The following is a 72089-nucleotide window of genomic DNA, read 5'->3' as shown; positions in this document are numbered from 1 at the left end:
TAAAATATGGTTTTATATTCAATTTACCAATGAGTAAACTAATGTTTGGTAATTAAGGAAAGTGACCTATGGTTATACAGTTAATAAACATCTGGGTGTCTTGGACCTGTTTAAATGCCAGTTTTTTTTTTTTTTCCTAGAGTTAGGTTATAAGTAAAATCAAGGGGGTTGGGTAATTTGCAGAAGACCGATCAACTGACAGGCGTAGCTTATGTTGCTGAACTCCTTCATGTGACATTGAACAAGTTTTTAGATGTGCTGGAATTTAAGCCTCTGCAACATTTTGAGATGAGGTACACTGACTGAAAAACTGACACCTCAGTGCCTTATCAAACTCCAACTCAGAGCACCTTAGGAGTGTTCTAGCTCTGGTGGTCTGGCGTTTTCCCACTGGGCATTCCATACTTTAGGTCTTTTCTGGGGTAGACCAAAGGATTCTAAATATCCACACAGGATTGGACCTCAGAGATCAACCAGAGCAATATATTTTGTCATAGATGAAGAAACAGAGACTAGGAAGTAAAAGTGACTCACCTAAAGCCACATAGGAAGTTGCACAAAGAAGTAAGACTTGAAGCCACATCTATTCAGTGCCATCCCACTATTATTTCTGCTGTGTCATGCTGACTAATTTGAATAAATGAGACATATTCTGTGATGTAGCATCATTCTTTCATCCATTCAAAGAAAAAATTTTTAAGCATCTACCATGTGTCTGCCAAGCATTGTGATGAGTGAGCAAATTCAGACATCGGCCCTGCCCTCCTAGAATGTTAGTAGAAGACACAGGCCATAATCAAATGAGCAACATATTTCAAGTGTCATGAAAAAGAGGGACAGAGCTCCCTGAATGCCTCTAACTGTGAACTTCACTCAGGTGGCATCTCTGAGGTAGTCACTTTTGAGCTGAGTTATGAAGGGGAAATGGGAGTCAACCAGGTGAAGAGGAAAAAGGAAGAGTACTTGAACATTTTTGGCAGAAAAAAGAACATGAGAAAGGACTGGGTATCTTCTAGAAGCACTGGGTTCCCCATCAGCTGAGTAGAGGGGCTTTGAGGAGGCAGAGTTGTTAAGAAGCTCTAACTTAAGAAAGAATAGAGATTCTTTCTTTTTAACTTCTACTTAAACCAGTGGTTCCCAACCTTGGCTGGAACTAGTAGAAGCTCCATTCTTAACAGCAATAAGATTTCTTACAGATTTGGTCTCTATGTGGGTTTTTTTTCACACCCCCCCACCCCCAGGCCTGACTGCTTCTCTGTTGTGAACAAAACGTGAGAAGCTTTCACAAGCAGCAAAGACAGGAAGCCTGGTATCTCCACTTTCTAGCCTGTCTCTGAGGGAAGAACCTGAGATGAAGAAAAAGTGCAGAGTGACCTAGGAGAGGAAGGAAGGTAGAAGTACAGGGTTGAGCCATGAAGAAGAAGATGGGGGCCACAGGAAGACCCTCTGGGCTTGGGAAGCAGTTTTCTGGGGGACACAGAGAAGAAAAATGGCAGCAGAGCTGGGACCAGACTCCCAGTCCAATGTATGTTCCCCTGCTCCACCTCACCTCCCCACCAGCACTAATCTTGTACTTGTGGTATTAGCTGAGAATTTAGTGACTGACAGAATGAGGGCAAACCAAGCTTCTTGCCACACAAAAGGATCTAACTCTCAGTTAGATTAGGGAGCAAATAAGCCCTTTCACTCAAATTCACTTAATGCAATTTAACATGTATAACTTGGTGAGACATTTCGCATCAATAACCTCACAGATCACTCTCATATCCTGAGTCTTGACCCAGTAAACATAGTTGTCATAAATCTAGGCACTGTTTTCCCTGTGAACAGATACATCTCTGGGACTAACCTGAAAAATCTCACTTAAGTGCTTCGGGCCCTCTCCTGGGCTCTCTCTTCCTGCCCAGGCAACCTGCGCTTTTCATAGTGGTTTCCCCACAGGCCTAGCTTTTGGCTTTTCATGCTCATTGTCTTCTCCTGCCCTAATGCCTCCTCTTTTCCTCACAGCTGAGTTTCATGCTTTTTTCTTCTCAACGGTGTCATGAAGTCCTGCTCTGGGGGAGATGACCTGGATTCTCCCTGGCACATTGTAAGGAGCCAAGGAGCAGCACTGTGCTTCCCACCCTCCTCTCAGTCTATCTCTGCCTCTACAGTATACAAAACAGGCCTCCAGGCATATTGAGGGCCAGGCACGAGACTGGCCAAAGGGAAACACTCTTCTTGTGAGCAGCTCCTGTAGCTCTGCCAACTCTATCAACCTTACAGCAATGCTACTATATGCAAGCTGTTGCCTCATTTCAGTTGCAATCAGGCTGCTAGGAGGTCTGGGGCTTGGGGACACACCATCTAACGCTTAAAGGCATGCATGTCTGGCCTAATGTTCTCTAGAATGGAACTGAAGCCTTAGCCAAATGCCCAGCCCTGAGCAAGCATCCCTCAAGGGTAAGATGACTAGTTCTTAATGTGCACACCCATTAGCGACCTACACCTTTCAAGAGTTTTAATAACTTGTTCTCTTTAATTTCACAGCAGGTCAGTGATCTGGCGTTATCTCCTGGGCTGTAGAGCAATGGTTCTCAACCGTAGCTGTACATTAGAATCACCTAAGGAGCTTTTAAATGTTGCCTGTAACCACGCTACACCAAACACATATTAAACTGGAACCACTGAGGGTGGCACCTGGCCATCAGTTTTTGTTAAAATTCTCCAGGGGGTTCCAGTTCCAGCAAAGGTTGGGAACCACTGGTTTAAAGAGAACAAAGGCTCATGGAGAACAAATTATCTGTCCACAGATTCTCTTTCTCTTTCCTCACATTCCCTCTGCCCAGGAATCAGTCTCTATCTTTCTCCCTCTCTCTTTCCCTTCTTCCTTCTGTTTTTTCTTTTCTTCCTTTTGTGAGACTCATTGATTTGTACAAAATTCCATTTTTAGTCATTCATCTCATAAATGCATTAAAAAGATTTGATTGTCTACTATGTTCCAGGCACTGTATTAAGCATTAGGTATTCAGTGATTTGAAAACAAAACAAAACAACACAATAGCAAAACTAACTAAATAAATAAATAAAATCAAACCCAACCACAAACCAAAAGAAGGCATCATCCTTGACTTCGCAGAGTATACAGACTAGTGGGAAGGACTTTCATCAAGTAAACACAAAATAAATATATAACTTTAAAGTGTAACCTAGTCTATGAAAGAAAAGAGTAAATACTAAGAGAATAGAAGAGACCCGTTTTAACTACATGGCCATGAAAATCCTCTTGAAGAAGGCAGCATTTAAATTATGAACTGAGGGATGAGAAAGGAACCAGTCAAATGAAGAATGAGAATAAAAATATTCCAGAGATAAGAACACGTGTGAAGCCTCTAAGCTGAGAAAGTTGTTAGTACATTTGAAGAACTGATGGACAATTGCTGTAGTTGAGGTGAAGACTGGAGTGAGATGAGGCTGGAGAAGTAGACAAAGGTGGAACCATGCAGGGTTTTAAGCAAGAGACAGACATCATTAACTTATATTTTTAAAAAAGATCATCACAGATGCTATATGGAGAATGAATGGGAGAAGAGAATTGAATTAAATAAAATTAAGAAGACAGAATAGAAGGTTACTGCATGGTTCAAGTGAGAGATCATGCTGGCTTGGCTAGGGTATCAGTGGAGTTAGAGCCAAGTGAATGAGTTGAGAAAAGTTTTGGAGAGAGATTTAATGGTAGTTGGCGATGGCTTAGATCTGTGGCATGTGAAGAAGACAGAGTTAAGAATGATTTGAATTTTGGCTAGAGTAACCGGATGAAAGTTGGTGTCATTTAGTGAACTGAGGAAGAGTGGGGGGAGGCACAGAGATAGGAGAAGAAAAGACCAAATTTCAACTTCACATATAAGTTTGAAAGCTGCTAAATGAGACATGAAATCTGGGTCTTCTAGAGTTGGGGGAGACATCAGGGCTGGGGATAACACGGTTGAGAATCATCATATAAATGGTATTGTAGACATGATCACTACTCAGGGGCATAGAGAGGAAAGAACAGTTGGTCCAGGACCAAGCTCTGAGGAAATAAAAAAATGAAAGATGAAAGTAGGAAAGGAGTACACTACAAAGGAGACTGAGAGGGAACAGAGTTACAGGAGGAAAACCATGTAAGTATGATGTGGTTTAAGAAAAGAAAGAACTCAAATAATAAATTTTCACCTTTAGAAATTTGAAATAGAAAAGCACAGAGGAAAAGATGAATAGCTCTTGAAAGTTCCTCATCCAAAGATGACCGCTATTGATATTTAGGTGTGATTTCATAATTTCTTTTGGTTATAGGGGTGTGTGTGTATGTTTCTTAAAAATATATGGGCACACACACACAGAGTTTAATACATATTTGTTACTGGACTTTTTTAAACCCATTATATATTATATAAAAAAATTATATAAATGTTTTTTTAACCAGCTGTATATTATATAAATGTTTTTTTTAACCAGTTATATATTATATAAATATATACAAATGAGAAGAAACAGCTTCAAACATCCACTAATAATCAGAACCTGGAATGTACAAAGTATGAATCTAGGAAAATTGGAAATGGTCAAAAATGAAACGGAACCCATAAACATCGATATCCTAGACATTAGTGAGCTGAAATGGACTGGTATTAGCCATTTTGAATCAGATTATCGTATGGTCTACTATCCAGGAAATGACAACTTGAAGAGGAATGGCATTGCAGTCATCATCAAAAAGAACATTTCAGGTTCTATCCTGAAGTACGCTGTCAGTGATAGGATAATATCCATATGCCTACATGGAAAACCAGTTAATATGACTATTATTCAGATTTATGTACCAACTACCAAGGCCAAAGATGAAAAAATTGAAGATTTTTACCAACTTCTGCAGTTTGAAATTGGTTGAACATGTAATCAGGATGCATTGATAATTACTGGAGATGGGAATACAAAAGTTGGAAACGAAGGTTTGATAGTTGGAAAACATGGCCTTGGGGATAGATATGATGCAGGATATAGCATGATTGAATTTTGCAAGATGAATGACTTCATTGCAAGTACCTTTTTTCACCAACATAAACACATGGACCTCGCCAGATGGAATACACAAGAATCATATGGACTACACCTGTGGAAAGAGATGATGGATAAGCTCAGTATCAGTCAGAACAAGGCCAGGGGCTGACTGAAATACACCATCAATTGCTCACATGCAAGTTCAAGCTGAAACTGAAGAAAATTAGAACAAGTAGACAAGAGCCAAAGTATGATCTTGAGTATATCCCACCTGAATTTGAAGACCATCTCAAGAATACATTTGACACATTAAACACTGATGACTGAAGACCGGATGAGTTGTGGAATGACATCAAGGATGTCGTACATGAAGAAAGCAAGAAGTCACTAAAAAGACAAAGAAAGAAAAGACCAAAATGGATGTCAGAAGAGACTCTGAAACCTGCTCTTGAACATACAGCAGCTGAAGCAAAAGGAAGAAATGATGAAATAAAGGAACTGAACAGAAGATTTCAAAGGAAGTCTTGAGAAGACAAAATATTATAATGACATGTGCAAAGAGCTGGAGATAGAAAACCAAAAGGGAAGAACACGCTCAGCATTTCTCAAGCTGAAAGAGTTGAAGCAAAAATTCAAGCCTTGAGTTGCAATAATGAAGGACTCTATGGGGAAAATATTAAATGACTCAGGAAGCATCAAAAGAAGATGGAAGGGATACACAGAGTCATTATACCAAAAAGAATTGATTGACCTTCAACCATTTCAAGAGGTAGCATATGATCAGGAACTAATGGTACTGAAGGAAGAACTCCAAGCTGCACTGAAGGCATTGGCCAAAAACAAGTCTCCAGGAATTGACAGAATATAAAATTAATGCGTTTCAACAAATGGATGCAACACTGGAAGCACTCACTTGTCTATGCCAGGAATTTTGGAAGACAGCTGCCTGCCCAACTGACTGGAAGAGATCCATATTTATGCCTATTCCCAAGAATGCTGATGCAACTGAATGTGGAAATTATGGAAAGATATCATTAATATCACATGCAAGCAAAATTTTGCTGAAGATTATTCAAAAGCGGCTGCAGCAGTATATCAACAGGGAACTGCCAGAAATTCAGGCTCAATTCAGAAGAGGACTTGGAACCAGGGATATCATTGCTGATGTCAGATGGATCCTGAATGAAAGCAGAGAATACGAGAAGGATGTTTACCTGCGTTTTATTGACTGTGCAAATGTATTCAACTGTGTGGATCATAACAAATTACGGATAACGTTGTGAAGAATGGAAATTCCAGAATACTTAATTGTGCTCATAAGGAACTTGTACATAGATCAAGAGGCAGTCACTCAAACAGAACAAGTGGATACTGCATGGTTTAAAGTCAAGAAAGGTGTGTGTCAGGGTTGTATCCTTTCACCATACCTATTCAATTTATATGCTGAGCAAATAATCCAAAAATCTGGACTATATGAAGAAGAATGGGGCATCAGGCTTGGAGGAAGGCTCATTAACAACTGGCGTTATGCAGATGACACAACCTTGCTTGCTGAAAGTGAAGAGGACTTGAAACACTCCCTGATGAAGAGCAAAGACCACAGACTTACGTGTAGATTACACCTCAACATAAAGAAAACAAAAATCCTCACAACTGGACCAATAAGCAACATTGTGATAAATGGAGAAAAATATATTGAAGTTGTCAAGGATTTCATTTTACTGGATCCACAATCAACACCCATGGAAGCAGCAGTCAAGAAATCAAAATACATACCGCATTGGGCAAATCTGCTGCAAAGGACCTCTTTAAAGTGCTGAAAAGCAAAGAAGTCACCTTGAAGACTAAGGTACGCCTGACCAAAGCCATGGTATTTTCAATCGCCTCATAGGTATGTGAAAGCTGGACAATGAATAAGGAAGACCGAAGAAGAACTGATGCCTTTGAATTGTGGTATTGGTGAAGAATATTGAATATACCATGGACTGCCAGAAGAACGAACAAATCTGTCTTGGAGGAAGTACAACCAGAATGCTCCTTAGAAGCAAGGATGGCAAGATTGCATCTTACATATTTTGGACGTGTTGTCAAGAGGGATCAGTCCCTGGAGAAGGACATCACACTTGGTAAATACACGGTCAGTGGAAAAGAGGAAGACTTTCACTGAGATGGATTGACATAGTGGCTGCAACAACAGGTTCAATCATAATGATTGTGAGCATGGTGCAGGACTGGGCAATGTTTTCTTGTGTGGTGCTTAGGGTTGCTATGAGTCTGAACTGACTCAATGGCACCTAGCAACAGCAGTATATATGCCATTAAAATCATCCCTATACCATTAAAAACTTTTCCTATACTATGAAAAAATTCATTGCAACCCATGATCTTTTCATTGAATGATGTTGCTTCCAACTTATTTATATTTTACAGGTAGACATACAAGTGTTACTCATTGTTAATAATGCTCTTTTAAGGAAGTTTCAGATTTTTTATTAGATCAGAATCCTTTCTGAATGACTTCATTTAAATTTTTACAAAGAATAATATTAAAATAACTTCTCAGTCATCTGGAATCTTTAGCAACTGGCATTTTTTCCTCCATTCACTGATTTTAGGAGAAATGACTATTACCAAAAAAGTACCTATGCCAAGGATTATGGAGGTTAGAAACAAACAAAACAAAACAAACCCACAAACACAAAATACAGGTTGGGGTAGTTAATTAATTAGTTCTAAAAATTTAAGATTTGCTTACAATACAAACCTAAAAGTAATGGTAGAGGACCTGATGTATCAATTATGTAGGCTAATTTTTGAACACCTAATATTTGGCAATGCAATTAATACACTTTACAAGTATTTTCTCATTTAATCTTCACAGCAACTCTTTGAGGAAGGTGCCGTTAATATATTTATTTTATAAATAAGAAAATGGAGGCGGTAGTAGTAAGGAATGCAGCCAGAAGTGAAACCCCGTTTAACTGGCTCTAGAATCCACATTCTTTATTGATGCACTGTATTCCCTAACACACAAGGACAGTGATTGAAAATAAAGATAAGTCTTAGGCATGTTTTGTTTTGTTTTTGTAATTATTCTTAGTGTTTCCTAAGCTTCTTGAATCTATGATTAGGTGTTTGCCATTGGTTTGGAAAAATTCTTAGGAATTATATCTTCTAATATTTACTTTTGATGTCACATTTTCTCGCTCTTCTCCATCTAGGATTTTGCATTTCTACTGATTGCTTTTTATCTTGACTGCATGACTTTTTTTCTTGTTTATTTTTATGTTTCATAATTTTTGGTTGAAAGGCAGAATCTTAGGTAAGACAGTTGAGACTAAGGTAAATATAATTTATGCCTAGAAATGGACACACATTTTCTTTTATCAGATCTCTAGCAAAGAAATTTGAGTCAATCTACTCCTGAATTTAGCTGAATATGATTTTCATTGTTGCTATTGTTAAACTTAGTGAATGACAGGATTCAAATACCTCTATCATTTCCTTGTGTTTAGTATTGTGGCTGGTTTGTCTGGCAATTTTTTTCTCCACGCTTGTTTCACCATTAGTTTTAGTACTACCCTTTGTGCCTGTGCCTCAGGGAGGTTCTTTCTTCATGCACTTAACCCTGCCCCAGTGATTGTCTTTAGTGCTTCCTAACCTGGTTGTGGGAACAAAGCAGAACGTTCTCTGTTTTTCTGGTTTAGCCTCAACCTTAAATCTTGTGTTCCCAGTGCTCAGAGGTAGGTCCATGGAATGATTGCCCCTCCTCAGCAATGTTGTTGTTAGGTGCCATTGAGTCGGTTCCAACTCTTAGTGACACTAGGTACAACAGACTGAAACACTGCCCGGTCCTGTGCCATCTTCACAATCGTTATGCTTGAATCTATTGCTGCAGGTGTTGTGTCAATCCATCTTGTTGAAGATCTTCCTCTTTTTTGCTGATACTCTACTTTTCCAAGCATGACGTTCTTCTCCAGGGACTTGTGCCTCCTAATAACATGTCCAAAGTGTGTGAGATGAAGTCTCACCACCCCTGCTTTTAATTCAAATTCTGGCTGTACTTCTTCCAAGACAGATTTGTTCATTTTTCTGGCAGTCCATGGGATAGTTAATATTTTTCACCAGCACCATAATTCAAAGGCATCAATTCTTCTTCCATCTTCCTTATTGAACTGATATACATATCTATTTAAGTATTCTCACCCCCACAACAGTGAACCAATTTTTTTTTTTTTTTTAGTTAATCTATCCAGCATGACTTGCAGCTGAGGTTTATTGACAATTCACCGATGTTATTGCTAACATCAAACTGAGACTATGTTCTCAGCTCACAAGCAAAATATTTGGAAGGATACATTGGAGGTCAATTAAATGCCTTTGAAACTGAAACATCAACCATGTTGACTACAACTGTCTTAATTCCATTTCCTTTGCTCTCTACCTCAAGATCTGGCATCTTGCTGGGATAGAACTAACCTGGTACACTGCAGTTGGCACTGGCAGGCATTTTTGACTAGTTAGTGGCTTTATCAGCATGATGAAACCATCTCTGTTTGCAACATTTGTTATTTTTTTGCTGGAGAAAAAGGGGAAATATTTATATATGACTGCAAAAATTCTTGGTCTGGGACATGAAAATATTTTCACCTCTGAGGCTTTAAGCTTCTCACTTGTATGCTATATTTCCCCAGTACAGGTACTGATGGCTGCACAGCAGCTCAGTTTTAGTCAAATAAAGCATTAACCCAATGCTGCCTGCATGGGACTGGGATAAAGTGAGACACATTATAAAAAAGAGTCTGAGAAAGTGAAAGGAAGAGAAGGAGGGATAGTGGAGTGAAGGAACAGCCCAGGCCAGGTGTTGCCACTGAGCAGCAAGGAGGGGACTATGCCAGGGTATCCTAAGTCTGTGCGCTTCAGCACCTAAAGCCTGTGACCTGGGACACTGTGGGAGAGAAGGCCTCCAGGAGCCCCAAGGAGCACAGCTCTAGCCTCTTAGATGGAGGCATCTTCCCCACTAAACAGCAGCCTGCAAGGATGCTGGGAATACGGAGGATGGGAAAGAAGCCCTGGGTTGCAGGGAATTACATTAAAGGTTTTAAAAATTAATACAACAGATATTATTAAAAACTCTATATTCCAAAGAAATATATTATTTTATGATCAACGGGGAAATTATGGTCAAATGGTTTTCCGAAAGCTTAAGAGTGTAGTTTGGTCCTGCCATATAACTACACTGATGGTGATACAAGTATTTCGTTTAAAGCATTTAGCCTTCCTTATATAATCTTCTTATTGTCTTTGTCCCATCCCTTGTACTGATTTGCTGATGTTTCCCTTGTCAGACTAGGTTCTTATTAAGAGCAAGGAATACAGTTTATTTATCTATATTTCTGTGTCTTGCAGAGCCCTTGGCACACAATATATGTTCCATATGGGTTTGTAGAGTTGAACTGCATTTTAAAAATTCAGCACTGAAACTCTCGGCACCCTCCTGAAAACAGAGTATGCCCTAACTAAAAGCATAGCTAAGCACTTACGTATTTAACCAATATCTTGAGGATCTTACTTCAGAGCCTTGATAGTGGTTGCCGTCAACATTGTCCAAACATCCTGGAACCAAAGACAGCATTGGCTAGTCAACTGGCATCATAGGAGGTGAGAATTCTTTCCAAAGCACATGTGAAATTTGGCTTTCAGGTCACCATCACAAAGCTAAATGTATTGCCAAGTTTCACGACTTCATATGACTGATCTCTAAACTGTAATAATTGTTGCATTTGTCTGTGACGACTTCTCAACATTCCTGTGACATTACCACCGTATTCCCACGTATGTAAAATGGAGAGAGAATTCAGTGAGGTTTTGGAAACCTGTAGTGGAGCTTTTCATTTATTTATTTTTGTATCCACATTGAGTAAATCACTTCTTTCCTTTCTGCTGAGGCAGAACTGAAAGGTTCCTTTCTGAAACTTCTGTGGGTTTCTGTGGTTTCATGGAGCCTGCCCACGTATGGGTCAGCTGTAACTTTGTGTGTATATGTGTGGTAAAAATATATATAACAAAACATTTGTCGATTCAACATTTTTTTACATGTACAATTCAATGACATTGATTGTATTCATCGTGTTGTACAACCACAGCTACTATCCATTTCCAAATTTTTCCAACACCATTAACAGGAGTTCAGTGCTCCCTAAGCAATGGTTTTCTTTTTCCCCCTCCCTCCTGCCCCCGGTGGCCATTAATAAACTTTGGCCTCTATAAATTTGCTTATTCTAGATATTTTATGTGAGTGGGATCATGAAATATTTGTCCCTTTGTGACTGACTTATTTTACTCAGCATAATGTTTTCAAGGATCATCCATGTTGTAGCAGGTATCAGGACTTCATTTCTCTTTATGGCTAGTGATATTTGATTGTATGTATATATCAAGTATTGTTTACTCATTATCTGTTGATGGTCATTTAGATTGGTTTCACCATACTTTGCTATTATGAATAGTGCTGCAAAACACGTGTGTACAAGTTTTCATTTGCATTCTTGCCTTTAGTTCTTTTGCTAGTTCTACATTTAATGCCTTGAGTTCTATACTCTTACATTTAGGTCCTTGATCCATTTTGCTTTAATTTTTGTATTTTGTGAGGTATGGGTCCAGCTTCATTCTTTTGCATATGGAAATCCAGTAGTCCACATTTATTAAAGAGACGATTCTTTCCCATCCCATGGACTTAGCACCTTTGTTGAAAATCAGTTGACCATAGTTGCATGACTTTATTTCTAAACTCTCAATTCTATTCCATTGGTCTATGTATCCATCATTATACCAGTGCCAGATTGTTTTTTTTAAAAATAATTTTTAAACTTTAAGTGAAAGTTTACAAATCAAGTCAGTCTTTTGCACAAAAACCCATATACACCTTGCTACACACTCCCAATTACTCTCCCCCTAATGAGACAGCCTGCTCTCTCCCTCCACTCTCTCTTTTCGTGTCCTTTTTGCCAGCTTCTAACCCCCTCCACCCTCTCATCTCCCCTCCAGGCAGGACATGCCAACATAGTCTCAAGCGTCCACCTGATCCAAGAAGCTCACTCCTCACCACCATCCCTCTCCAACCCATTGTCCAGTCCAATCCATGTCTGAAGAGTTGGCTTTGGGAATGGTTCCTGTCCTGGGCCAACAGAAGGTCTGGGGTCCATGACCACTGGGGTCCTTCCAGTCTCAGTCAGACCATTAAGTCTGGTCTTATGAGAATTTTGGGTCTGCAACCCACTGCTCTCCTGCTCCGTCAGGGGTTCTCTGTTGTGTTCCCTGTCAGGGCAGTCATTGGTTGTAGCCGGGTACCATCTAGTTCTTCTGGTCTCAGGATGATGTAGTCTCTGGTTCATGTGGCCCTTTCTGTCTCTTGGGCTCGTAATTACCTTGTGTCCTTGGTGTTCTTCATTCTCCTTTGATCCAGGTGGGTTGAGACCAATTGATGCATCCTAGATGGCTGCTTCCTAGCGTTTAAGACCCCAGACGCCACTCTTCAAAGTGGGGTGCAGAATGTTTTCTTTATAGATTTTATTATGCCAATTGACTTAGATGTCCCCTGAAACCATGGTCCCCAGACCCCTGCCCCTGCTACGCTGGCCTTCAAAGCATTCAGTTTAGTCAGGAAACTCCTTTGCTTCTGGTTTAGTCCAATTGTACTTACCTCCCCTGTATTGTGTGCTGTCTTTCCCTTCACCTAAAGTAGTTCTTATCTACTATCTAATTAGTGAATACCCCTCTCCAACCCTCCTCCCTCTCATAACCACAAAAGAATGTTTTCTTCTCAGTTTAAACTATTTCTCAAGTTCTTATAATAGTGGTCTTATACAATATTTGTCCTTTTGCAACTGACTAATTTCACTCAGCATAATGCCTTCCAGGTTCCTCCATGTTACGAAATGTTTCACAGATTCCTCACTGTTCTTTATCGATGCGTAGTATTCCATTGTGTGAATATACCGTAATTTATTTATCCACTCATCTGTTGATGGGCACCTTGGTTACTTCCATGTTTTTGCTATTGTAAACAGTGCTGCAATAAACATGGGTGTGCATATATCTGTTTGTGTAAAGGCTCTTATTTCTCTAGGATATATTCCAAGGAGTGGAATTGCTGGATCGTAACAAAAAAAAATTTTTTTTCTTTTTTTTTTTATGGTAAGTCTATTTCTAACTTTTTAAGGAAGCGCCAAATTGATTTCCAAAGTGGTTGTACCATTTGACATTCCCACCAACAGTGTAGAAGTGTTCCAATCTCTCCACAGCCTCTCCAACATTTATTATTTTGTGTTTTTTGGATTAATGCCAGCCTTGTTGGAGTGAGATGAAATCTCATTGTAGTTTTGATCTGCATTTCTCTAATGGCTAATGATCGTGAGCATTTCCTCATATATCTGTTAGCTACCTGAATGTCTTCTTTAGTGAAGTGTCTATTCATATCTTTTGCCCTTTTTTTAATTGGGTTTGTCTTTTTGCAGTATCATATAGATTTTAGAGATCAGGCACTGATCAGAAATGTCATAGGTAAAAACTTTTTCCCAGTCTGTAGGTAGTCTTTTTACTCTTTTGGTGAAGTCTTTGGATGAGCATAAGTGTTTGATTTTTAGGAGCTTCCAGTTATCTAGTTTTTCTTCTACGTTCTTTGTAATGTTTTCTATACCGTTTATGCCATGTATTAGGGCTCCTAACATTGTCCCTATTTTTTGTTCCGTGATCTTTATCATTTTAGATTTTATATTTAGGTCTTTAATCCATTTTGAGTTAGTTTTTTTGTGCATGGAGTGAGGTATGGGTCTTGTTTCATTTTTTTTTTTTTTGCAGATGGATATCCAGTTATGCCAGCATCATTTGTTAAAAAGACTGTCTTTTCCCCATTTAACTGTTTTGGGGCCTTTGTCAAATATCAACTGCTCATATGTGGATGGGTTTATGTCTGGATTCTCAATTCTGTTCCATTGGTCCATGTATCTGTTGTTGTACCAGTACCAGGCTATTCTGACTACTGTGGCAGTATAATAGGTTCTAAAATCAGGTAAAGTAAGGCCTCCCATTTTGTTCTTCTTTTTCAGGAATGCCTTGTTTATCCGGGGCCTCTTTCCCTTCTGTATGAAGTTGGTGATTTGTTTCTCCATCTCATTAAAGAATGTCGTTGGGATTTGGATCAGAATTGCAGTAAATGTATAGATCGCTTTTCGTAGAAGAGACATTTTTATAAAGTTAAGTCTTCCTATCCATGAGCAAGGTATGTTCTTCCACTTATGTAAGTCTCCTTTGGTTTCTTGCAGAAGTGTACTGTAGTTTTCTTTGTATAAGTCTTTTACAACTGTGGTAAGATTTATTCCTAAGTATTTTATCTCCTTGGGGGCTACTGTAAATGGCATTGATTTGGTGATTTCCTCTTCGTTGTTCTTTTTGTCGGTGTAGAGGAATACAACTGATTTTTGTATGTTTATCTTGTATCTCGATACTCTGCTGAACTCTTCTATTAGTTTCAGTAGTTTTCTGGAGGATTCCTTAGGGTTTTCTGTGTATAAGATCATGTCATCTGCAAATAGAGAAACTTTGACTTCTTCCTTGCCAATCTTCTTTATCTAGCCTAATTGCTCTGCCTAGGACTTCCAGCACAATGTTGAATAAGAGTGGTGATAAAGGGCATCCTTGTCTGGTTCCCTGAAAACAGTGGGAATGTTTTCAGGCTCGCTCCATTTACGGTGATGTTGGCCGTTGGCTTTGTATAAATGCCCTTTATGATGTTGAGGAATTTTCCTTCTATTCCTATTTTGCTGAGAGTTTTTATCATGAATGGGTGTTGAACTTTGTCAGATGGCTTTTCTGCATCAATTGATAAAATCATGTGATTCTTGTCTTTTGTTTTATTAATGTGGTGGGTTACATTAATTGTTTTTCTAATGTTGAACCATCCCTGCATACCTGGTATGAATCCCACTTGGTCATGGTGAATTATTTTTTTGATATGTTCCTGAATTCTACTGGCTAGAATTTTGTCGAGGATTTTTGCATCTAGGTTCCTGAGGGATATAGGTCTATAATTTTCTTTTCTTGTGGTGTCTTTACCTGGTTTTGGTATCAGGGATATGGTGGCTTCATAGAATGAGTTTGGTAGTATTCCATCCGTTTCTATGCTCTGAAACACCTGTAGTAGTAGCGGTGTTAACTCTTCTCTGAAAGTGAACTCTGCAGTGAAGCCCTCCGGACCAGGGCTTTTTTTTTGTTGGGAGTTTTTTGATTACCTTTTCAATCTCTTCTCTTGTTATGGGTCTATTTAGTTGTTCTACCTCTGTTTGTGTTAGTTTAGGTAGGTAGTGTGTTTCTAAGAATTCATCTATTCTAGGTTTTCAAATTTGTTTGAGTATAGTTTTTCATAGTAATCTGACATGATTCTTTTAATTTCATTTGGGTCTGTTGTAGTATCGCCCATCTCATTTGTTATTCGGGTTATTAGCTTCCTCTCCTGTTTTTTTTTTTTTTTTTTTTTTTGTCAGTTTGGCTAACGGTTTATCAATTTTGTTGATTTTTTCAAAAAACCAGCTTTTGGTCTTGTTAATTCTTTCAATTGTTTTTCTGTTTTCTATTTCATTTAGTTCAGCTCTAATTTTTATTATTTGTTTTCTTCTGGTAACTGTGGGTTTCTTTTGTTGTTCTCTTTCTATTTGTTCAAGTTGTAGGGATAGGTCTTTGATTTTGGCCCTTTCTTCTTTTTGGATGTGTGCATTTATTGATATAAATTGGCCTCTGAGCACTGCTTTTGCCGTATCCCAAAGGTTCTGATAGGAAGTGTTTTTGTTCTCGTTGGATTCTATAAATTTCTTTATTCCATCATTAATATGTTCTATAGTCCAGTCTTTTTTGAGCAGGGTATAGTTCAGTTTCCAAGTGTTTGATTTCTTTTCCTTGCTTTTACTGCTATGGCCTTATGGTGAGAGAAGATGCTTTGTAATATTTCAATGTTTTGGATTCTGCTAAGTCCTGCTTTATGACTAATATGTGGTCTATTCCAGAGAATGTTCCACGTGTGCTAGAAAAGAAAGTATACTTGGTTGCTGTTGGGTGGAGTGTCCTGTATGTATCTATGAGGTCAAGTTGGTTGATTGTGGCATTTAGATCTTCCGTGTCTTTATTGAGCTTCTGTCTGGATGTCCTGTCCTTCACCGAAAGTGGTGTGTTGAAGTCTCCTACTATTATTGCGGAGCTGTCTATCTCACTTTTCAATGCTGATAGAGTTTGTTTTATGTATCTTGCAGCCCTGTCATTGGGTGCATAAATATTTAATATGGTTATATCTTCTTGGTGTATTGTCCCTTTAATCATTATATAGTGTCCTTCCTTATCCTTTCTGATGGATTTAACTTTAAAGTCTATTTAGTCAGAAATTAATACCGCCACTCTTGCTCTTTTTTGATTGTTGTTTGCGTGATACATTTTTTTCCATCCTTTGAGTTTTAGTTTGTGTCTCTAAGTCTAAGGTGTGTCTCTTGTAGGCAGCATATAGACGGATCTTGTTTTTTTATCCATTCTGCCACTCTCTGTCTCTTTATTGGTGCATTTAGTCCATTTACACTCAGGGTAATTATGGATGGGTATGAATTTAGTGCTATCATTTTGATGTCTTTTTTTTGTGTGTTGACAGCTTCTTTTTCCCACTTGATTTTATGTGCTGAGTAGATTTTCTTTATATATTGTCCTTTCCTCCTATTCGTTGTTGTTGATTTTGTTTCTGCTGAGTCTATATTTTTCCCTTGTATTTTATTTTGATGAGTAGGATAGTTTGTCTCCTTTGTGGCTACCTTATTATTTACCCCTATTTTTCTAAATTTAAAACTTTTATTTCTTTGTATCGCTGTATTTTCCTCTCCATATGGAAGGTGTATGATTACATTTCTTAGTCCCTTTTTATTATTTTAATGTTGTCTTCTTTTATATAATAACATTCTCGTTACCCTGTGTTGGGCTTTTTTTTTTTTTTCTTTCTCTGTCTGGATTGACTTCTGGTTGGTCTGCCCAGTGTTCTAGTCTTGGGTCGATACCTGATATTATTGATTTTCTAACCAAAGAACTCCCTTTAGTATTTCTTGTAGTTTTGGTTTGGTTGTTACAAATTCCCTCAACTTGTGTTTATCTGGAAATGTCTTAATTTCATGTTCATATTTCATCGACTCGACGGCACTGGGTATTTAAGAGACAGTTTTGATGGATATATGATTCTTGGCGGGCAATTTTTTTCCTTCAGTTTTTAAAATATGTCATCGCATTGCCTTCTTGCCTGCATGGTTTCTGCCGAGTAGTCCGAGCTTATTCTTGTTGGCTCTCCCTTGTAGGTGACTTTTCTTTTATCCCTCGTTGCCCTTATAATTGTCTCTTTATCTTTGGTTTTGGCAAGCTGGATTATAATATGTCTTGGTGACTTTCTTTTAAGATCTACCTTACGTGGAGTTCGATGAGCATCTTGGATAGATATCGTCTCATCTTTCACAATATCAGGGACGTTTTCTGCCAACAAATCCTCAACAATTTACTCTGTATTATCTGTCATCCCTCCCTGTTCTGGTACTCCAATCACTCGTAGGTTATTTCTCTTGATAGAGTCCCACATGATTCTTAAGGTTTCTTCATTTTTTTTAAATTCTTTTCTCTGATTTTCCTTCAAATATATTAGTGCCAAGAGATTTATCTTCGAGTTCAGAAATTCTAGCTTCTACTTACTCAATTCTGCTCCTCTGAGTTTCTATTGAGTTATCTAATTCTGTAATTTTATTGTTAATCTTCTGAATTTCTGATTGCTGTCTGTCTATGGATTTTTTCCAGCTTATTAAACTTTTCGTTATGTTCCTGAATAATCTTTCTGAGTCCTTCAGTTGCTTTATCTGTGTGTTCCTTGGCTTGTTCTGCGTATTGCCTCATTTTCTTCCTGATGTCTTGAAGGGTTCTGTACATTAAACTTTTGTATTCTGCATCTGGTAATTCCAGGAATGTGCTTTCATCTAGAAGATCCCTGGATTCTTTGTTTTGAGAGCCTGTTGAGGTGATCATGGCCTGTTTCTTTGTGTGCCTTGATATTGACTGTTGTCTCCGAGCCATCTATACGTTATTGTATTAGTTTATGTTTGCTTACTGTGTCATAGCTGTTTACTTTGTTTTGTTTTGGTATACCCCTATGGGTTGTTTGAGTGAGCTAGCTTGATTATTTTCACCTTTGGAGCTGTGGTGTCCTGTCTCCAGCTGGCTAGAGCTGTTATCAGCTATATCAGCCTAGGAGTCCATTCAGTTTTCTTATATGAATTCAGCTCAGGTTTCTAGGTAGCTGATATCAAGTGTGTGGTACAGGCTCTCTCCTACAGCCTCAGAGGGCCAGGGGTGATTGGTGTATATACCCGTATCCGATTGCAGCAGGGGGTCAAGCTCTGAACAAGGCAGGGGGCTGAGAACTGACCCCCAAGTGTCTCTGAGGAAAATGTGTCTCTGTTCCCTAGAGTGTGCTGGTGGGCGGGGTCTGCAGAGGGACCACGGGCACCCAAAGTTTTTGTTGTAAGGACTGGGAGGTATCCTGGACCCCTGTTGCGGGTGGCTGGGTGACCCAAGTGGAGCCACCAGTCCTTAGGTCCCTGTTGTGGGTAGGTGAGGACCTTATTTATTAGGCAAAGCAATGTCAAAGGTCAAACACCCACCTCTCTACCGCATAGCAGAAATGGTTGGAGTTTGCCAACAAGGGCCTATTCTCCTGAAATAGGCTCACACAGGTCCATACAGAAGGGAAAGGTGCTCAAGGTCCATGGACGGTTTATGCCTGGACAGGAGCTGCTTCTGTCCTGAGCTCCCCTAGTTAGTGGAGCTAGCAAATTATCTTTTCCCCCCAGTTGGAAATTTTTCCCCTCCCCAAGGCCGGGAGGCTGGCTCTAGGTGCTCCCCAGGGTCTATCTCAGGCCCAGGGATTCAGCTGCTGAAGCTGGGGTGGGGGTGGGAGTGGGGGGGGCACGGTAAAATATACGTAAGTCCTTAGCTTTTGCAGAAAACGCCCTTCTCCTCAGGTTCCGGAGATGTGAGTGGGCTGTGTGGCTGGCTGCTTCTCCCTGAGGAAACTGCAGCGCAACACTAGCACCAGCCCTCCGCCGCCGCTGCGTTGTCGCTGCTCCGGGAATGGTGCCTGAGGGCTTCCCGCGATCCAGGTCCGGTAACTCCTCTCCGCTTCTGAACGGTCTCTTCCTTCCCCTGCCCCTCAGTTCGTTGTCTAAGCTTGCCTTTGATGCTCAGGGCTCCCAGCTTGTCACAAATATACTCGTTTCACTTGTGTTTTCCGGTCTTTGTTGTAAAGAGGGCTCCACAGAAGCGTCTGTCTATTCCGCCATTTTGGCTCCCCCTCACCAGGTTGTTTTGATTGCTGTAGAGTTATAGTATGTTTTGAGATTTGGAAGTATGAGTCTTCCTACTTTATTCTTTTTCAAAACGGTTTTGGCTATTTGAAAAAAAAAAAAATGAGGCCCTTTGCAATTCCATACACATTTGAGGATTGATTTTTCATTACTGCGATGAAGGCTATTGGAATTTTGACGGGGACTGTGTTGAATCTGTAGATTGAGTTAGGTGGTATTGATGTCTGAACAATATTGTCTTCAATCCTCTAACAGGAAATGTCCTCCCGTTTATTTAGGTCTTCTTTAATTTCTTGCAGTGATTTTTTAAAATAGTTTTCAGTCTACAAATCTTTCACTTCCCTGGTTAAATTTATTCCTTGGGGTTTTAATCTTTTAGATACTATTGTAAATAGAATTGTTTCCTTAATTCCTTTTCAGAATGCTCATTGCTTATGTATAGAAACCCAACTGATTTTTGTTTTGAACTATATCTTGCCACTCTGCTAATTTATTTACTAGTTCTAGTAACTTTCTTGTGGATTCATTGTGGTTTCTATATATAGAATTATGGCAAACACAAAAAGGGATTAAAAAAAAAAACCCATTGCCATTGAGTCGATTCCGATTCATAGGGACCCTACAAGACAGAATAGAAACTGCCCAATAGGGTTTCCAAGGAGTGCCTGGTGGATTTGAACTGCCAACCTTTTGGTTAGCAGCTGTAGCTCTTAACCACTATACCACCAGAGTTTCTTTTTTCTTCCCAATTTGGGTGTGGTGGGACTGATTACTTTAGTGTGGCCTCTGTAGCCATGGTCTTATAACTCACACCCAGGTAATTCGGAGGGACTGTGTGATAGAGTAATTGTGGCTCAGCAAGGGGATTGATCAGGTTTGTCATCCCACTGGGTTTGAAATGAGCCGCCTGACAGGCAGGAAGGAGAAGAGCCCACCACCAAAGAAGGAGAGACCCGGAGGATAGACTTGAAGAAGATGGTGCAACAGTGGGCTTCCTGGCCCACAGGGTGAGAAAGCTGATTGCCTTTGGGCAGAAACTGAGGGCCAGGGAAAGGCGTTCGTGCAAGCACAGCTGGGCAGAGGCTGTCCTGATGGAAAATATGTATCCTTGAGTGTCCTTGAGCCTGAATTTTAACCTGCTTCTTCCGTAATAAACCCCGTAATTGTGAGTATGGTCTGTGAGCTCTGTGTGGCTATTGCAATGAATTATCAAACCCAGTAGAGAGTGCTGTGGGAGGGATGGATGGTGTCAGAATTGGTAAAGATGGTGGAAAAAGGAGGCATGTCTGACCTCCACCTAATAGGAATCAGCCTTGGGCTGTTGATCTTGATTTTTCTTCCACCTTGTGAAGTTAGAGAAGGTCAGACACTGATCTCATGCCATTTTTACATTGTGTAACTTTTATTTTTCTTGCCAGTTGGTCTGTCTAGGACTTCCAGTACAATATTAAATAGCAGCTGTGAGACAAGGCAAACTTCTCTTGCCCCCGATAGTAAGGGGAAAACCCTCAGTCTTTCTCCACTGAGTATGATGTTGTTGTTGTTAGGTACTGCTGAATTAGTTCCAACTCATAATGGCCCTATGTACAACAGAACAAAACACTGCCTGGTCCTGTCTATCCTCATAAATTGTTTTTAAGCTTGAGCCAATTGTTGCAGGCATTGTATCAATCCATCTCATCAAGGGTATTCCTCTTTTTCAATAACCCCCTACTTTACCAAGCATGCTGCCCTTCTCCAGGGACTGGTCCCTCCTGATAACATGTTCAAAGTATGTGAGATGATTTCTTGCCCCCTCTTCTAAGGAGCATTCTAGCTGTATCTCTTCTAAGACAGAGTCTCTGATTCTTCTGACAGTCCATGTTATATTCAATATTCTTTGCCAACGCCATAATTCAAAGACATCAATTCTTCTTCAGTCTTCCTTATTCATTGTCCAGCTTTTGCATGCATATGAGGCAATTGAATATACCATGGCTTGGGTCAGGTGCACCTTAGTCCTCAAAGTGACATCTTTGCTTTTTAACACCTTAAAGAGATCTTTTGCAGCAGAGTTGCCAATTCATCATTCGATTTCTTGACTGCTGCTTCCGTGGGTGTTGATTGTGGATCCAAGTAAAATGAAATCCTTGACACCTGCAATATTTTCTCTGTTTATCACAATGTTGCTTATTGGTCCAGTTGTGAGGACTTTTTTTTCTTTATGTGGAGGTGTAATCCATACTGAAGGCTGTAGTCTTTGATTTTCATCAGTAAGTGCTTCAAGGCCTCTTCACTTTCTGCAAGCAAGGTTGTGTCATCTGCATATCACAGATCGTTAATGAGTCTTCCTCCAATCTTGATGCTGTGTTCTTCTTCATATAGTCCAGCTTCTTGGATTATTTGTTCAGCATACAGATTGAGTAGGTATGGTGAAAGGATACAACCCTGACACACACCTTTCCTGACTTTAAACCATGCAGTATCTCCTTGTTCTGTTCGAAGGACTGCCTCTTGGTCTGTGTACAGATTCTGCATGAGCACTATTAATTGTTCTGGAATTCCCATTCTTCACAATATTATCCATAATTTGTATGATACACACAGTCGAATGCCTTTGATTATGATGTTAGTTGTGGGTTATTCACAAATGCCCTTTATTATATTGAGGAATTTATCTTTTATTACTAGTCTCTTGAATTTTTTTCTTTATCATGAAATGGTGTTTTGTCAAATGCCTTCTCTGCATTGATTGAGTTGATCATATGTTTGTTTTCCCTGGTGGTGTATTACATTGATTGATTTTCTAATGTAGAACCACTCTTGCATTCCAGGGCTAAATTTCACTTGATCATGGTGTATAATTCTTTTAATATGCTTTTAGATTCAATTTATTACTATTTGCTTGAGGATTTTTGAACCTCATCTTTCTTTATTCATAATGGATACTGATCTATAGTTGTTGTTTTCTTCTGGTGTCTGTCTTTTGTATCAGGGTAATGCTCGACTCATAGTATGAGTTAGGAACTTTCCCCTCCTCTTTTACTTTTTGTTTTTTGGAAAAGTTTAAGAAGGATTGGAATTACTTCTATAAATGTTTGGTAGATTTCTCCAGTGATCTGGGATTTTTCTTTAGTGGGAGGTTTTTGATTAATGCTTTAATCTCTTCACTTGTTATGGATCTGTTGGGATCTGTTTATTCTTGAGTCAGTATAGGAAATTTGTATGTTTCTAGGAGTTTTCTCATTTCTTCTACATTAGTTAATTTGCTGGAGTCCAATTTTTCATACTGTTTTATTATGATGATACTTTTTTATTTTTGTAGGGTCAGTTGTAATGTCCCTACTTTCATTTCTGATTTTAGATATTGCATCTTCTATTTCTTTTTCTTTGTTAGTCTAGCTAGAGGTTTGTTGATTTTATTGATCTTAAAAAACAACTTCTGATTTTGTTTTTTCTTTGTTTTTTTCTGTTTTCTATTTCATTTATCTCTTCTCAGATCTTTGGTGTTTTCTCCATTTTGATAGTTTTGCTCTTGGTTTGCTTGCTTTTACTAGTTCCACAGGTTGTAAAGTTCAATTATCGATTTGAGTTTTTTTCTTTTTTTTTTTAATGTAGGAATTTAACTATAAATTTACCTGAGTGTCATAGTTTTGTTATGTCGTGTGTTCATTTTCACTGGACTCTAGGTATTTTCTGATTTCTTCCATGACCCATTGGTTGTTTAATAATGTGTTGCTTAATTTCCATGTATTTGTGTATTTTCCAGTTTTCCTTTGGTTATTAATTTCTGGTTTCATTTTATTGAGGCTGAAGAAATTACTTTTCATCATTTCAATCTTTCTGATTTATCGATACTTTGTTACACAGCATGTGGTCTATCCTGGAGAATGTTCCATATGCACTGGAAAAGTATGTATATCATGCTATTGTTGGGTGAAGTGTTCTAAATATGTCTTAGGTCTAGATGGTTTATAGTGTTTTCCAATTTCTCTGTTTCTTTACTGACCTTCTTTCTAGATGCTCTGTTCGTATTTGAAAGTCATATATTGAATTCTCCAACAATTACTGTGAACTATCTATTTTCTCCCTTTAATTCTGTCAGTATTTGCTTTATATACATTTTGGGGCTCTAATGTTAGGTGCATATATATTTATAATTGTTATATCTTCTTGATGAGTTGACGCTTTTATCATTATAAAATGCCCCTCCTTGTCTTTAATAACAAATTTTGAATTAAAATTCATTTTATCTGATATTAAAATCACCCCAGCTCTCTTTTAGTTACTCTTTGAATGAAATCTTTTTTTTTTTTTTTTTAACATCTTTTTTCTTTTAATCTATTTGTGTCTTTGGACTTCAGATGTGTCTCTTATAGACAGCATATAATCGAATCATGTTTTTAATCCATTTTTTCACTCTTTGCACTTTGACTGGAGTGTTTAGGCCACTTACGTTCATTGTGGTTATCAGTTGGGGCTCTTCTCAGTGCACAAAGAGCTGTGGATTGGCTGGGGCTGTGACTGCAATTCTGTTACAACTGTCCATCTGCTGTGTTGGGGGGGGGCATGGGGACAGTGGCAAAAGAGATGGTCCAATGCATTGAAATTTGTCTTTTTCTTGATTTAGTCTGCAACTCCTTGCTTTTGTCCTTTCCCCACCTTTTCAGAGTTCTTACAGGGCTAGGTACAAACTTTTAGTTACTTTCTGTGCTTGCGGGAAGGGCTGGGCTCTTATATCTGCTCATGCTACCATTTTCCCAGCATTCCTTGGATTTTATTTTGCTTCTGAGTGCAGAAGCCATTCTAGTGCCTCCAGGAAAGCATTTTAAGAATACATGCTTATTTACTTCCCATACTAAGGAGGTAATCTTCACCACCTCCCTTCCCTCCTCTGCCTACTCCCATCTTAAATACTAGTGCTGGCCATATTGCTTTTTCCAATCACTCCAAGGTTATTCCAACCTTGTCCATCTCACTCTTTTCTATAATCATACTCTGTACCATGTAACTGAGCATCATGTATATCCTAACCAAATTGCTTCTTGTATTTTGTTTAGTGATGTTCTCACAGATATAAAGTTCTCTGAGCAGGAGTTCTGGCTTAAAATTCTCTTTATATCTGGAAAAGCCAATGGAACAGAGTGAAAATGGCTTCTTAATAGACATTTTCTAACTGTATACCTAAATTTAAAAGAAACCCTGGTGACACAATGGTTAAACACTCAGTAGCTAACTGAAAGGTCCATGTTCCAATCCACCAGGGGCTCTACAAGAGAAAAGACCTGGTGATCTGCTCTTATAAAGATTACAGCCTAGGAAACCCTATGGAACAATTAACTCTATCACATGTAGTCGTTATTAGAAAGAATTGACTCAAAGGTACTCAGCAGTAACAGGAACATACCTAAATCCACTCATATGTGTTGAAAACGTTTTACTTGAAGATTACGCAATAGCTAGAAACATTCAGAAAGTTGAGATTCAATGATTCCACATACATATTTTTATAAGTGGCCTGCAACAATGCTTTCTTTTGTTAAATACTGCCTGATGTCTTTATGTGTCCCCAAAGTTGAATGGTGAACAGGTTGCTAGAAGTGATTTCAGGCCCCAGTGAGGAAAAAAAAAATTTTTTTAAACCTACCATTAAGAAGCAGATTTGTACCAATACTCAATAGTCTAGGCTGGGTACCCTTTGAACTAGTTTTGCTTTCTTCTTACCAGCTGGTGGTGGCCAAAATTCTGAGATATTCAGTGACCGATTGATGGTTAGCTGGCACTGATCTCCCTGGAGGCACAGATTTATTTTTTGAGGAGACTTAAGTTTTTTTTATGTTCTTTGGATACATTGGCCCACCTTACTTCAATGATCATCAAGAACAGAAAGTGAGGTGTGGATTTAAGGAAGGTCCTAAGGAATAGCAAGTAAAATATGCTGTCCATGGCGGATTTAAGCCCTCAGAAGGCAGGTGTGTCTTGTTATCACTCTCTCCTCATGGCGTAGTTGTCAATCAGACAATATTTATTGACTATATGATGAATGAGTGAATTGAAGAAAGAGGAAAGATCTTTCTTCAAAGAAAGACTCAATGTCACTTAGATGTTTAGTCAGAGAAGGTAGAACTCCAACATTTTGCCTTACCTTATATACTATGATTTACTTGGTAACAGACACAACTTAGCAAATTGTATTTTATCACCAAACTTCACTCATTGTTTAAAGATGCTGGCTAGGCATCAGCACAGCCTGAGCCAGAGAGCGCAGTTGGACCATTAGTCATCATCTGTCATGCTCGTGGACTCCTGGGACCAAGAGATTTACACTCAGAATCACAAAGAGAATTAGCACATTAATGCCTTTGTTTCTAACCACCAAGGCTATTCATCCTGTCCCCAGCCTGGCTTCAAGGCCTTTGGAAGTTTTGCCAGCGTCCCAACCTGTCTACCACTTCGTTTTCAGACTCCACTCAACAATGTCTTATATTTGCTGTTCCTAGGTCGCTTTGTAATTGTGTATGATTTTGTGGCATGATTTTGCCTTCTCTGAACACACTGGGTATAAGGCTTTCTTCTCTGTGTTCTATTTTAGCTGTATATTTTTAAATGAAGTTGGAGTGTGGTTTTAATTTAATTCCCAAAATATTTCCCAAAATATTTGCCTGTGATGGAGATATAGAGAGATACTCCATTCATGATTGTTAGCTACACAAAGAATACTTCTCTCCCCCTCTCTGTTAAGCTGAGTTGGAGTGGAGAGAGTTGGATTTTGCTTGAGGTCTGCCCTTCCACAGTACTTGTCATGCTTGGTTATTAGCTACATTTTTTAAAGTGACCTTCTAGCAAGGCTCTGGGCTAAAGCCTGTACTGGCATTCTTTTCTTTGAGCCTCTTAACGACAACCGTATGATGTTAGGCATTATCATTTCTATTTTTATGGATGAAGAAACTGAGATGCAGGCTCAGGGAGGTTGTATAACATACCCAAAGTACTGGGTACTGAGGAGAAGTAACTTTCCAAAGGACACAGAGACAGTACGTAATTGGGCCAGGATCTGAGCACAGGCCTGCGTGACACCAAATTTCTAGTCTTTAATGCAGAAGGCTTCCTAAAAACTTTTCAAAAGGAATGGAGGATGTATTATCTGGCTTGGATGATGTTACAATATATTTGTAGAGGTATGTTACTGAGAACTTAAAAATGGGAAAGATAGGATAATATATAATTATTAGAATTGATGAGGAAAATGGATTTTATACTCCAAGAAACTTTTGTGATCCAGTCCAATCCCATTATCTTCATATGATCAATGAGGATACTGAGGATTATTGGTGTTTAGAATCTTGTCCAAATCCACAAAACTGCTACCAAAAGGCCAAACTAGGACACAATTCTAGGGTACTTACTGCCAATCCATTACTCATTTTGATAACTCCTGCTACCTTGATGGCTTCTCAGAGTTACATGTTATTAGTGTCTTAGTATTTTATAAAAACATGTAGGTTGTGGACAAAGAGTGTCTGCTTAATGCATTTCAATCTAGAGGAACAAAACTAGCTTATTTATGGGAATAGGGCAAGTTGGTCCTCACCCTAAATTATGAAACAATATCTGGATGAGTCTACAAGGCTCAATGTCTTACCAAAAAATTTGTAATGTCAGTCTGAACTGGTATTTACAAGTGAAGAGATGTTATTAGCAGGGTAATTTGGTTAAATAAATATTGTGCCAAATTATCTCAAATTTATAACACTTATAACAATTTTATGGAAAATTGCTTCCAAAATTATACCCTTATAAAGTGCACACATTAATAACACACCACAAGGACACATAAATTATATAAGAGTCATGTCCCTTTGCAGTTGCATACATTGAATAATGTGCTGTTTTTGCAAGAGCAAAAGGTATACTATGTTATTAAAATACACTGGCATTTTAAACTGCTACATTAAAGTCACTATAGACAACTAGAAAGTCACAGATATAACAAAGATATAGTGTTTTGAGGAGGATAAAATTTGTTCCCCCGACAAAAGAGGGAGCAAGACCACATATATAGAAGTAGATGAGCTTAGAATAAGAATTAGGACAGTAACATCTGTAGTTATTTTGTAAAATTTGTTATGGTGAAATAAAGAGATGCATCTAATCACCCGAAACATGATGAGTTCAGTTATCTAGCAACAAGATAGAAATACTTTTATTCCATTAATTCTTGAGCATTGCGGCCGCTTTGCCAACATGGGAAATGAATATCTCATAAGGCTAGAAGTTACGCCCCTCACTGGGATAGGCACGCCATGCACAGTGGCTCTCAGTTCCGTCAGTGTGCCATGCGGTTTTCTCCATGTTTTCATACCCTGCTTCTGTTCATTCTGATTCATTGCCTAGAAAGTCCTTCCTTCTCACCCCTTATTCTCTTCTCCTTTAGATCCTCTGGTGAACACCACACCATCTTTCAAGATTTGGTTAGGGAATTACAACATCTCTAAAGCTGTTTCCAACCCCAGTCATGGAGCTACCGCCTCTTCATTTGACCTTCCACTGCAGCCAGGTTAGTACATTTGTTGGTTTACACGCTTGCCTCCCCGCTAGATTGTGAGCAGTCTTAACCAGCCTTGTGAACCTGAACACCAGTGCTATTGATAGCTCAGACTGGTGTATGTTTGTTGAATGATCAAATGAACGGAAAGTTAAGCAAAAGTTAAATGAGACTCTTACAGGGGATAAAGGTATCACTCTCAACATCAGTGCTACTAACTCTACTCTCAATTCTATATGCACACCTGGATGGACCAGTTTTTTATACCTGTGAAGTAGACCACATGTCCTTTTAGCTTCTGGCATCTTTTTACTTTTCCATAATTAAGTCACCTGTCCTAATAAAGTTCAATTTTAAATCATCTGTCTTCATTTTTCGGGGTGCAGCTGGTAACTGCTACAAGTGTGTTATAAGAATTTTATTGGAAGATTCCTATTCAAATTACCTAGTTAATTAGCCATTTTTGATATATATTTCTGAAATAGCAGCTTCAGGTCTATAAAAACATCTCTCTTTTTTCTCAACCCTTCCTCTTCTCCTTCTGTTTCTTTTCTTCCTTTTTCAACAATTTATTGAACACCTACGTGTTCAAGTCACAGAGCTAACTATTATGAGTGCAAACAGTAATAAATACAATGCAACAACAAAAACATTTTTTTTATCCTTGGCATAGGAAACACGTGCTCCCCAATGTGTATGTTTTTCTTCTTGTTTTGGGTACACAGCTAGACAACGTTCTTTAGTAGTCTTTCAGTTTTTTTTTTTTTTTTTAATTTGATAAATGATTGGGTTTTAACCAGAGCAAATGTAGGTGGAAATGACGAATGCCATTTACAAGCCCAACTTTTAAATTTTCCTGCAACATCCTCTGAGTTTTCTCTCTCTTTCCATGTCTGCTGGCTGGATTTAGCAGATCCAAGGAGATCTTCTGAAGCTTCAGTGGTTTGTAGAGTGTTAGGTAAAAGGATTCTGGGACCCTGAGTGAAACAAGGTATACCCCCGGCCCCCACCACCAGTTCAGGTGACCACCATCAGGCTATAAGAAGAACAAACTAAATTGTTATTGTGAGAAGGTAATGGGATTGAGAGGTTGATTTTTAAAACAATTAGTCCTCCCTGACTGATTACAGTCCCCTCAATGAATTGACAACAAGCCCTACAACTTACCTTAATGTCCACTCACTTTTTTTTCTTCCTTCCTATTGATATTTAAGAGATATTATTCTTCTTGTATAGGGCTATTTCCTCCCACATCCCCAGAAAATTTATTCTCTCTTTTACATCTCTTCCCATCAGCATTGAAGCATGTTCAAATTTCTATCATCTTCAAAAATAAAATGGAACAAAAAAAGCACCCTCCTATGGAACTTTTTCGTCTTTAGTATCTACCTTATAGCTCTCCTACCCATCACAACTAAACTTCCAGAAAGATTTGTATGTACTTTCTCTATATGCTCAACTTTTTTAACTTCCAAATCCATTGGAATGTGGATTCTATATTACCTTTTCCAGTCCCAGCCATGAATCTGCTTTTTCTCAGACCACTACCAATCTCTCTATTTTATTTTTTGGCAAACCCAAAGAAATATATCAGTAATTATTGTACTTATTTTTACTACAATATTTGACTTTGTTGAATTTTTCTCTTTCTTGAGAAAATCTATTCCCTTGGCCTCCATGACACCCCATTCTCCACGTTTTCTTTCTATATCTCTGGCTGTTCTTTTTGGCTTTCTTTGAGGATCCTTTCCCTTTTCCAATTTCCTAACTATTGGCATTCTAATTCAGGCCATATTTTTTCCTCAATGCTATATTTGTGCTTTCTGGACATTCTCATTCCACTCTCTTAAATCCACTAATGATGCTGATCCTTCCAGCTTTTTCTCCAGTTTAGGATGTTTTCTTAAGTTTCTGAAGCATTTGCCCAACTACCTAATTGATAGCTCCTCCTAGATATCTCTTAGGAACTTTAAAATTGGTAATTTCCACATTGATTATATAAGTTGTCCCTTCACAATCTCCATCCCTCTGCCATTTCTACCTCCCAAAACCTTGTTGACTCACCTACTTACTTCTCTTCATCCTTCACTGCTACTAGCTAGTAGTCCATGCACCATCCCCTCTTTTCAAATGATTGCCGCAAATCTACCTGCGTTCACTCCTGGGCCTTCACGTTGCACAAACCCAGAGGTTATCATTCACATAGTATCCAACACCGTGTATCATGGTGGTCTTGCATCAGTGTTGCCCTGTTCAGTTCATTCACACTGCAGACAGTGTGACATTTGAAGAGATGTCCACTTGTCACATCAATCCCCTCCTTAAAAACCTTGTATGAGTGACCATGTGTGTCTGCCATCATTATAAAAGGTGATCTATAGAATAACTACTTTAATTATAAAGCTATAATCTTTATTTTACCTAATAAATATGGCTTTATTACTTTTTTTCTAAATATAAAACTGCCATATTAAACATAAAATAATTTTTAAAAATAAGAAGGTTAAGAAAAAAGAAAGTAAAATTCAACCCCAAATCTTACCTTATAGATAAGACATAACTACTGTTGGGCATCTGATGAAGTGATCATCATTGTTCTGGATTTTTTTTTTCTCTCTGCACATTTACACACAAAATTTCTCACACAAGGTTTCACACACACACACAAAATACACACATGAGTAGCCCTTACTGTTCACACCCGTGTTATACATACTCAAAAACCCTATAGATTCAGATATATGTATGTATATTTTTAAGATAGGGTTGGTATCTCTCACTATCTGAAGTCTCATTATTCAGTTTCCAAACATCGGACCAAATAGAGTTGACTAGCAAGGCATATTCCACTGAGCAAATTCACTAACCCAAATGAAGGACTGAATAGATTTGGACAGTGAGGGATACTTTTGTATGTGCATGTCTATGTATCACAGATTTTCAGATGTCACAGATTTTATATAGTATATCCATTCTGTTGCCATCAAGTCAATTCTGACTCATAGTGACCCTATAAGACAGAGTAGAACCGCCCCCATCTTTAGGTTAACAGCCAAACACTTAACCACTGTGCCACCAGGGCTCCATATGGTATGTACTATGTTATACACTGTGCTTTTTCATTCAATACCGTGTTCTTCTGTGGCAGAGATGACTTCCTGTCTGCTAACTCACCTCTCCCGTTCATAATGTAGAGTTGTAGCTGAGAAGCAGCTCCCAAACTAGGGACTATTTTCCAGCAGCCCTTGAATCTTGGAAGGGAGGTGGCCCATGCTCGAGTTCTGACCAATAAAATGTAGGTCAAAATGATGTACATTGCTTTTAGGCCCATTACATAAAAATTGCCCACGTGACCCTCCATTCATCCTCTCTCTCCCTCTATTTATTGGGTGGACATCAATCCCAGGGCCACCTTGGGAGCCATGTGGTAAAGATAGCGAGCCTCTGCCATTCTGTGGCCTTGAATGTCTATGTGAAGCAGAGGAGAGCACACCCTTCCTTCCCTCCCTCTCCACCCATTGTACTTATAGGAGTGAAAAATAAAATTATAATTTTAAGTCACTGAAATGTTGTGTGTTAACATGATTAACACCCATGATCATTGTTTCACATCTGTAAATATATATTCATGCCATCATTTTTACTAGTTGCCTATTAGTCCATTTATGACTATGCCAGAATTTTTTAAACCAGCTATTAATGGTAATTTTAATTATTTATGTTTTTGGTTTTTGTTTCTTTTCTTTCTTTCTTTGCTATAACAGCACTGCAGTGAATATCATTAAGCATAAATCTCTTAAAAGAAACTGATTATGTCCTTAGGATAAACGCACACAATGAAATTATTGGGTCATGTGATATACATGTTTAAAATGCTAATAAAAGATTACCAAATAGACCTCCAGAGATTTGTCACAACTGTGCATAAATGTGTGTATGTTTTGAATCCTTTTGCCAATATTGGATAATGTCAATATTCTTATTTTATCTGACATGTAAAATATAGTATTTGAATTGAATATCTTTAATTAGAAAAGGGACTGAAGAGCTCGCTATATATTCTCCAGCTTTTCTTCTTTTCATTGTCTGTGCCTTTGAAAATATTCATATTTTATTTATTGTTTTTAAAGCCCTCAAACCACATTAAGAATATTATCTCTTTATGAGAAATACTTTCTCCAGTGATAATTTTTCTTCAAGCTTCATTTATTATCATTTTTGGCTGTATACATTAAAAAGATAAGTATTCAAACTTACACATTTTTCCTGAACATATTTTTCTAGCTACAACAACATGCTTAAAATGGTTTTTCTTATTGCAAGATTATGATCATATTCACCCAGGGTTTTTAGTTGTGATTTTAGTTTAATTTTTTTTTGCATTATTGTGTTGTACTGATCCATATGGGGAAACCCTGGTGGCGTAGTGGTTAAGTTGTACAGCTGCTAACCAAGAGGTCCGCAGTTCAAATCCGCCAGGCGCTCCTTGGAAGCTCTATGGGGCAGTTCTACTCTGTCCTATAGGGTCGCTCTGAGTCAGAGTCAACTCGACGGCAATGGGTTTTTTGAGATCCATACAGAGTTTATTTTGATAAAAAGGGTGAGGAAAGGGTATGGCTGTATTACTTTTTCCCAAATGGTTAGCCACATTTTCTAATAATTTTCCTAGTACTTAGGAGTGGTCACATGCAATCTGGGTTTCTCATCAAGCTCCTCATTTGTAAAGCTGGACTAGCAATTTCATGAGTCATGGTCAGGACCCAGGGAAAGGACCTGCAGAGAGGCGAACCAGGCAGAGGAAATAGACAAGATGCTCTGCAAAGATGGCTGTTGCAGTTGTCACTCGGCTCTTCTACCTCCTCTCTGTGAAGCGCGGGCCTCGCAACCCTTGGGGTTTACTTCATCATCATTGAAGTCAGAAGACTAAAGTAGGCAGTCTTGAATTTTCTTCAGTTCTATAATTAACAGACAGAATGTCACCGAGTGGAGGTTTGAGTCCACCCAGAGCACCTTGCGAGAAAGGCCTAGTGATCTACTTCTGAAAAGTCAGCCATTGAAACCCAATGGAGCATAGTTCTGCTTTGACACACACGGGGTCGCCACGCAGAATGAACTTGATGGCAACTGCTTTTTTTTTTTTTTTTTAATGTCACAGAGTGGGAGCAGGCAAAGGCGATAAATGTCCTGAGTCGCTTTCTTGTTTGGCATAAATGTGATCTGGGGTGTTGGTCGAGGGATTATGCTCTGAGTAAACCATCCTTCTGCTACTTACTAGTTGTGGGGACTTCTTTACGTTTCATTTTCTTTGTTGTAAAATAAGCGCAGCGAATAATGTCTTGCACGTCTGTTGAAGAATTCACTGAGCTAACGTGCGCAGACAGCGCCTGGTGGGATAGGTGCTCGGTAAACGGGAGCTGCGGTGGGCACTGTTGCGGCCTGACCGTAGCCCCTCGCCCTTACCATTTCAGCGCGTGCTGGACTGCCTTCCCAGACCTGGCACCTCCGTTTCTTTGCCTGAGGGTTTATCCGGCCTCGGGAGTCTGCTTTGCTGCCCGTAGCAATCTGGAAATGCCAGGGCATGAATGCATCCCCCAGCCTAGAAGCAGCTCTCAGTAGTGACTGACAGGAGTTGGCAACGTATAACCCAGCTGCTTCACCTCTCAGAAGGGAAAACCTGAGGCCTGTGGCTTTCCACATTTTCCCCAGCTGCGTTACATTCCAGTTGTCCACGCTGGTGACTGGCTTGGCTGCTATTGCTTCCCTGACTCTCTCTCACTCCCTTACCAATATTTTCTTCACCTTCCAGATCAATCTCTCATCTCAGATCTGCTTCTGAAATAACTAAGACAATTACAGTAATAGGACTTCTTCTTGCTATTTCTGTTGCTGTTAGTGTTGTATTAGTATTTTCATTATCATTTCAATTACTGGGAGGTGTGAAGAATTCCTTCACTGACACGTAGGTCCTGCTGGGGAATACCATCTCAGACATTAGCCACCTGAGACCTGTTTTCACCTCTGCCGCCCCGGACACATTTTCGGGCAGGTTGATAGCTCAGTGTGGATTTGGAGCTCAGTGTAGCTTGACATGGAAAGTGATTCAGTACTCCTGGCTTCTGTCTGAGGCTGTCACAAACCATCCCACACCAAGCTTTGACCTGATGGTGGAAGCTTTGACTTGGCCAAAGAGCCGCTTAAGCCTGCCGTAGCAGCAGGTTCTGTGAGAGTGCAGCTGGCAAGCTGGCAAGCTGCTATTCTGTTGGGGACCTGCAAGCATCCAGGGCTGTCAGAGCATTGTTTTAATAACAGTGATGCTTGCAAACATAAAGTCAGAAGGACCCTGTAAGTGTAATACTTGCAGTGAGGAAGGTGCCGCATAGATCTGTGATGAGCTGAATAGACGGTGAACATAGCTTTTCTTCCTGTTATGGGCGCTGAGCGAGCAGACCTCTCTCCCTGGGAGAGTGTGACAACCATCATCCACCTTCTTGCTCATCCCAAGGATGAAACCTATCCCATGGCTGTGCCTGTGGATAGAACACATTGCCTGGCACCTAGGAGGTGCTATGAATATATGTTGAATCCTACAGATACATGAATCAATGATGAAATGAATGATTGAGAGAATATGGACAACAAAATAAAAACAATTATTGTAACAACAAATATCAAACATGAAATTCTGGCTCTTAAGCGGCAAGTAAATGGATGTCCTCATCACTCTAAAATATTGATTGTTTTAATTAAATTAGTATGCTTTATTTTTTTCCTCAAACCCTTTGTGTGGCTAGACACAGCTGTCTGTCTCTTTAAGTAGATGATAGTCTGCCAATCCGTCTGAGCTGAAGTTTAGGGAATCTTCACACATGCGCACAGACTTTTTCAATGAAGTTGACAACACTCAGTCATTTCCTCAGGAACATCAAGGACTGAACCTTGTTCATTAATCCCAGTGTGCTCTTCCCTGCAGAGAATAAGCTTGCAGGGTCTCTGTGAAAGGATCAGAAGGAATTTGGAATTGTGTTATCCAAGGTTTCCCAATAAGAGTGCCAGATTAAGGACCCACATGAACAGTTGAGGTTTCTAATGGTATCTTTAATACCGGAAGTACTTTTTGAGAATCTACTCATGATCATGATCAGCACTACACGGACTAATGAAGTCCTCGCGCTTCTTTGCATTTGGATAGAATCATATATATTTAGTGAGGTTCCACAACTCCCCATGAAGATAGAAATGGGGAGTCTTTAAGGGCATAGGCCTCTTGCCAGGCTTAAACCTGTTACCTGAATCCTTACAAGACACCTGTCTATACCCATTGCCATTGAGTCAATTCCTACTCATAACAACCCTGTAGGACAGAGTAGAACTGCCCCACAGGGCTTCCAAGGAGCGCCTGGTGGATTTGAACTGCCGACCTACAAGATAGCAATTATAATTTTTCCTAGTTGTAATGAGGCTGCTGAGATTCAGATACGTTAAGAGAAGCATCTAAATTCATACAGCTAGTTATGGTGCTGGCAACTGTAAATGCATCATGTCCCAAACTCAGTGCTCTTTGGCATATACCATGCTGGCTCCACACAGAGACAATCCATTCAGTACAGAGCAAGACCCTTTTAAGGTACTTAAATCTTTGTAATTCACAATACTGGGGGGTGGAGGTTGTTAGAAGGGGATACCAATCTAAACTAGCAAAAGTTTTGGTCATAAAACATTTTTAGTTGACAAAATGTAGTTTCATAGCTTTCAGAGGTTAGCCAGGATAAGGAGAACTTGGTAACAACGAACTGGGTGTTCAAAGTCGTTACGGAAACTTAATGACCGAATAACAACAAATTGGTCTTAATATAGCACTTGTATGTGAACAGATGCTTCTGCAGGGCTTGAGGGCTCTGAAACGTCTGCCAGTTTAACTCACAATAGAAAATAACTTATTTATGTCACTAATATTCTTGGTAAAGTGCTGGGTGTACAGTGGGTTTTAACGAATAAGGATTCACCCGGCTTTATTAAGAGTTATCATTCCAAAAACACATCAGAGCTGAACAGCTTCCTCTTTTTAATGACTCCAACATCAACTGACTGCCCCCAGGCCTATTTCCTAAATCTCTCAGAGTAGAATTCAAGGTCCCAGTTAATTTTTCTAGTCCCCCCTCCAGGTTCTCCTGGATACTTATCCTGTTATCCAGCCACTTGTAAAATTGCTGCTCACAACCGTGCCATGCCCTTTCCTAATTCTGTGCTTTGCTCTGTCTAGCTGCTCCTTCTACCTTGACTGACCTTTAGCCTCTCTCTGGGGAAGATTCTCTCTCAACCTTCTTGGCTAAGCCTAATCATTTTTTGTGCCTTATCTCTTTAGCTCTCCTTTAACCCCCTCATTCTGCAAGCTACCACCTGCTAAAGCAAAATCAATTGTTCCTTCTTAAGCTTTCCCATAACACAAAATACATGCTTAATTAAAGCATATATCACATTGTGATAAAGTTGTCTGATTACATCTATTGGATCCATTGGATTGTGGGTCCTTTAAGGCTACAGAATGTGTCTCATTTGTTTTTGTGTTGTGGGGGAATTGAATTTTCTCAGAGTTTTTTTGCAAGACAAAAAATAGTAATGTGAAGCTTAGAGGGTACCCAGGAAGGACTGGGGGGGGGGGGGCTGAAGAGAAGACGGAGACCAGGGAGCCTTAGGAGGCCTCCTTTCTTCCCACAATAGATACAGAGGTGCGACCTTCCTCCCCACAATAGCAAATTAGTGAAAATGATATGGGCTCATTATAGGGTTGACCTTGTCCAAAGAAGGGAAATAATGCTCCCAAAGTTAATGCTATTGAGAAAAAGCGTTGGGGCCAGCGTGCTGGCTGTAACACCACATTCAAAGAGAAAACGTGATTCAGGGGCTGCAAGGCAGCTGGTCTGGGAATGGACCCAAATCAAGATTCTCAGAGGCAGGGTTTCCCCCTGGAGGTCAGTCACGGTGATTGAATCCAACATGCTATGAGGTGGGGTCCAGGCCAGCTTTGGGGTGGAGCTCCCTAGACTGAGTGTCGTCCTAACAGGTGAAGGATTGTTCTCTTTCACATCAAGAAGATCCTCTGCAACTCAGTCTGTTCTTCAATCTCAGAGGTAGACCTGCGGCCACATGCCATGAATCAGATGTCGTTCAGGGGCAGCGTGAGTTGGCAACTGTGCCGCCTGCGGTTCAGCTGCTTCTGGCTTAGGTGGACCTTTGTTTCCTGCATGGTGTAGCCATGCTCCTGGGGAAATGTCTGAGCTCTGGTTCTAAGGGATAGAACCCAGACTAGGGATTTACATGTGAGAGCTGTGGGGCAATGTAAGCGAACACAGTTCACTTTGCACTGTTCCACTTCGGCTTCCTCCGTCTGTGTGTGGTACAGTGGCACTTTCCCATGAAGTCAGTTTCTGTGGCAGTTGTGAAGAAGGCAATCTCTAAGGGTCTTTCTGGGGTTTTGCTCTAGCAGTAAAATTGGATCAAGGACAGCTAGTGCAAAAGGCAATGATACTGGGAGGGAACTGGGAGTGGTTGGAGGGGGATACTGGACTTGCTGTCAATCGGAGTAAGTGGGAACTTGAGTGTCACAATTTGAGATGCATTTCTAGGCTGTATAGTGGGACAACCCAGTTAGTCTACATTATTTATTTATAAATCTGTATTAGTTATCTATTACATGACTAACTACCCCAAAACTTACAGGCTAAAAATGACAAGTATCTTACAAATTCTGTGGTTAGGAATCAGGTATGATTTAACTGGGTAGTTCAGGGTCTTTCACAATGCAATCAAGGTTTGGGCTGGGACTGCAGTTATCTCATGGCTCAAATAGGGCTGGAGAAGCTGCTTCCAAATTCACTCATGTGGTTGTTGACAGGCCTCAGTCCACCCTAGGGTGGACCGGAGCATGACTTAGTTTTTTGCAATATGGGCCTCTCCATAGGGCTGCTGAAAACACGACAGCTTATTTTCCCTGTAAAACGAGAGAAAGACAAAGAGAGATGGAAAATAAGAAGAAGAAGAAGAGGAAGAGCAGGAGAAGGAGGAGAAGGAAAGAGGAGGGAAAGCACCACAAGATGGAAGGAAGCCTTAGTCTAATTTTTATCTTATTTCTAAAGTGATAACTCTTCACTTCTGCCATGTTATATTCATCAGAATCAAGTGACTACATTGCACTTATACTCAAGGTGAAAGGAGCCCTGGCGGCACAATGATTAAGTGCTCAACTACTAACTGAAAGGTTGGCAGTTTGAACTCATCAGTGGCTCAGTGAAAGAAAAGACCTAGAGGTCTTCTTCTGTAAGGATTATAGCCTAGGAAACCATAGGAAACCCAGGGCAGTTCTGCTCCATCCTATAGAGTCACTATGAGTTGAAATTGACTCAGTGACAAACAATAACATACTCAAGGGGAGGGGATTACACAAAGATGTGCACATCAAGAGGTGGAGATGATCATGGGGGCCACCTTAGAAGCTGCCTATCATACCAATCATTTGTTGAGCAAAGATCCTGCCCCAGGAAACGTGCTAACTTCTGAGGATACAGAGAGGACAAGACATAGTCCTTGCTGACCTGACAAGGAGTATACAGGGTAGCTAGGAAAGAGGTATAAAGCACTTTCATGATGTTCCAAGAATTGCTTTAATGAAAGCTTGTATTAAATACAATGAGGGCAATGTTGTTGTTGTTAGGTGCCATTGAGTCAGTTCCAACTCATAGCAACCCTATGCACTACAGGATGAAACACTGCCCGGTCCTGTGCCAGCCCCACGATAGTGTTATGCTTGAGCCTATTGTTGCAGCCACTGTCTCAATCCACCTTGTTGAGGGTCTTACTCTTCTCTGCTGACCCTGTACTCTGCCAAGCATGATGTCCTTCTCCAGGGTCTGATCCCTCCTGACAACATGTCCAAAGTATGCTAAGGAGCATTCTGGCTGTACTTCTTCCAAGACAGATTTGTTCGTTCTTTTGACAGTCCATGGTATATTCAATATTCTTCGCCAGCACCACAATTCAAAGGCATCAATTCTTCTTCGGTCTTCCTTATTCAATGACCAGCTTTCACATGCATATGATGCAATTGAAAATACCATGGCTTCGGTCAGGCACAGCTTAGTCTTCAAGGTGACATCTTCGCTTTTCAACACTTTAAAGAAGTCCTTTGCAGCAGATTTGCCCAATGCATTGCATCTTTTGATTTCTTGACTTCTGCTTTATAGGGTTGCTATGAGTTGGAATCGACTTGAGGGCACTGGGTTTTGGTTCTTTTGGTTTGGCTTCCATGGGTGTTGATTGTGGATCCAAGTAAAATGAAATCCTTGACAACTTCACTATATTTTCTCTGTTTATCAGGATGTTGCTTATTGGTTCAGTTGTGAGGATTTTTGTTTTCTTTATGAAGGCAATAGAATCATCCAAATCTGTTTGGATGGAGGAGTCCAGGAAAGCATCAGGAACAAAATATCCTTGAGATGAGCCTTGGGGACTCGATGTGTTTAATTCCAGCAGCAAATATCCAGTGAGTTGTTATTACTTGAAGAAATGAATGAAAATGCTCAGCTACACTTTTGACCAGCCTTTACCTGCAAAGTTCTGCATTTTGAGCCAAACGGGTGGTTATCCATGGAGAGTTTCTGTGGAATTAAACAGCTCTGACCAACAACAGCAAAGTTCTGCATTTTGAGCCAAACGGGTAGTTATCCATGGAGAGTTTCTGTGGAATTAAACAGCTCTGACCAACAACAGAAGCCCAGACAACCCTCTGCCACTGCTTCTTTTGGCCTCATGCTTTCCCCTACAGTGAATTGTATAGGGGCCCTGACCCTACCTCTTCACAGTGGCCACAAAAGCACCAGGTTTAAAAACACAAGCAAACTGCACACATGGCATATCTGTGCTTGGCTGAGAGCCCACCTGTTTGAAGTCCTGGTCTTCATAGCAACTGAGTTCCATCTGGGGCCACTTTCCATCTTCACACTGCACACAGCACGGTGTATAGCAGGTTATATATAGACAGGGGGGCTGGTGTAGATGGCCAGCACATATGGTAGAGCTCAGCGGATCACAGTGACAATTCTGCTCACCTCACCATGGAGTGAAGCTCACATGTGGCTTTGCTGTAGGCAGTTGAAAGCGATGTTAAATTGCAAAGGGGCTGAAAATAGAATTGGGAATATAGATGGTGAGAGTGCTGACTGGTTTCCCAGAGACCTGATTCTAATCCCAACTCCACCATGTCCTAGAGTTTTACTTAATCGACCTCTGCTCTTCCATACCCTCACAGGCGACAGGGAGATAAGGTGACTTCATAGGCTTGTTGTGAGAATCAGATGAGGCAAAGCTGCCGATTACCAGAAATGTTGTCGACACTTCAACAACATTACCCCATTTCTAGAAGACAAAATTCTTTTCTAAGTGTGGGTTTTGATTCTGCTCTTTTGCTTCCAGACCCCCTCCAGTTATCAGACTACAAATGGAAATAGGGGAAAGAGAGGTCTCCATTGTTTTATCATCTAACTGCCTACATTTTCTGGAGACTCGGTGTTTGATTTGCTCATTGCACCAAAATCTAGTTAAAGGAGACAAATAAACTTTTATTTTATATCCATAGTTCCAGATTGTGAATTAAAAAAAAATTAATCTAAACATTGACTTTTCTAAGTGGTCATTCTGTCATAATATGCTGCTTCTACCCATTATAAGGGACTCACTGGATGGTGCAAATGATTAACTCACTAGGCTGCTAACCAAATGATTGGAGGTTCAAGTCTACCCAGAGGTGCCAAAGAAGAAAGGCCTATTGATTCACTTCCACAAAAAGCAGCCACTGAAAACCCTGTGGAGCACAGTTCTACACTGGCACACATGGGGTTGCCACAACTTGGAATCAACCTGATGGCAACTGATTAGCCATTATAAATCACATCTCTGGTGAAAATCTAAAATTTGACTTATCACAGTTCTTCTTCAGGGAATGATTTTCTTTGGTTTAGCATCAGCTGAAAAAGGGTTTGCGTGATTGTGGTTTGATATGTATTTTATAGAGAAAATTGCTATAAACAGTTCTGCTTGACCTAACGTTTGCAAACTCTTCTTGGGAAATCTTGGGTCTTGTACAGGTAATCACTATCCTCCTTAGCTTGAGCAAGGGATATTTTGATCTGGAAAAATCTTCTAATTTGTACAAATTACGCAACAAAACCCAGCACGAATAGATCAATGTTAGTTTAATCAGGGGCAGTGAACTCAAATGCCTTCGGGGCACAGGCAGTATTAGGAATACGAACAGCTGCTGGGGGAACATGGTGTGGCTATAGGAACTAAAGGGTACATACAATGCTTAGAAACATGTACCCTTAATATTTGACTAAAATACAACACTGACCGAAACATGTCTACAAGCCAATTTAAAAGCATCCTGTGGAAAAAGTTATTTCTTGCATTTTATTACTGCCAATTTGGAGTGACACGAATACGCGAGATAAGAGGATACCTCTACAGACCTCCAGACACGTATCTCAGTAAATAGGTCTAGCCTTAGAGACCCAACACTGTAGCCTGTTACGTGACCTCAATTGAGAACAACCTGCTACCTGAGGGCAGCAATAGGGGGTCTACCAAGAGTGAGGGACCTAAACGAATGGTATGTAAAGTGTTACATGGTAGACAGAGTTAGGGTTCTGGAACAAATTGGATTTCATTGCTTTGATTCTATTGATTTGGATCCCAGTCAACAGTCTTAATCTTGCTAAGCCTCAACTCCCTCATTTGAAAAGAGGAAATAATAAAAGTACCCACCTTATGGGCTTGCAGAGCCCTGGTGGTACAGTGGTTAGGACCTATGGCTGCTAACCAGGGGTTGGCAGTTCGAATCCACCAGCTGCTCCTTGGAAACCCAATTGGGTAGTCCTACCCTGTCCTATAGGGTCACCATGTGCCAGAATCGACTCGACATCAATGGGTTTGGTTTTGGGTATGGGCTTGCAGTGTGGATTCAGTGTGGTGATGTGGAGGGGAAATTCTTAGTGAAGTGTGTGGTACATTGTCAGGGCTCGATAAATAGGTCATTGTTAGCTGCTGTGGATTCCGACCCCCATGGCAGATGGCAAAATATTCCATCCTGAACCACAGAGTTTTCTTTGACTGGTTTTCAGAAGTAGAATGCCAGGCCTTTCTTCCTAATCTTAGTCTGGAAGCTCCACCAAAACCTGTTCAGGAGCATAGCAACACGCAAGCCACCACTGACACACGGGTGGTGGCCGCAGATGAGGTGCATCAGCCAGGAACGGTACCTGGGCCTCCGGCATGGAAGGAGAGGGTTCTACCTCTGAATCACTGTTGCTGCTCAATAAAGAGGAGGTTCTGGAGCTGTGTGCTTCCTTTGGCACTCCCTGAAGACACTGAGGGAGTGAAGTAGGGGCATCTGAGATGAAGGAAAGGCATGGGTTCATTTTTAAACCAAAAGGCTTCAGACAGCATTGGATGGCTCAAACTATCGTCCTGATTACTTACGTTTTATTCCTCTGGGTTTTCTGCACCCCCCCTTTTATTTCTGCCATGGCACTTGTCACACTGTCTCTTATTGTTGGTTTTCTGACTCTTGTCCTCACTCAGTATTCCCAGCACTGAGCACAGGATCTGACATAGTATATGTTGAAAGAATGAGTGAGTCAAACAGGGCCTCCATGGGTGCCCTTCCTCCCTGCTCTTCATGTGCTCACTTAGAATTCTTCCTTCCTTTTTTCCAGAAGTCCAAGACTTGACACTTCTACCCTTCTTGTGTGGTCACTTCTACCCTTCTTGTGTGGTCACTTCTCAGCTTGGTGCTGGGTCTCTCTTACCTTTCCTCGCTTCCTTAATAATCCACGTTTCTCTGTTACCTTGAACCTCAGACTTCAGACACGTTCAATTTTATATTGCAAGCACCTTCACTTTGTTCCTCTGTGTCTTACAGTTATTTCCTCCAAAAATTCTGAAGCTAGCTTTCTCAAACAAGAAATAAAGATTTGATTTCTCTGTCACCTCCCACTTAGAGACCCTGGGTGATGCAATGTTAACACATACGGCTGCTAACCAAAAGGATGGAGGTTTGACTCCACCTAGATGTCCCTTGCATGAGAGGCCTGGAGATCTACTTCCAAAAAAGTAGCTGGGGAAAACCCTGTGGAGCACAGTTCTACTCTGACACATTTAAGGTAACCATGAGTCAGAATCGACCCCACAACAACTGGTTATTACTTCCCATCCAGGCCTTCAGTCCGTGGCCTGACTGGTGGTGACCAATACCGCCAAGCTGTTTCTCATCCTTGTAGACCATGTCAGCACTTTGTTAACCGCTAACATTTGTTTTTTCCTGAGACATCTCCCCTGGATTCGGTGACACTTAGCAAGCCTGTCTCTCACTCACCTTCCAGGTTGCTTTTGTTGGCTCCTCTCCACAGTCAACTTTGGGATCATTTCTCCCCTAGAGCTCTCTGGTCTTCTCCTGTCATGCTGTCTTCCTCAGGCCCTCTTTTCCACATGAGTCTACATAGCTCTCTACAGCCCCATCTCCTCTCCAGTGGCACAAACTTCTGCTTCTCACACTCAAGCAGCATACACATTTCCCCTGGGAGGCTCTTACAGTTACAGAAAATGGGTCCTACAACTTATGGAGGGTTAATTTAACTTGAATTTGGGTGAAATACAAAGACAGTAATTTTTATATTAAAAATTAAATGCACACACATATACCCATGCAGTATTTTTTTTTATATGTAGAATATACTAGATTTATACGATTAAAAACAAAATAAAAAAATGTCTTGCTTGTAGCGTTCAGTTTTGGTAGCGCACCCAGTTTCTTAAGGCCAGGCCTTTGCTCTTCTATGCTATTGGAAGTACTTTGAGTGAAAAAAATTTCAGAGGCATAATGTACAGTGCTTCTGATTTTGAAAATTAATATCAAAAACCAAAATCATAATTCTCTTCCTGAAAATTCTTCCCCACTGCCTCTAAGTTACCTCCCCAACTGGTGACCCATGCTCCCACCTCTGAGGGCTTTTGAGATCCTCTTCTGCTCATGACTTATGACAAATCTAACGATTCTCCAGGATTTTTCACTGTCACAGTCACTGCCTTAGTTCAGGCCTTTGGAATCTCACTCATGGACCCTTTAAACTTTCTTGTTGCTAGTCTCTCTGCTTCCTCCCAATTAACATCATCCTAAAATTTTAATTTTGTTTTGTTTTCAGTTGAAGCCAAAGGACAAGAGAAGAGCAGAAATGTATACTTCTAGATATGTTGACTAAAAGGTTAACGCGTTTTTGTTTCTTGAGGTTATAAAATCCTGCAGATGGTCCCAGCTTCTGCTAATAATGATGATAGACTATAGAAAAGCTTTATCAGTTATGATTCTCCCCAGGTTGCTAGTTAAACTCTCTCCTCTTCATATCAGAAGACGCAAGCTACATTCGAATTTGTTTAAGAACTGAAGAAACAAGATGACCAACATCATCCTTGTCTTTATGAAACAATCTATAATTATTACTTCCTTTCTCCTAACAACCCTCCACAATGCTGTTGCATTATTGCACATAGTTTATAGCTGAGAAAAATGTGACTCAGAAAGCTTATGTAAGTATTGTATTCCAGATTGTACAGGTTGTTCTCGTCCCAGGTCTGCTATCTTTCCTTGAAAATGTTCTCTCTTTCATATATAGTAGGGGAGCTTGTCTTAGGCTGGGTTCTCTAGAGAAGCAAAACCAGTAAAGTATATAAAAATATATATATAGAGAAAGGTTTATATCAAGTAAATGTCTCATGCAATTTTAGAGGCTGAAACATCCCAAGTCTGTGTATCAGGATAGAAGCTTCTCCCAGTTCATGTAGCTGAAGGGGTTGGCGAACCCAAGATTGGCAGATTGGAGAGCGGGACTCCCGCTGTCAGGCTCTGAAGATTGACAGATTCCAAGATCTGCAGATAAACTGATAGCTCAAGTCCCAAGAGCTGGAGATCAGATGAACAGGAGGCAGCACAGGATCCAGAATGAGCAAAGAAGCCAGAATGTCTGCTTATATTTGGATGCAGGCCACACCCCCAAAGACACTCCCTTTCAACTGATTTGCTACTCACAACAGATTCAAACATGGCAGTGATCACATATAAACACTGATACTCATGGCCCAGCCAAGTTGACATGCAATCTTAATCATCACAGAGATGTCTTAGCACTCAACACAGTGTCTATCCCAAGGGGAGTTGCCAATATTTGCTTATTAGATGGATAATTTAATTAACATACAATTCTACATGTATGTGGGTGTGTATATTTACATATTTAAATTAAAAAAAACCCTTCTTACCAGAATTCTAAAGTAAGTTTTAGACTAAGGTAACTCGAGAAGGCCAACTGGTTTTCTTTATAAGTGGATGGATATGAAAATGACAATAAGAGCATATTTCTTATAGAATCATTATTCTTTGCTTTGACATTTGCCAAATACTTAAAAAATCTAGGATTATGTGTGTGAGCCATTCTGTCTTAATCAATATCTGCTCATCACTGTAGAGAAATGGAAAAGAAAACATGGCCAAAGAAAAGATTGGTACCCAGTTCTGAAAAATGACTTGTGACTGTCAGCAGCATTGCTTCCAACAAATCTGAGGAAATAATTTGAGAGAGTTTTATCTCTGTTGGGCACTGGATTCTTGTTAAATTATTTTACCAGAAGGATTACTCTTAACTGCACACCGCACCCTACTGGACTCAATGTAACTCTAATTGAGCAGGAAATAAATTCAAGTTTTTCAAACTTTGGAAAGTAGAATCTTTGCCACAGAACATATATTCTACTTAATCTGCAATTTTGGAGCTCTTTGGGAGATGAAAAAAGGCTCATGAAGCTCATACTTGCAAAACAAAGACAGAACAATGCCTTTCCCCAGCCCACTGGTTTCCAAAGAAGACCGTTCAGAGCTTCGTTCAGTTGGGCTGTGGGCTGAGCGCTTGGAGGTTCCCCGGGTTACACATGTTTCTAATACTAAGTTCTATACTTAACTTTAAATGGACTCCCACATTTTAAAGTCACAGGCAGATTGAGCAGAAATGCAGAAATGTTCCAGCGGTAAGGGAAAAAAAATTAGCTTTCTCCCCTGCAGATTTTATGGTGCTGAGCCCTGGTGGCACTGTGGTTAAGCATTTGGCTGCTAACCAAAAGGCTGGCAGTTCGAATCCACCAGCTGCTCCTTGGAAACCCAGTGGGGTAGTTCTACTCTGTCTTATAGGGTCACTATGAGTTGGCATTGACTCGATGGCAATGGGTTTGGTTTTTTCGGTTTGTGTGAATCACCAGCTTCTGCATTCATTTTTTTTTTCTTCCAAAAAGTAATGAGTAAATGAAGTTTGATTGCCTTTGCTTTAATCAGTCCCAAGCTAATGTTCAAACAGTCCTGGGTCCCTTAAATGAACTGTAATTCCTAGGTATATACAAGGGCCCTGTTGGTCTTACTCGTCTCCCCGTTCCCACACTCAGCAGAGTACCAAAACATGGTTGATGCTCAAAAATATCAGCTGATACAGAATCTGAGACAAAGAACTTGCCCCAGAGCTGGCAGAGAGAGAGAGAGACTTTCCCTTTAGCCAGTGCCCTGTGAGAAAATAAATTTCTGCTCTATAAAGCCATCTACTTGTGGTATGTATCTCTGTTACAGTCACTCTAGGAACTAAGACATGACCTCTTCTGGCTGTGCCCCTCCCCAGAAAGCAAGGAAATCAGTGTGCCCACCTGGAACCTGGGCCCACTTGAAACCCATGCCCCTCTACCTTCTAGACAATTCTCCAAGTACCTATGACTCCAGAATTCCATAACCAAACAGCCCGGAGTCTTATTTGAGGGTCTGCATCAGCTTCTCCTGTCTCTTCTCACAGGATGATGCTATATTGCATACCCCTCAGCATGGGAGGGTGTTGTGGGTGAAGGGTGGATGCAGCTTGAATTTACAGTCTGGATGGTCCACACACATGCTCATGAGGTCTACACCATGTTAGAGGAAGACAGAGGAGGGGGAAAAAGGGTATCAGTCTGGGACTGAGAACCTCCATTTATAATCTGCTCCAAGCCCCACAAGTATTAGGAGTGCGTGTGGGATTTAGGACCCTGCTGTGGCATCAGCATCCTTTCTAGATTATTCTTTCAGCTACCTGTACTCCCTGGAAGTTTAGAAGAGCTTGGCCTTCAAGCCTCATCCCACACCCAAGGGAATAATAAGCCTGGCCCCTCCCTAAAAAGGCATTGAAAAAATTAAGCTTTACTGACTCCCTTGGTCAACCACTGGGCAGGGCTTTCTTTCACTTTGTGGTCAGCAAGGGGATGACTGTAGACTCTCACAATCGTAAACACTTTAGTGAGGGGAGTGTGATCCAACATGTCATTATTATTCCAAACACTGTTTATCACTGAGCAACATTTATACACTACTTGCTGAGTGTTGAGAGTGGGATTACACCCTTCTCAGCCCCCTTCCCTCCTTAACCACCTTCTCCCTTTAGCCACACTCTCTGGTTTATCCTACCACAGACAGGACATTGAAGATACCTGGACTGACTGCTTGACCATTGAGTCCCTATAGGAAAATGGAGTTAAGAAAGAGAGACATCTTAGAACAGTGTCTGAAGCAGGGAGGGATGGTTGGTGCTTTCAGGAAGCAGAGCATCAGACTCTTGGCCAAGAAAGGGCAGGACAGCGAATGGTTATGTAACAAACACTCACTGAGTACCAATCACATTACGTACAGTATCACATTTATTCTACATAACAGTGAGACAGTATTTTGACTGCTGTTTTACATATGAGGAAATAGAGGCCCAGAAAATGTAACTCACCTAGGGCTATGCCACTTATAACTAGTTTGGATATGCGGTGTGATGAATCACTTCTGTGTGGCCTGTCTTGCCATGGTCTTGTAACTCCCATCCAAGTGATTGGGTAGATCTGTGCAAATGAGGTAATTGTGGCTCACCAAGGGGGTTCGACAGTTTTGCCATCCAGCTAGGCTTAAAATGAGCTATCTCAGAGGTGGGAGGAGAGGGTCTCGCCACCACCAAGGAAGAAGAACCAGGAGTGGAGCACGTCCTTTGGACCTGGGATCCTTGTGCTGAGAACCTCCTAGAAACAAGAGACAGAGAGAACTGTAACACCAAAGATGGCAAGATGGTGAGAAGCAGCAGCAGAGAAATGGCAGCAGCAGAGGCAGCAGAAACAGGGGATTGGCAGGAAAAAACATGGTGGGCATCCCAGCCCACCAAGCAAGAAAACTGAGTGCCTTTTGGCAGGAGACTTGTTGGCAGAGTAGGGTGTCTCTGGGCACTTATCAGCAGAGCTAAAAGAGATTTGTAACACTTGCCCAAGCAGGGCAGAGTCTGAGGGCTAGAGAGAGGTGTGCCTGCGAGCACAGCTGAGGGGAGGCTGTCCTGACGGAGGAACTGTATCCTGAGCATTCTTGAACTTGAATTGTAACTTGTTACTTACCTAACAAAGCCCCATAGCTGTGAGTATGGTCTGTGAGTTCTGTGTGGCCATTGCAATGAATTATCGAACTAGCATAGCTGTAGAGAGTGCTGTGAGGAGGGACGGCTGGTATCAGAATTGGTAAAGATGGTGGAGAGAGGAGGCATGTCTGGTCCCTGCCTCCTAGCAATCAGCCTTGAGCTATTGATCTTGATTCTCCTTCTCCTTTGTAAAGTTAGAGGAGGTCAGAGGATGCCACCTCAATCCCATTCTTACAGGATTTGAACCCAGCTTTTTCTAATTCTGTAGCCTTGTTTGTTCTCATATCTGCTTTACATGACATTGTCTTTCTGAAACTCTTAAGTGTCTCAAGAGATAGGCACCCTTCTTTCTTTTCTTGGGGCTTTCTGTGGACCACATGGGAAACTAGGTGGTGTTAGCCTGCTTATAGGATAAGGAAATATCAAGTAGAAAAAAGGATATTTTGCTTTTGAGAGATAGAACACAGTAGTCCAAAGATAGCACACACACACTCTCATACTCACACACACACTACAACTTATTTGATTTACTAGTGGTTATGGATTCTGAAGTTAGAAATTTTGGCCGTCATTGGTTTTAATCCAGCTATTTGAAGAAATTCTAGATTTTCTGGCCTCATGTGGCAGTGATTTCAGTTTTGAGCAAATGTTTTACTTGGTCCAAGTTAGTAAGAACCAGAATACTCCTTAAAGTGTCAATGTCCAGAGAGAGTCACAGTTAAGATGCCAGCTTCCTTTGTCCATGCCCTGGCACTCCGACCCCACAGGAAGAAATATGTTCTATTTATCTGGCCATATTTTTAGAAAAAAATTGAGCACATTATTATACCACATCCCCATGGGTGGGTTCTGTTTGTGTAGCACACATTGAGGCTGACCTAACAAAACATAACTGCACACCTCTATACCCTCCAGTGCAGGCTCTGCCCACCATTGCGGCACCCCTCTGTTTCCAAAGCTGTAATTACGTTGTGATTATCAAGGCATACGATGGCTTTCCTGGATGTCCATGTGGGATTTCTCAGAGGGTAGTCATTGTCTGAGAAGGGCCTGCTTTCTTTTTATCACCAGGGATGTGGTTCCTCTCCCCAGACATGCTTCTCCTAAACCCTGAAGTTTGAGCAGCATGCCTTTAGACAGCCTTTTGTCCTGCCTGGATGAGTCCTGTTTCTTCCCATACAGATCTTTTGAGTTCAATAAAACAGAAGCTCAAATTCCTATCTCTCCACTTTTCAGTTGCCAGCTCCCAAGCCAACTCTTACCTCATTTGACTACTCAATTCCTTGTAACATCTATTTACTCCTCAGTTGGTCTCCGGTACCTCATTTCTCCAGCAGTATCTCAATTGCAGGGTGGCACTCTTTGGCCATAAACACCAGTCCCAACTCCAGCCCTCTTCCTGGGTGGTTTGCAGAAGCTTTATAGCTTCAAATAATAAATGATCATATTTGGTAGAAATCTTATCCATGATCTAAGCTCAGTTCTTCCATTTTTATAATTGAGGAAGCTGGGTTCAAGCGAGGTAAGGTGATCGACCTAGTGTTTTACAGTCAGGACTAAGACATCCAGTTAGGACTAAGACAGAGGACCTTATCACTCCATGCTGTGATCCTTCCTGTATTCTACTTTTGGGTTCCAGTCTCCTTTACATCATTTGTTGTTGCTCCTTTATTTTAAAAGCCTGCTAGATGCCATGCATACATTTCTGCCATGTTTCGTTCCAAAAATTTTTTATGTGGTTTGTAAGGCTACAAAACAACAAAAGAGTAACAAATATAAATGCATATATATATATATATATTTTTTTTTTTTAAGTCAAAATGAAGGGAAAATATAGGTAAAGCAGTATGACCCAACCAGAGAGGAAGTTAGTAATAGGAATTTATACCATAAGGTCCTCCTTCCTTCATAGAAGTTGGATTGCTTAAATCTGAGTTTCCTGGCAACCAAAGCAAAAAGCGGGAGGTATACAGTTGAAGATTCACACTGTCCGTAAGATAAAATATCAATTGTTCAGAACTAAACTATTTCTGGCGATATCTTGTTCTTACATTCAGACTTTGCTTCTTTTGCCCAAAGAGAATGTTTGTTGATTTTGCTCCTACTCATTTCTCCCAGATTGCTATGCTGTTCCCTAGCTTCCTTCCAACTAGTGACCAATTTCCTTGTTTGATTGTTGGCTTGTAACTCTTCTTTGATAACCAGTTCTCCTGAGTTTCCCATGTCGTTCTCCCGCCTTGCTTCTGCGCAGAGTCGTCATCCCTCCTCTGAGCCGGCCTGAGGATAAACAGTGGGGTCAATGGCTACCACTTGAGCTATTTGCTCTGGCTAATTTACATTTACCTGGTACCAGAGCAGCCTGGACAAATGGGCAAGGGACTCGCATCACTTGTTTTGATGTGCTGCTCTCCCTGCTCCCTGACAGCTGGGTAGAAACACAAGGCAGGGGATTGGGGTCTCCTGTCATCCAGCCTCAGGCCTCCATCCCACTGTCTGCGGAGAAGGTCTACTGAGAAAGATTGTCTCCCAGGTTCATGAGTTCATGAGTAGGCACCAAGGAACACTCTAGGGCCCGGGGTGGAATGGCAGCTCAGGGGCTCCAGGCAGAACGCATCCTGTCCCAAGCAGAAACCAGCAGCAGATCATTTCTTTAAAGATTCAATACGTCACCTATTGTTATTGTCTTTCTGTCTTTTTACCTATTTGTCTTCCATCTGTGTACCCCTACCTGTTTCCATAAATTATTCTAAATGACTTACAAAAGTTCAGACAATGCAAAAGGATAAAGTTAATAACTAAGGGAGTCAGGGTAATGCTTACTTGCCTTGGCACCAGGGACTTGGTGGCTGGTATGCACGGAGACTTTAGGGTAAATTGAGTTCTATTAGCCTCTAATGATGAGCTGCTACTGTTCCTCCTGTAACGACTTCCACTTTGAACTTCTTTCTCTCTTGGGTGTCTTATGGATTGGCAAACAGTCTCGCAGGGCTATCTGTGTTACTATTAACATGCATAGCCAGCACAAGCCGTAGGATTCTCTAATAATCATATAGCGCTTGTATTATGCTTTACAACATTAACTAATTGATTCTCAGGAGGAAAGGGTTACTACTCTGCTCTGGGATTTTTGTGTTTTGTTTTGTTTCTGAATCTCCAATGAGGTCACCAAATTTGTTGGGCAGATCTAGGAGACTTCCGAGTTCGAAGCTCACAGTTCCACAGCAATGCATTCTTTTCCAGACCTTCCAAAGCTTGACTAAGGAGAAAGGTGGGCGGAAATGGTATTTGAGAAAGAAAATTGGAGGATAAAGGAGAGAATGTAGTAAGAAAGAGCATGGAGGTGGCAGTTGTCTTAGACTTTAGTTCACGCTCTCTAACCTGCATGCTGGGTGATCTCAGGTAAGTCATTTCACCTCTCTGTGCGTCTGCTTCATTAATGATGATGACATTGAATTAAATGACCCCTGAAGTACCTCTAAGGATAAGCATATAGGGGTCTACGTATTTCCTTATGGGAGTCCCTGGGTGGTGCCATTGGTTAAGTGCTCAACTACTAACTGAAAGGTTGGCCGTTCAAACGCACCCAGGAGAACTTGGGACGAATAAGCCTGGTGATAGGCTTCCAAAAGGTCACAGCCTTAAAAACCCAATGGAGTGCAATTCTACTCTGTACATAAGGGTTCACAATTAGTTGGAATCAACTCAATGGAAACTGTTCTTTTTTTTTTTTTTTGATACTTCTTAAAAAAGGCCTTTCCTGGAAAAAGCATTACATTTTGCCCTCTTTGCAAATCACAGGGTTCTGTCTCATATTTAGTTTTTAGTTCCCCAGCCTCACACTCCTTTATAGCCCATTACAAAAGCTGAAAGGACAAAAACAAAGGTAATGAAACACAATGTAAAGAGTGAATCAGTCAGTAAATCCCTCACTCCATACACAGAAAATTATCACCAGCTGTTGCCCAATTAAAGGCAACAATCGAACAGTGTGCCAGTGGTTCACGGGGGAATATACACACACGCTGTGCACCCAGCCAAACCACTTCCATGCAGACCCAGAAGGTTTCAACATAAAAACACATTTTTCCATAAGCTACATTTGTGTTTTTGTTAGAAGCATTCCAACACAAAGACATGGTGAACAAGCAATGGGCTCGGTTAGCAAATTTTGCACTGCGATTTTATACACACTGCACCTTCAGTAGTTTGGAGACACAGGTTTGAAATGGGTCCCTTCGACTGCAAGTATTTCAAGGGCTAGCTTAAGCTCTAATGACTGTTCTGCCAGATGAGCAGATAAGTGCACCATGGCAATAGGTCCAGTCCTTGGTTTACATTAATTCACCATACGTTTATTGTGCATTTTCTGAGTGACAGAAATTTTACTGAGTTCCCAAGTATAGGAAAGAGTAGGACAGATTTTTCTGCCATGAGAGAACTGACAATGTAGTGAAATGGACAGGTGTGGAAATTATAATACCACGTTATAACATTACATAGGCTTTACTGGAATCTTGGACCTAAGAAACAAGTGTAGAGATACTTGGGTGTGTCAGAGACAGCGTCTAAGAAGGACTAGGATAAAGGCATGGCAGCTTCTTAATTTAATGTAATCTGCTTTTTTTCCTCTATGACTGATAGTTTCTTGTTTTTTTTTTTTAAGAAATCTTTTCTTATTATAAAATCATGACAATATTTTCAAGGCATGAAGATATTGCTTTATATTATCGTCTGAATGTTTTATAATTTTACCTTCTCATTGAGGTTCATAATATACCTGAAGGTGGTTTTTGTGTATGGTGTAAAGTAGAGATCCAATATAATTTTTATCCATATGGGCATCCTACTGTTGATGAGATGGACTGATGCGGTGGCTATAGCACTGGGCTCAAATAACAGCAACCATTGTGAGAATGGCACAGGACCAGGTAGTGTTTTGTTCTGTTATACACAGGGTCACTATGAGTCAGAACCGACTTGACGGCACCTAACAACAACAATAACACTGTCCAAACAACGCTGCAGTGTTGAATTAAAGTAGTTAGAGTAGTAAGCATCCTGTCTTGTTTACAATCTCAAAAGAAAAGCTTTCAAAGCTTTATCATAGATAGTCCCATTTCTGTAGTGTTTTGATGCCTATTATTAAATTAAAAACGTTACCTCAAATTCTGTTTTATTTAAAGTACTTTTTAAAATTTTTATCATGAGTCGGTATTGAATTTTATCAAATTGGTTTTCTCTGTTTGTTGAAATAATACTATTTTTCTTCAACCTGTTAAAGTGGTGAATTACATTGATTGAATTTTTAATATTAAATCAATTTTAATTTCCTGGTTTTGGTCATAATGTATTAATTTCTTTTTATATTGATGGATTTGGAATGCTAAGAATTTTTTTTTTTTTTTTAGGATGATTGCATTTTTGTTCAAATGTCAGGTTGTTCTATAATTTTCCTTTACTTTACAGATCTAATTGAGTTTTGGTATCAAGATTCTTCCAACCTCTTAGTTGTGGAGAGTACATCTCCCCTACTCCCCATCCCTTGTTATTCTGGAAGATTTTGAAAAAGATTAGTTGAATTTGCTGTTGAAGCCATCCGAGACTAGAATGTTCTTTGTAGAAAAACGATGTTTTCGATTTACTTATGTTAATTAAGCCAATTCTGATAAGTTATAGTTTTTCAGGAGTTTGTTCATTTCATTTCAATTTTTGATATCGCCATAACAGTGATAAATCCTCTAGTTTTTCATTTCTGATTGTGCTTTCTCCTTCTCTTTTTCCTTCTTCTCCTTGATCAATATTGCCCAAGGTTTATTAATCCTTTTCGTTTTTTCTATGAGTCAAATTTCGTGTGTTTTTTGACCTTTTTTTGTGTAGATCTTTTAAAAAATCTCATTGCTTTCTGTATTTAAAAAAAAGGTTTTCAATTTTCTTTGGGTTATTTATTCTAGTTTGTTGACATGGATGTTTAGCTCATTAATCTTCAGGGTTTTTTTTTTTTCCTTTTCCAATATGTGCTTTTTAAATAATAAGTCGTTTTTAAAATATCTTTATGTAAAATTTTTCTCACTTTTATTATGATTTCCCCTGAGATCCACAGATTATTTAGAAATGTGGTTCATAATTTCCAAAAATATGTGCATTTTCCAATTATCTTTTATTTTTGACTTCTAGCATTGCCATCAATGAATGTATTCCGTAAAGAGGGTTGTTATTTTATGACCCAGTATATTGTGAAATTTATGCTTTAATACAGGAGCCCATGGAAACCAATACATTACAATAATTGTACCCATCTTACTTCTAATGGTTAAGCATTGCCACCTAGCTTCTGATATTTTGGGATCCTGTCATCCCCATGGAAACCCTGGTGACACAGTGGTTAAATGCTACACCTGCTAACCAAAAGGTCAGCAGTTTAAATCTACCAGGGGCTCCTTGGAACCCTATGGGGCAGTTCTACTCTGTCCTATAGGGTCACTATGAGTCAAAATCAATTCGATGGCAACACGCTTGGCTTGGGCTTGATCATCCCCAAGGAAACCCTGGTGGCATAGTTGTTAAGAGTTTGGCTGCTAACCAAAAGGTTGGCTGTTCAAACCTCCCAGTTGCTCCTTAGGAACCCTATAGGGCAGTTCTACTTTGTTCTATAGGGTTGCTATCAGTTGGAATTGATTCGACAGCAATGGGTTTATCATCCACATTGATATCAGAGCACAGTTCTGTATCAGCATTTACTACTGTCATTCATAGCCTATAGAGAACAGCTACCACTGGACTTTTCTATGAAACAGATGCCCCATTCACCAGGGCATTACTTCTTGCTTGTAAAGACAGTGTCTCTAAGTCCACCTATGATACTTAATTGGTTGGTAGGTGTTCTGGTCTTACATAGTTTATCCATTTTATCATCTGCACTTCTCTGAGACTTTTGATCATTTCTTCTGTGTTTACCAGGAAAGTTCTGGAATTTCTACTTCATTAGTGCAGGCAATTGCTTTCTTTACCTTTTAAGAGTCATCATAGCGGAGTGAGCACCATCTCCCATGGTCCTTGCGAGGGTGTTCAATCCTCTATCGTGGGAGAGTTCTCCCTTAGCTTACTCTATGTTTCACCCTCACCTTGAGTCCACACCTTCAGGATCCAGTCTCATACATACTCTTCTAGCTCCTGCTGACATATGTTGGTTAGGTTCTGTAGCTTTTTAGGGTATAGTCTCTTTTCTCTTTCAGCAGTCTAAGAATTTCCCCAGCCATGTTGTGGTGTGGGCTAGGAGGGTTGGTGGGGATAGATCAGGGTGTAGGAGAAGGGTGAGGGTGAGGTGGGGTACCTGTTGTTTTGCAAGGCAGAGACCACTTGATTTTGACAGGGAGGAGTGGGCCACTTCTGTTGATCCAGAAGGTTTAGAGAGATCTATGTAGTCAAGGTTTTCATGTACATTGACCTATATGCCCTTACTCTGTGTCTCAGTGTCTGCCTTACCAACCAAGGATCTGGCCTTGGCATAGTTGCCTTGTTGAAGTTAAGAATTCAACTCCTCTAGATTTCTGCTACTCCAATAATTAGCTTCTGAGTCTAATTCTCAAATTTTCTGCTCCAGTGCATCAATGGCATTCGGCAATCCCCACTGGAGTCTATTGACCTTCTAATTATGACATCCCTTGAGTTTTTCAAGTGCCTGAGATATTGCACCCCCAGTACATTCCTTTAGATGTGCCCCATCTTAGTTTGCAGTGAAACATTAAAAGCTCTGCTTCAGTGTGGTCTCTTCATGCTTCATCCATCTCCAGGGATAGGGCCTTCATTGACATCTGGCCATCAAGTGACCCAGCTCCAAAATCCCATTTTAGAGTTAGCTGCCTCAGACCAATACTGGCACCAACTGCTATAGTTAGGTTCCTTTGGGAAACAGACTCTGAGACGTAAATTTGAGGGCAGAAAACTTATTGGGGTTTTCCTTGGGATCAATACTGATGGAAGAATGAAGAAAGTAGAATTAAATAAATGAAGAGTTGAACTAAAATGAAGTCAGCACAAGGTCTCAGACATTCCCACGGGGAGCTCCTGTATTCAGTGTTGCCTGGTCTGGAGGCAAGGAAGCTGTACCCTTACATGCCCTGCATTGACCAGTCATTGGATATGGGCTGCCCCAAGGAATGACCTTGGATGAGACAGCTCCTAGAATTGCAGGCAACTGAGGCAATTCCGGAAACCCTGGTGGTATAGTGGTTAGGTGCTATGGCTGCTAACCAAGAGGTCGGCAATTCAAATTTGCCAGGCGCTCCTTGGAAACTCTATGGGGGCAGTTCAACTCTGTCTTATAGGGTCAGCATGAGTTGGAATCCTCTCAATGGTAGTGGGTTTGGTTTGGGGGTTTTGGAGGCAATTCCTGGAGAGTGACTCAGCTGTGATCTATCAGCAAATACTGATGTTTCTCTGTGGAGGGCTCTGGACAATTGCCTCAAATAGATGGTGCATGTGACTGGCTTTTATGTTTTGAAATGCATGGACCTTCAGATGGCCAGGTTCAGATTGGGTAATATGGACCGATTCAGGGAAAAGGTGAGTGTGGCTGGATTTTTTTTTTTTTTTTGCCAGTAAGAGCATTTGGGAAACCCTGGTGGTGTAGTGCTTAAGTGCTACAGCTGCTAACCAAGAGGTCGGCAGTTCAAATCCACCAGGTGCTACTTGGAAACTCTATGGGGCAGTTCTACTCTGTCCTATAAGGCTGAGTTAGAGTCGACTTGATGGCGGTGGGTTTTGGTTTAAGAGCATTTGATCTGCATGGCTCAGGAAAGTTCACGTTCTAGAGATTCTTCTGGAGAGATGTACAACCAACAGGTTGAGGCTTTAAATGAGAAAATATCAATCTTTCTCCCTCACGTGCTCGCTCTCTATTACCGTGGGATGATGAGGGGGGTAATTAAGTTCTTAGGGAGGAAATTCAAGCTCATATCCAAGAAGACTGTCTAAATGTCAGGTCTTAATGTAGGGTGAGGAAAATCACAGAGACAACCCTCCCCCCTGCAAAGAATTTCTGAGTCTTGGATTCTAGAAGAAATGGCCAAGTCGAGCAGTAGCAAATGAGTGTTCTAAGCAACTCTCGTATAATCCCCAGGGCAGTCATTTCTATCTTTTTTTTTTTTTTTTTTTTAGTGTATCAGTAAGATTATACTAGGCAGAGATGATCAATAACTTGGCAATCTATAACCTATTCCAGGCATACCAATGTGCTTCAGGCCAGAGTGTGGAAAGCTTTCCTATACATTGCTCAGGAAGATATGCATAATAAGGAAAAGTAAATGAAACAAACAAAAACATAGGAATGATAATAAAAATCCAATTTGAGATAGTGGTCACCCCTGGGTGATTATCTATGGGTAGGGCTGGAGAGGGAGATGGGCAAGAAAGGGTGATGCAGTTTGCGATTGCTACCAGTAGGGCTTCAAATATGCTTGTGATATTGTATTTCTTAAGGTGGTTGATAGGTGCTTTGTCATTGTTTGTATTTTCCTTTATGTCTTTATGTTATTTTGTATGCCTAAAATATTTCATAAAATATTACAAAAGAATACTAAAATATCTTCAATAGTCTCTAGTGCAATAAATATTTACTGAATCCCTTTTTCACAATGGAAACCCTGGCTGTGTAGTGGTTAAGTGCTACAGCTGCTAACCGAAAAGTCAGTAGTTCAAATCCACCAGGCGCTCCTTGGAAACTCTATGTGGCACTTCTACTCTGTCCTACGGGGTCACTATGAGTCAGAATCAACTCGATGGCAAGGGGTTTGGGTTTTTGGGTTTTTTTTTTCCCCCACAATACTAGTAGAATAGAAAAGAAGTAGTCAAATATATGCTTGGCTTTGTTTTTCAGTAAAAATGTGTTGACGTTGACCCAGCATCCTTTCCAGCCTGGACCCCTTCATAAACACACTTTTGCAAGATGACTAGGATTAGAGCTGCAGGCTTACTTCTTTAAGGAACACACATGTAATAGTGCAACGTCCTTAGCCGAAAGATGCAGATTTAACATAAAGCCTTTGTTTCTCTCACGAGCAAACTCCCTCAAGGAGATCTGCTGCTGATTCCATTAAGTTGTCCTTGCAAAAATTTCCAGACCCACAATGCTCAAAATAATACTAATTATTTCTGACATTTGTTAATTGTTTCACAATTATCAAAGTGCTGCCAAAGGCCTTAATAACTCACTAGATACTACTATCATCTTATTCATCAGAATTCTAGGATTTCTGAAAAGCAGAGCGGCCTGCTTGGACCATCTGTTATCCTTGAGGGGAGCACCAGCTTGGGGAAACGGACATCGATCCCTAAAGAGAACCCATGGCAGGAAGGCTCAGAGGGATGAAAACCCAAAACTCATTGCCATCAAGTCAATTCCGAGTCATGGTGACCCTGTAGGACAGAGTAGAGCTGCCGCATAGGGTTTCCAAGGAGTAACTGGTGGATTCAAGCTGCCAACCTTTTGGTTAGCAGCCATAGCTCTTAACCACTGCACCACCAGGGTTTCCTTAGAGGGATGATGTATTGTTAATCAGATGGAAGAAGACTATGAAGTATAGTATGTGATGCCTCCAAATATCCACCCAAATCTTTAGTAAAATAGATGAACTGAAATGCCAGACGTGATTGCATTGAATGATAAAGGCTAAATAGAATGTATGTGCCTAAGACATTGGACTCAGAGGAATTAACGTGTAGAGACTTAAAAAACCATGGAGAAAACTTTGAGCTTTCACTCTAGATTCACTCTTGAGACCACAAAAGTGACGGGAGGCAAGCAGGGCATCTAATGGGGTTATCCCATTTTGAAGATGCAGAAACAGAATCACAAGAGGTACAAATCCCAGCCAGTAAGTGGCAATGCTAGTGTTTAAAAGTATGTCTTCTACCTCCATATTATCTCCTTTTTCATAAACCAGAACTACCACTGGAAGCATGGATTGTGAGAACTCTCCTCCAGGATGTAGGTATGATCAAATTTTACTCAGCAGCCAGAAAGGCTGATTGATGGCAAAGAAGATGCAAGCAACAGATTAGAAGGAAAAGTTTTAGTGGGATCATAGGTATAAGCCAGTGGTGCTGCAAGGTAATTTTTCTCTCAGATTCTCTGGGTCTCTTGTGACATTTGCCCAGGTTTTGTATTATATCCAACAATCAGTTTTAATTACAGCCTTTCCCTGCGGCCCTGCAGATCCTTACTCAGCACCTGCATTGTGCTGAGTCAGCAGGAAGTGATCTCATCAACTCTGTGGGAAGTTCTTACATTGTAATGGAGAGAACAGAATTCAAATAAATTAGATTGAAAAGAAAGTCCTCATCAGCAAGAATGGGAGTTTAAAACATCAGAAGTAACTCTGGTGGGATGTTGGGGGCATGTTAAATGAGAAATGTTATTAACTTTGGTTTAGGAGGAGATAACTATAACTTGGTATAAATGAAAATAGAGATAGTTTGTCAAATCAGTCTCTTTTATGTTATCGTAGTCACATCTGCAGTATATATTACTCAGAACTTATAGGGTAGCTATGGGGTCCCTGGGTGGTGCAAATAGTTTGTGCTGGACTATTAATCAAAGGTTGGTGGTTTGAACCCACCCACTGGTGCCACAGAAGAAAGGCCTGGTGATTGGCTTACAGATTACAGCCAAGAAAACCTATGTCATAGTATATTCTGTAACACATGGTCTGCCATGAGTCTGAATCAACTTGATGGCAGCATGGTTTTTCGTTTACTGGGCCTGAATTTGATTTGTATGTTACAAACAAGTGTCTTCCCCTCAGCTTTCTGTTTCCAAGTGGATTTTTTTTTTTTCCCAGAAATATATTGCTTATTAGATGTCACATCTCTAAATTTGGAGATCAGATGTTCTAGGTATTCTGGGAAAGATCTGGATTTCAAATACTGTAACCATTGTAACCACAAGTACACCATACTGAAGGACCCCAGTAGTTATAGTTACCATTTGTTGAACAGTTTTTATGTCCCAGGGATAGGACTCAGAGCAGTTTGTGCATTCAGTCATTTAACTTATCCCAACAACCATTAAAGTAGGTATTATTATTGTTAAAATCTTACACATTTGGAAAGTAAGAGTTAGAAAGGCTAAACAGCTTGTTCACCATCTTCAAACCAACACATGGCTGAGTATTGTGATTCTAAAGTTTGCCATCTTAACCAACATCCTGCCTCTAAAAAGGTTGATGCTTTTTTCTACATAGTTGTCAAACCTTGTGTCCTCCTGTGGTAAGCAGAATTCCAAGATGGCACTCAAGATTTCCACCTACTGGTGTGCGGACCCGTATAATTCCCTTCCTATTATTGTTGGCAGAATCAGTGAAGATGATGGGATATCATTCCTATGATTAGGCTACTAATCAACTGGCTTTGAGTTAATGAAAACGGATATTATCTAGGTGGGCCTGACTTAATTAGGTGATCCCTTAAAATGAACTGGCCCTTTCTAAAGTCAAAGAGGTTGGAAATGTGAGAGGAGCTATGGACTGGGGGACAATGACCAGAGAGCAACCTCTTAGAAGTTGGAAGTGGTCCCCAGCTGGCAGCCAGGAACAAAGCAATTTTTTCCCTAATCAAGCCTCCAGATACAGATGTAGCTGCTGACCCTGAGATCAGCCTCGCGAGGATCTGAGCAGAGGACCTAGCTAAAACTTGACAGACTCCCGATGAATGGACATTGTGTTGTTTTAATCCACCATGACTGGGGTAGTCTGTTACATAGCAATAGAAAACTGATAAGTCTTGCTTCTCTACCTTTGGAAACCCTGGTGGTGTAGTGGTTTAAGTGCTATGGCTGCTAACCAAGAGGTTGGCAGTTCGAATCCACCAGGCGCTCCTTGGAAACTCTATGGGGCAGTTCTACTCTGTCCTATGGGGTTGCTATGAGTCGGAATCGACTCGACAGCAATGGGTTTTGGGTCTCTACGTTTACCATTTTTCCCTCTAGCTCCCGGAAATAGTTCCTGAGCATTTGTTACGTATTAGAGTGGATCAGGATAGGGTAGAAATTGTGGCTATACTGGTAAGCAGGATCAGGTAAGATATTCTTCTCTTGTGTAGCTTATAATATACTGAAGGAGACCCATATTAATCAAAGAACAACAACATGGGTACATGTACAATTGTAATTGAGGTAAGTGAGAAGACGATCATAGCACTGTGCAAGTGTGTAAAATTAGTCTCTGACCTAAGCAGGTAACACAGGAAAGGTTTTCTCAGGCAGGTGCAATTGAGTAAGAGTCGAAGGATGAGCAGTGGTTACCTGTGTCAAGAGAGTAGAGAAGCATATTCCAGGTAGAGGAAATAACATGGACAAAGTCCCTGAGGAGGCAGGAAACATACAGGTGCAAGCAACTAAAAGAAAGCCTTTGTGGCTGCAGCATAGGAATTGAGACAGGGGATGTCAGTAGGGCCTGGCTCATGTAAGGTCTTAACAGCTCTGTTGAGGTTTTTCCCCATGTACTGAGAAAAATGGAAAACTCTTGAAAGGTTTTAATGGAGGGGTAAAAGTATTTTAATTACAGGAGAATATGAAGTAAAGAGGGCATGGAAAGGCAGAAAATGGAAGAACAGGTAGTAAGTAGCTAATACAGCCCAAAGAGTGATGGTGGCATTGAAAATGGAAAGAATGGAAAATATACAGGGAATGGAGGTGGTGGGATATGTGATTTGGAAATTGCCAATGGATGAAGGGGAGAGCTAATAGTTATTCAACCATGACTCTAATTTTTCCTGTCTTGGTGACTGACAGAAGAGAGTGCCAGGACAGAGGCAGCAAGCATAGAGGAATAGAATCAAGGAAGGAAGGTCAAGGGTTTAGCTTGTTGGTCTTGGATGAAGTGTCTGGAGGTATACAGAAGCGTCAGGTGGTAGTATGAAGCATATTTTGAACTAAGGTATAATCATGGATCTTTACTCCATAGAACTGGTGATTGGAATCATGAGAGTGAGTGAGATCTCTGATGATGAGAGACGTTAAGAGAAAAAGATCAAGGATAGAATCATATAGAGAGTCTCTATTTCCTTCTCACTATTTGGGTAAATAAGACTCAAAATTTCTCTTTCATAAATACAGAAACAGTTGATATCATGCATCCCATTTCTTTAAGTATCCAAATGTCTTAGTAACTATAGTGCTTCCATAACAGAAATATCACAAGTCAGTGGCTTTAAAGAACAGAAATCTATTTTCTCACAGTTCTGGAGTCTTAAAGTCTGAATTCAGGGGGAAGTCCTTCCCGGTAGCCTGAGAGTTCCTGGGAGTTCCTTGGTGTCTGTTTCCCCCTGTGTATGTGTCTCCCTTGTGGCATAGTGGTTAAGTGCTACAGCTGCTAACCAAAGGGTCAGCAGTTCGAATCCATCAGGCACTCCTTGGAAACTCTATGGGACAATTCTACTCTGTCCTATAGGGTCACTATGAGTCAGAATCGACTCGACGGCACTGGATTTTTTTTTTTTTTTTTTGGTATGTCTCTCTCTATTCTGCTCTTTTTAATAACTCAAAAGTGATTATGTTTAGGACCCATCCTCCACTGGTGTGATCTCATTAATGTAACACAAGAGCATCCCTATTTCTGAACAGGGTCATATTTACAAGTATAGGGGTTAGGATTTTGATACATAATTTGGGGGCACACAGTTCTATCTATAGCACTGAATAGTGGAAACTTTAAATAAATGAATTTTAGAGATTATAACATTATATAATAGTAATTGAGGATCTATAATAATGACCTCAAGACATTATAAAGGCTCAGATACATTAACACATGTTTAACTTGGGTACTTACATTAAATTTAAGTCTATGATTTAGCCAGCCATGACCAGAGGGTCTTGTGACCACACTAAATCTACTAAACCCAAATAGTATTTATTTTGTTTTGTTAGCTTTTGGCCAAAATTCTATGTATTATGAATTTTAATTTCAACCTCAAAATGAATGTAGAAACAGACGTCACACCTAATTATGGTCTCCTCAAATTATATTAGAGATTTTATGTTTTGGAAATAAAACAGAATTCTATTTTTAGCCAGGGGCTGGATTGGTATCACTTTTGTTGTACCCCAATCCTTTTCTCAGGATATATTAGATTTCCCCCAGAATCAAGCAGAAGTGTGTTCAAATCCTGTCTCTGCCAGTGACCATCTCTTTGACTTTGTAGAAGTCATGAGTTCTATAATATACTTAACTCTTAGGGCTGCTGTGAAGATCACAGGGGGTAAAATAAGTGAAGTGTTTGAGGAAAAAAAAAAACTCATTGGTAAGTGGTGATTTTCTTCCCTAGCTATCTGTTTTGATATAAACAGACTGATCTAAATTTCAGGTCTGTGTCTATTTTGTCCATAAGAAGTGAGTAACCAAAAAGTGAAAGAGACTATAATATTACCGGAATGCCACTTGGGGCATTCTAGGTTGAATGAGGGAGCTCATAGGAAAAAAAAAACCTGGCATTTCGTTCATTCCCAGTTTCTATCCCTGACATACGGAAGGCTGTAATTTCACAAGGAAGTGAAACCTTACCTCCTCCTAGGTGGCAATATATTTCAAGCAAAGAGATGTTACAACTCTGGAATTATTGAAAACCTATGCTCTTTCCTTCCAATTGCTGGAGGCAGACATAAAAACTTACATTTGAGAAGAGCATATGACATTTTGCTTGGTAAAGTACTGGGTCAATGAGGAAGAGGAAGGCCCTTAATGAGATTGATTGACACAGTGGCTGCAACAATGGGCTCAAGCATAACAATGATTGTGAGCATGGCACAGCACCAGGCAGTGTTTTGTTCTGTTGTACACAAGGTTGCTAAAAGCTGGAGCTGACTTGACAGCACCTGACAACAACAACAACAACATGGCATCATTGGGGCTAGCTATAGTTGAGGCACAAAGTGGATGATTCTCTTGGGAGGCTGCTGTGGGAGACGGTGGCAAACATCTGGGGTGAGGAAAGCTAGAAGACAGACCTATGTGTAGATTTTTGTGAGGCAGGGTATACTGGTTCTGTAAAAAATTGTTACACTCTCACCTCAAAATAAATTGGTTTCATTACCCCGAGTTCTTAAAAAAAAAGTTTTTAAACTTACTTTGTCTTTTTCTCAGCTCTCAATGTCTCTAAAGGGCAAAAATCAGAAGGTAAATTGTTTGTGACCTCTGCATACACCCAGTTTCAGCTCACTTTAAGTGTCTCATTTACTTAAATAGCCTTCCATTCATCTTGGAACAATTTCAACAGAGCAAGAAAATGTAAGGATGTATATAACCTACTGACTTAATAACATCTTGAAGAACTACAGAAATACTTGAGTGTGTGTGTGTGTGTGACCTCTCCCAAGGAGCAACAGTGCCCAGTATTCCTTCTGTTCCTATTTTTGTCCTTTGTCATCATTGCTGTAACGGAGCCCACTGTCATCTGGTAGAAATATTTACCCGCTGGATCTGACTTGGCCTGGTAACAGTGAGCACACATCTGGAGTCTAGACTTGGCGGCTCTGTGGGTAGGCTCACATCCCAGGGTTCCATCGGCCCCAGCACCCTGCTCTGTTTACATAGGTGGTGGGCTGCCTCATCCGTTTCAGCTGCCTGACACTCTGGTTGCCCCCAAACTTCCCCCGCCCCCTGCCATGTCCCCGGTTCTGAGCCTCCACATGGAGAAGCCTCCAGAGAAACTCCCCACCTGGCTCTCTCCAGTGACTTCCTTGTGCTCAGGGTACTTGGCCACAGGAGACAGCAAAGAGGGAGTTTCTTGCTGAAGAATCAACAACAGTGTGAAACTGAGTGCTGGAGATTCTGTGTGCCTTAGAGTTGATGGATAGTGTGCTGAGTTTGAGAGAAGAGATTTGGTAAGCGTGTCAGTAAAAGAATCTGATGTGGAAAGGATACAGGCTTCAGAGTATGTGATTCAAATCTTGTACTCAGCCATCATCCCAGCTGTATGACCTTGAAGATCTCTGAGGGCCAAATTCATGACCTATAAGCTTGGGAGAAGAGTAGCAAACTCACAACATTGTTGGGAGAAGAAGATAAGTAAATACAGGTAAAATGCCTATTTCAATGACTGCTCTAAAGTGGGAAATACAAATTCGTTCTCTTGTCCTTTCATTCTTTCTAACATACACAGAGTAACCTGCGAAAGCTGGAACCTGCGAAAGCTGGAACATGCGTAAGGCGGAAACCCGTCAGGGAAAGTAAACTCAAACATTTTCAACTAATAGAGAGTGACAGAAAATTGATAAGACTGTTGAAGGTGGAAAACTTGTGAGACATGGAAAAACAAAGCAGTCCCATTGAGTTCCGGCTCTCGCAGGTTTTGCTGTATATAATGTGTGCACAAAAGGGCATCTGATTCTTTGAGCCACTGCAAGAAAAACAGCCCTGATATTTCCTTACAATATATGGCAGTTGTTTGCCTGTAGTGGGGTGTGGAATTAGGGGGGTTGAAATCTTCCTGGGAGATGAGATGGATAAGAATGGTCAACCAGCAATCCCTACTTGGAGAGGTAAAGGAACAGAGAAAATGGCAACCACATCCTGGTGGCTGTGTTGTAGGCCAAGGCTTCCCAGCTTGGGACTAAGCCCTTCTTAGGTTCTTGCCTTCTACTGACCAAAAATGGCCAGGAGAAGCTCAGAGGTTCCATAGGAGCAAAGGTTTATTAGTGACAGAAAGAGAGTAAAGGCTCGCGAGCAAGGAACAGAGAGGGACCTAGAATGCTAGCCTCTGTTCCCTTGAACAAAGGTTGTTCTGGGGCTTAGATGAGTTTGGTGAGGATAATAGAGTAATGAATATTTAGTAGGTTTCTTTCAAGGGGCGGGTACTTCTCAGAATGGCAGTGCATACTAAATTAGGCTGCAAGCACATCTGGAATTCAAGATGGAACCCACAGTAAAGGCTCCTGGGACTGGGTGGCAGGACTTATTATGGGGTATCACGCCTGCACAGTCCCCCTGAGGCACCAGTTTGATTCCTGTCGCAGGTACTTGCATCAGGCAGAGGTCATCCGTCAGTCACCTTGCCAATGTCTGCGCATGCTCCAGGGACCAGATCGGGCTGGTCATTCTGAAAAACATCTTACGGAAAAGTACATTGTTTGCTCGCTCTTTATCGCACTTTTAGGATGGGGGTTTTATGTCACTAGCCAAGCTTTCGGATGTTGCAAGGTTCCTTGCCTAGGGGCTCAGTCCCCTTTTCTTCTCTATCTCAGCTGCAACATTTCCCATGTGCAGTTTTTTTTTTTTTTCTTGTTTCTTTTTATAAAATGAAACTGCTGTCAGTTTCTGTTACTGGGCTGATGACTTCTACAGACATAGGCCCCAGCCCCCAGGAGTTGAGGCTCCCCTGAAATGTCATGTTTGCCATATGAGAGACCCTTGCCTCACTTCTTCAATACCATGAACATTGGTCTGTTTTATTTTTTCAACAGCAAAGGATGGGTTTTTAGTATATTTCCTGTACAAGGAAGCTATTTATAAAAACTGTAACAAAGAAGTTATACGTATATGCATCTAATGAATTATAGTACAAAAATACCTAAATCCATTTCTTATAAAAATAATTATTTGGGCATGTCCACATAAGCAAACAAATGCAAGATTTGGAAAATTTATTCTATTAGGTCAGGGGTTGGCAAACTACACTCAGTAGCCCTCAAGACAGAAACTGTGCATCTTCCACAAAGCCTGAAATATTTACTTTCTGGCCCTTTACAAAAAAAAAAAAAAGTTCTGTAACTATATAAGAAAGCAAGAATTAAGAAGTATGATTTTCTCTATTAAAATTAAGGATATTTGTCTCTCAATGTAATCTTATCGTGATACTCCAGAGTTTAAAATCCATCCAATGCTCATTTACTGCACAATAAACCCATCCAGCTCTCTCATTTACTACACAATAAATTTTGTGTAGAAAGTCCTTTGCTACCTAACCTTAGTCATCTAGTGCTACTACAACAGACATACCAAAGTGGATGGCTTTAACAAAGAGAAATTTATTTCTTCATAGTAAAGTAGGCTAAAAGTCCAAATTCAGGGCATTGGCTCCAGCAGAAGGCTTTCCCTCTCAGTTGGCTCTCGAGAAAGATTCTTGTCCTCAATCTTCCCCTGGTTGAGGAGCTTCTGAGGCGCAGGGACCCCGGGTCCAAAGGACTGGCTCTGCTGCTGGTGCTGCTTTTTTGGTGGTATGAGGTCCTCAACTCTCTACTTGCTTCCTTTTCCTTTTTATCTCTTGGGAAATAAAAGGTGATGCAGGCCACACTCCAGGGAAACTCCCTTTACACTGGATCAGGAATGTGACCTGGGTAAGGGTGTTATAATCCCACCCTAATCTGCTTTAACATAAAATTACAATCACAAAATGGAGGACGACCACACAATACCGGGACTCATGGCCCAGCCAAACTGATACACACATTTTTGGTGGGGCATAATTCAATCCATGACGCATAGCATTCCAGCTTCATTCCATGGCACTCACTTCTATCACCTTATGTTCCAGACATATCGTCAAAGCACCTATAAGATTCTGTGGGAACATAAAGAACAGAATAGCTAACGTTGCTTGAGGTCTTTTGAGACACTTAAGTAAAAGACAGTGTATTTGACTTGGGCTTTGAGTAATTGTAGAAAAGGGGGTAACTGGACTTCTAGCCCATGCACACACTTACAGGCCTGAAGGAAGGTGTGAAAAGCTGTGGTGTGTTATAGGAAAGCCAACTACCCTGATGGAGCAAAAGCACTGGGTACGTGAGATCCCTGGATTCACGTATCACGTGTGTCTTCGGGCAAGTATTACATTTCTAAGCTGCAATATTCTCACCTGTGAAATGGGAGTAATAACAACACTGCTTTACCAGGTGGCTATGAAGAGTAAATGAGAAGAATGCTGGCAATGTGCAGTGAGTGCGGACATTTATAAAAGCTGTCATTGTCCTTGGAGCTATTATTCTCATCATGCCCTGCCCACATCTAACACTGTTTTGATCTTCTGTGCTTATTATTCCAGGTCCACCTCAAGGTGATCTGTTTTGTACTTTGGATTTTTCATAATAATATTGTGTAGTGCAGTTTCTTGTAATTGTATATCTTAAAACATGTAAAATTACGACCAGGAAATTGCTGCCAACCAATACAAATCTAAGCTTGTCATAAAGAGGCATTTGGAGGCTTTAGCAGGGATGACAATCAAAGATGGGTTTGATTTCTCCAGCTGTAATGTTCCAGTTTGTTAACTAGTAGCAGAAATCAAGCAGGCTGACCAGACCGAGCATTCAAGGTTAAGCGGTGTAAAAGTGTAAGCACGGCCAAAGGCTCCTTTATCCCTTATTATGGCTTAACATCATTGGCCTATAGAATGACATGTTTTAGATTTTTAAAAACCAAGTGTTTTCAATGTTAGTGCATTAATATTTGTGATCTTCCTTAGACTGACAGACACAGTATATTTTAACTCTGGGCATTTTCATATCTTTTTGACAGTTACAGTGAAAATCCTTAGCATCCAAGATAAGTACTTTTTTTTATATATATATTTGTTTCTTTTTTAAGAAAAATTGAATCCAAGTAGAGAAAAAAGGTCAGATTCGGTTTCCTTTTCATAGTCACCCCAGTTGGCCAGTGCATAAGGAAAAAATCTTGATCATAAGAGGGTCTGATGTGTCATCAACCATTTCAGTAGCAACAGCTGTCATTGTTCAATGATTGTGTGTGTATTTGTGTCCATGTGCATGAATGTGCATGGCACACATGCCTGTGTGTCAGCGGTTTTCAGTAGGACATATGCTGATGTTTGCATGTGAGGCAATGCTTGTTTCTTGAATAATAGGCAGTGTTGACCCCACTGAAGTTTTGTTGACTCAATAGCTGGGAATAGGGTGAATGTTTTATTCCTGTTGATTTTGACATATCCCAGTGTCCTCCAATTAAACGTTTGGATGGAGATATTTTAGCAGCAGAACCTGGGTTTGGGTCATGAGCCATTGCCCTCAATCTTGGGTTACTTTTGAGCTTGATGGACAGGAGACAGAAGATTACTGAGATACTGCCTGTCATGGATTGAATTATGCCCCCACCCCCCAAATGTGTGTATTAACTTCGGTAGGCCGTGATTCCCAGTATTCTGTGGTTGGCCTCCATTTTGTGATTGTAATTTTATGTTAAAGAGGATTAGAGTGGGATTGTAACAGCCTTACCAGGTCATATCCCTGATCCAATGTAAAGGAAGTTTCCCTGGAGTGTGGGCCACACCACTTTTATCTCTCAAGAGATAAAAGGAAAGGGAAGCTAGCAGAGAGTTGGGAACCTCATACCACCAAGAAAGCAGCGCCAGAAGCGGAGCGTGTCCTTTGAAACTGAGGTTCCTGTACTGAGATGCTCCCAGACCAAGGGAAAGTGATGACAAGGACCTTCCTCTAGAGCTGACAGAGAGAGAAAGCCTGTCCCTGGAGCTGGCACCTCGAATTCGGACTTCGAGCCTACTGGACTATGAAGGAATAAACTTCTCTTTGTTAAAGCCATCCGCGTGTGGTATTTCTGTTATAACAGCACTAGATGACTAAGACACTGCCTTACACTACACTTTATTTGTGACAAGCTTGTTTAGCTCAGAAAGTGGAAAAGGCCTCATGATCACCAGCAGCAAGAGCAGCAGCAGCAGATTCTGCTTCACTGTGACACGCTCATCACTGTACTAAATTCACTTTCAGAGAGCCAAAGCCAGATCTCTCTTCTCAGGACCTAGTCTCAGAGAGGGTCAGTACTAGTCGGGCCTTAGAGAATTGGTTTATCAAGTACCGTTATCATATTTTTAGTATTTTAAAGTTTGCCATTTTAACTATTCTCAAGTGTTCAATCCAGTGGCATTAATTACATTCCTCTTGCTTTCTTCATGTATGATATCCTTGATGTCATTCCACAACTCATCTGGTCTTCTGTCATTAGTGTTCAATGTGTCAACTCTTTTCTTGAGGGGGTCTCTAAATTCAGGTGGAATATTTTGGTTCTCATGGAATTGCTCTGATTTTCTTCAGTTTCGGCTTGAACTTGCATATGAGCAATTGATGGTCTGTTCTGCAGTCGGCCCCTGGCATTGTTTCTGACTGATGATACTGAGCTTTTCCATCATCTCTTTCCACAGATGTAGTCAATTTGATTCCTGCGTGTTCCATCTGGCAAGCTCCACGTGTATAGTCACTGTTTATGTTGGTGAAAAGAGGTATTTGCAATGGAGAAGTCATTGGTCTTGCAAAATTCTATCATACGATCTTCGGCCTTGTTTCTATCACCAAGGCTATATTTCCCTACTACTGATTCTTGTTTGTTTCCAACTTCCACGTTACAATCACCAGTAATTATCGGTGCATCTTGATTGCATGTTCGATCAATTTCAGATGGCAAAAGGTGGTAAAAATCTTCAATTTCTTCATCTTTGGCCTTAGTGTTTGGTGAGTGAATTTTAATAATAGCCATATTAACTGGTCTTCCTTATAAGCATATGGATATTGTCCTATCACTGAATGCAAAGCAATTCCTCTTCAAGTTGTCATTCCCTGCATAGTAGACCATATGTTTATCTGATTCAAAATGGCCCCCACGTGTCTGTCAGTTTGTCGTACTGTGGGGACTTGCGTCTTGCAGTGGTGCTGGAAGCTATGCCACAAGTATTCAAATACCAGCAGGGTCACCCATGGCGGACAGGTTTCAGCTGAGCTTCTAGACTAAGACAGACTAGGAAGAAGAACTTGGCAGTCTACTTCTGAAAAGATTTAGCCAATGTAAACCTTAGGAATAACAATGGAGTGTTGTTTGATGATATGCCTCTCAGGTTGGAAGGCACTCAAAAGACTAGTGGGGAAGACCTGCCTCCTCAAAGTAGAGCTTAATTATGTGGATGGAGTCATACTTTCGGGGCCTTCATTTGCTAATGTGGCATGACTCAAAATGAAAAGAAACAGCTGCAAACATCCATTAATAATTGGAAGCCTGGAACATGGTACTTTAAATCCTAGCTATCATTATCATCATTGTTGAGACTGGGCATGTGTTGTTCCTTTCTGTTGCATTGTTGCCCTGCCTATATCTAGCTTTGCTGTTGTTTTTAAATAAAATAATTCTGAATGATGTTGGTAAAATAATCTATCCAGGCCCTAGAATTGTTCCCAAAAGAGCTGTTCAGCTCTGAGGCTCATAAAAATAGCAGCATTTCTCGTGTAGCCGTACAGACCACTCTTTACAGAGGGCGGTGTACTTCCTGGGTTCTACAGTATCATCACCTAAGTGGGACATGACGACATCTGTTACCATATACTGCATGCCCACTGAAGACCCAATGGTATTAAGTAAACTCACTGGAAGTTTATAAATGCTTAATTTTCTACATTCCTATTGCCTTTGATGAACTGCTGTCAATTCAGAATGATCAAATTTTAGTGTGTTTCAGCTACTGAAATTTAACAATCTCTTGGCTGATTTGGGATATACTCATGGTTTCCCAAGCCTATAATTGTGTAATAAATGCAAAAAAAAAAAAAAAAAGAAAGAAATTAGCAAAAAT

Source organism: Elephas maximus, chromosome 12 (genome assembly GCF_024166365.1).
Source record: "Elephas maximus indicus isolate mEleMax1 chromosome 12, mEleMax1 primary haplotype, whole genome shotgun sequence".
NCBI lineage: Eukaryota > Metazoa > Chordata > Mammalia > Proboscidea > Elephantidae > Elephas > Elephas maximus.
The sequence above is the reverse complement of the archived record's forward strand: the minus strand, read 5'-3'. Positions refer to the sequence as shown.